Below are 72,089 nucleotides of genomic sequence, written 5' to 3' on the forward strand. Positions count from 1 at the left end.
TAGTCGTTGCAAATTTGCGTGAAAAAGTATCAAATCTATGAAATAATGGTTATTCGTTGTAAATCTACGACGAATCCATTTTTCATCGCAGATTTACGACGAAAATAGATTTTCATTACAAATTTGCAACGAATAACCTTTTTCTTACAAATTTGTGCTAAAAACTTATTTTTGTTGTAATCTATGACAAAAAAGGGATTTCATAACAGATTTGCGATACATAGTATAACATTATGATAAGTTTACGAAGAAAAATTTCTTTGCAAAATTTGTGGCAAAACGTAAATTTTTTTCACAGAACCTGTCCATTTGTGCATTTTATTTATTGTATACAAATCATATTCAAACATGCATTTTATAAACACAACAATAGACATTCTAACCCATCCTATACAACAATTAAATAATACAACATATCTCATGTACACAATTCATCCAAATAAATCATATTCATACAAGTTCAAATTTCCAAAATAAAATCATATAAAAATAAATCAAAACAAATATATTCATACAAGTCATATGCATACAACAACCCATCATATTCATAAATATACAGATATCATAGTTCAACAAGTCTCATACCAAATGATATCAAAAGGATGAAAAGATACAAACAGAAATCATCGCCCTCTTCTACCTTAGTAGACACTTTCTTCTCCTTCTTTCATTCTTCTTCTTCTCCTACGTCAGAAAACAAATAAATTAAAAATGACATTTATATCTAACTTATCAATTGCATCTATGTGTCAATAAACAAAACTTAATCCATCATCGTAACATATTAATTGTATATGTGTCTAATATTTATAATATTTATAACAAACAAAACTTAAGTCAACATCTTAACATATTACTTATAGCTATGTGTACATAAACAAATTAACCTTATGATTCTTGTAAGATATAATCAAGGTTCTGACCTGCGATGCCAAAAAATGTCATTCATCCTTAATTGTATACATGAAACATACATGAAACTTGTAACTAACACTAAAAAAAAAAAATGAGGAAAATAGCGATGAAATAAAATTTCATAGCTAAATAACTTTATTTGCGACTAAATATTGTATGGTCGCAATTTTATATATGTGTGTATGTATATTAACGACGAATCTAGCGGGGAATTAATTCATCATTAACATTTTTGTGACAAAAAGTATCTATTTCGTCGCTAAGCCTTTGTTTAGAGAAAAAAAAATTATAATACATCGCAAATAATTAATGACAAAATACCCAGATTTTGTCGCGAAACTCAGATTGGCGATGAAAAATATATACTTTGTGGCTAATACCCTTTATTAACCCTAACTTGCCCCCTCCTGATACTGTGCCTTTCTTCTCCCAATGCACTCACCTTCGTGACTCTTCCTTTCTAGTGACTCTTCCCTCATTCCGGCGCCCTCCCTCCTCCGGCGAGATCCCCGACGTTGCACCGAACGTCCCGACTCTTCCCTTCTTCCGGCGAGATGACTCTTCCCTCCTCCCTGCTCTAGCGATTGTTGCCCTGTTTGTTATTTCTGTAAATTTGTGTTCTTCCTCTTGAACGAGCTTCACATCAGTTCTTTCCATGAAACAAGTTTGTAATGTAGTATTTATTATACTCATACCTCTCTGCGTTAAAGCTTTAATTTCTCTTTTTCATTCAAACCAGGTTCACTATTCTACTTCTTGTTCCTTTAGTCTTTGATTTGCTTCAAAAGTACGTAGTAGATAAAAGAAGATAATGTTAATTTTGCAGAAGGAATGAGTATGAATTGAAACTCGAAACCTTCTAAACCTCACCTGATTTTTATGGGAAGATGGTCGAGATAGTCAATGTAAGTACATAGAAAGAGAAGGAAGAGGGCATGTAGTGATTTTACGTTTTGTTATTCGGGGAAGGCAAACTCCCATGAAAGAAATTTGATTTCAGAATCTGTCCAAAAGATTCTCATATTGACTTTCATCTCTCTCCCAAGTATACTTGTGCAGAAAAGGCCTATGTACCGTCTCTTGGAACAAGAAGAACCTTGGAAGCTTTTCATTAATGAATTCATGCAACAAGGTAGCAGCTAATTATTCTATAACTATTCTATAACTGAATCATAATTAGAAAAACATTTGTCAGTTTTTCCTTTAATAAAGCTTAAAGACATGGTTGTCATTTGTTTCATTATCAAAATTTCCTTTTAAGCATATGAAACCATTTATTAATATGATTTTATCAATTCATCCTTTGCCATCCTATAATTCTTTAGGAATAAGGAGCTAAATGTCAAATAACTTTAACCATGATATCTAGTAGCTAGCACATAAGGTGTTGTCACCAATGAGGTCTAAGGTTCGAATCTCGGCAAAGCCGAGATAAATACCTCCTTTATGTGTTAGTCACTATTCCAAAGGCTAATAGCCGCCCGTGATTTACCTTCTCCGTGTTGGCCCTGAGATGGATTGACGGGGGCGCTAGGGGCGAGCGTATTCACCTTTTATCACCAATGATGTCATAACTCAATTTTATATCGGTAACACTTTGTATTATTCGTTTTCAAGCTGCATATTTCACATGCATCCTTCTATGTAGCAAAAAAGGCGATTCGCTCGTCCTCAGCGCCCCGGCCAATCCATCCCTAGGTCAACACGGAGGAGGTAAATCACGGATGACTACTAGCCATTAGTGCAAATGGTCAAGACATGGGTTTAAAATAAGGATTCAATGAATTCAATTAAGCAATGAACGGATCAAAATTTTATGTCATAATTTGTTGCCACAAATATTAACGTTAGAAGTTCTATGAGTTTAAAATTCGCCAATACGTATACACAAGATAAAAAAATTCAACTAAAAAAAATCACTAGTTATAACTAGAAAGCAAAAGCATTCAACAAAAAAAAAATCATTAGTTAACTTTTGCTAGTAAGAGATATAAAGCTTATAGGAATATAGTTGTTCGAACCATAATTAGTATTACAACCTTATAAGAACCACCACTGGGAAAATAATTAATTTTTTGATGTTGATGTACCTTTGCCAATTATTGCATATGATGTAGTTTTATATGATGCAGTATACCCTCAAATTTTCTATAATTTGATTTATACTTGCTTTTTTCTTGAAATAACATAATGATCTCGTCCAAAAGTCGAAGGGATGGATACTGAGGATGTGATGCTTTTGTTGACCTTCTATAAACTTTGCTTCGGTCTTGCAACACAAGTAGCGTTAGTATTGATCGGGTCCTCGGCGATGGCTCTCCGACGCTTAAGTCAGTCTCTGGCGAAGCAAGAAGAAAGAAGAAGCAAGAACTGTAGCGCAACGGCAAATATCGTATCTAAGCATACCTCCGCCGATGCTTGGATCCCCTTTATATAGGGTTTCGGCAGCGCGCGTGCACACTTCCGAAGATGGGCACACATCCCAAAGCTTTTCCTGAAAAGACGTGTCAATAAATTGTCCCTAACACAACACCTTAACGGGTCGAGCATATCTCTGAAGTGACAGTGGAAGATTCTGTCGTACATCCTCTATCAAACTATGTTATCTGTCAACGACACTAGCTCTCAAAAGGATGTCCAAAGATATCCCGCTGTGTTTATTGTTTGGGCGAGCGGAACAACTGCTCGACCGAAATTCGGCTATCCACATGATGTTTGTTGTCGAGCCGAGCGGACTGGCCGCTCGGTGGAATTCCACTGCCCATGTATTGTCGTTGGGCCGAGCAGCTACCTCGCTCGGCTGCAAGCTCACTATCTGCATGCTCGGCTGATGTTGAGTATGCAGCTTGGCCAAGCGGGATAGCCGCTCGTCTCGGCCTCTGTACATCGTTCTCCCTTGAGCGTCGGGTGTTTGAATGCTGTGTCAAAGTTGATGACAGATCGAGGCTTTCTCCGACCGGGGAGTGTTTCGCTCGATCGGCTGATGTCATCCACTCGTTGACCGTCTTGACTTTGACCTCCTTTGACTCCCATCGTGGCAGCGGGGTGGGACCCCTCATCATTACCGCATCACAAGCCTCCCTCTCAAGTCTAGTCGAAGGAGACTATAAGTCTGACTGACTAGACAATTATGTGAGCAGATTTCCTCCCGATCAACTTCCGACCTTGTGTGGTCTCCGAGCGGGATAAGACTGATCCTCGCTGATCGCCCTATCGGAGCTTGTTGCTTGGGCATAAGTGTGATATACCTCGATCCGATCGGCCTGACGAAGGTTTACGCTTATGAAAATTCATCTCGAGCTATCTCGGGCGAGCGCGGGTTAGACTGACATCACCCAGACTTCTTGGAAATCATGCAAATCCCCACTCATTAAGGTTGAACATGTTCCCACGCTTTCATTAATTGTCGACCCGTGGTGATGCAGCACGTGGCATGTCTGCTGCCGTCGCACGCTTGACATGACATGCGTGATGTGACATTTGACGGTTTGAATTCAACGATGAGATCTTGGCTTGGGTTATCACAACCTAGATCTGATGGTTCCGGTCGGCTGAGCCCGATTTTTATAAGCCCACTGCGCTGCTTCATTTGCACACTCTGCGCTTCGAGTTCTGGCCACCGTCTGCGTTCTTGTGCGATCTATTCTCCGGCGATCTTCCGCGCCTCTTCTCCGGCAGCCCTTCTCCCGTAAGCTTTCTCCCTATCATACTTCGTCTTGAGGCTTTTCGTCCTTCTTGTACTCCGACGATACTCTAGCGACCTTTTTCTTCCTTCGATCATACTTCTTCTCTGTTTCGTCTGTGTTTTGTGATGGCCAGCTCTTCTCAGTCGCTTGCTCCTATCCTTAGACTCTGGTACACATCCATGGAGTCTAGGTTTGATGGGGGCGACGCTGAGAGCTTGCACGATGCTTTTGAAATTCCTTCTGATCATCAGATCATTTTACCTTTTCGTCCGATCAACCCAACTCCCCACCGACCGACTGCCTTTGTTTCTTTTGAGATCAATTTATAGCCGGTCTACGGTTTCCCCTACATCCTTTTATTCCAGCAATTTGTAAATATTTTCTCATTTCCGTTCCTCAACTTGTGCTGAACTCCTTTCGGCTGCTATGCGGAGTCATCATCTTATTTCATATGCACGACATTCCTCTCATCCTCTGGATCTTTCATTATTTTTATTACCCTAAGCTGTCTGATCTGGGGGCCTTCCTCTTCCAGTCGCAAGTCGGGTTGGTATTCTTTGACAAGATGCTAACCTCCAACAAGTACTGGAAAGAGTATTTTTTTCTTTATGCGTCTTTCCGAGCGGTCGGACTTTTCGACCAGCTGGCAGCTTGAAGCGGCGCCTCAGTCTCCTCTGAAAATCTATAAGAGCCGATCAGACTACCTGAACGCAGCCTCCATGCTAGCCGGTCAGAAATACGACATTCATAAGCTGTTGCTGGAGGGCGTCTTGTATGTCTTCGGCCTAAGTCCGATCCGTACCTGGCTACCGACCAGCCTAGGTATGAAACTTCTTTTTAACTTTTCCTTTGATGCTAATTAATTTCTTTTTCTCCTTTGCAACCGAAATCATGATGCGAACACGTATGGCCGGCAGGGTGAAGCTTAAGGACGTCGCGATGCGGTGGCCATTGAAGAACTAGCGAGTCGCAGCCTACAGCCGGTCGTCTCTCATGAAGATCCGCTCGGCGAGAGTGAGGGGACACCTATTGTGGTGGGCGAAGCGACGACCAGCCGGACTCCCAGTGTGGGGGCGGCTGAGGGCTCGCAACAACCTCCTGAGCGGTTGAAATCCGTCCAAGTTGAGGGAGCGTCTAGCTCGGCTTCCTCAGGGGAGTCGTTGATTCGTCGAAAAAGGTGCCGCTCGGAGCCCTCATCGCATTCTGCTTCATCGGGGGTGAGGACTGTAGAGTGGGTCGAGACATCGACACATATTCCAAAGACTGCGGTCGCTACATCATCCATCTGGACTCCATCATTAGCTGAGCTGTCGCAGGGAACCCTTGTCGCACCTCCGGTGGCTTTCTGTTGGTTGCTACTCGGAAAACCCAATGACTCCACTGTACAAAAATTTTGTACGTGATCTGAACCTTTCCTAGCTACCATGTGTTCTTTTAAGTTAAACTTGTATCTCCTGCGGAACTTAACACGTTTGATTCCAAGTTTAACTTATATGTTCTTTTAGGTTTAGATTTAGATCTCCTACGGAACTTAATACGTTTGATCCAAATCACCTAGGTTATAAATTCAATTAAATATTAGTTTCCAAAATTGGCTTACAGTGACCTTCTTGGATATGGGAGCAATCACCACCGACTAGACAAAGCCTTTTAAGGAAAGTTAATATTTAATTTCCTTATATAACTCTAGGTTAACCAAAAGGAACAATCAAATCACAAGGAAAAAAGAAAAAAGAACACAACATCGAAATTAAATTCAAAAAACAAGAATCGAATGCCTCTTGTATTTGGTATTTATATAAAGAAAAATTAACTAGTATGATGCGGAAATTAAATACTAGTTATACCTCTTCCTTGTATGCTAAAAACCTCGAGATATTCTGCCGTATCCCTCGCCTCCTCTTAGACGTCGTGTGGGTGACGATCCTCCAAGACGAACACCACCCGGAAAGCTTCTCCTCCTTCTCTAGAATTCGGCCACCACCACCACAAAGGAGCAAAAGAGAGCGAAGGGAAAAGAGAGAGAGGGGCCGACCACTTGATGATCTCCAACAACACAATATCAATTATTATATTTTTAAAGGCCTCCCCTTCCCTCATTTTTATATTAGTTTCCCAACGGAAAATTATGGAAAGAGTTTTATAAAAAATTAGACTCATTCCTATTTCCTTTTAATTTTTTCCTTTTTCTTTCCTTTTAATTAATCAATCCTAGATTGATTTATTAATTAAACAACTATTTGTTGATGTTTAATTATTTGACCGGCCCCTTGCTTGGGCACTAAGCAAGGTGGTCGGTCACTTATTAAAAGGGAAAGAAAGAAATTTTTTTTTTATAAAATTTTAAAAGAAGAAAACTTCTAATAAAATTTTACAAACTCTTTTTTTCTAATGTGGATATTAAAAGGAAAGTTTTAAAATTTAAAACATCTCTAATAATATTTCTTTTTAAAAGAAAGTTTTATAAATTTTATAACTCTCTTTTAAAACCTTGTGGCCTAATTTAAATTAGGAAAATTTTATTTATTTTTAAAATATCTCTTTTTACAAATTGTAAATATCTGAGGAAATTTAAAAATTCAAAAATAATCTTCCTAATTTAAATATTGCGGCAGGCCCCCTTGCCCAAGGCAAGGGCCGGCCACTTCTAGAGAATATATGGCCGGCCATTGCTTGGTCACCAAGCAATGAACCGGCTCCTTCTTAGACACCAAGATAGACTTTTCTTTGGATGGATTTGAGGCTTTATTGAGGCTACAACAGGGACCTAGAGGAGAAATTGGTTTTGGCCTTCCGATGAGCTTGAGTATCCCGTGCTCGCCCCGAACACACAACTTAAGTTCATCGATAATAACTCATTCCACTAGAGAGTTATTATCGCACTACCGCACCAATCCCAAATTACATTATGGGCTCCTTCTTATCATGAGTGTGTTAGTCTCCCTGTGTTTAAGATTATGAATGCCCACTAATTAAGTGAGTTACTGACAACTCATTTAATTAATATTTAGCTCCAAGAGTAGTACCACTTAACTTTATTGTCATGTTGGACTAGGCCCACCTGCAGGGTTTAACATGGCAATCCTTATGAGCTCCTCTTGGGGACATTCTCAACCTAGATAACTAGGACATAGATTCCTTCTATAATCAACAACACATACTATAAGTAATATCATTTCCCAACTTATTGGGCTTATTGACTTATCGAGTTAAATCTCACCCATTGATAAGTCAAATAAATAAATACTAAATATATGTGTTTGTTATTATATTAGGATTAAGAGCACACACTTCCATAATAACTAAGGTCTAGTTCTTTTACTAAGTCAGTACAAAAAGAACTTACCTAAATGATCCTACTCAATACACTTAAAGTGTATCAGTGTAGTTTATTAGTCAAGATAAACTAATACTTAATTATACTACGTCTATTCTGATGGTTTGTTCCTTTCCATCTTAGTCGTGAGCAACTGTTTATAATTTATAGAGAACCGACAACATGATCTTCTAAGTGTGACTCCACACTCCATGTTATCTACTATATAATTAATTGAACAATTACATTTAACAAATAAATGTAAACATTTGACCAATGTGATTCTTTATTTCAAAATAAATGTGTACAAAAGCTAAACTTTTAAGTATACACTCCAACACTTTCATGTCGCCACCCTCGAAGCCCTCGAAGGTTAAGAAGTCAGGCATCCGACCGACTTCCACATCTCGCCCGTCCGATTGAGCGACATCGGTGCAATCAACCCCGAGCGGGCAGCGACATATCATGGCGATCCTCTATTTGCCGATCGAAGAGTATCACGAGTCGAGCGCCGAGTCTCGGGCCCCTGAGCACCAAATTCACATCCAAGGGCCGCTCGTGAAGATCTGAGAGGATGCTCGAGCTCGCGCGACGATGATGCCCCCAGCGGCGCTCGCGGACAACCACACCTAGATGTCCACTGGGTAAGCTTCACCTTACATTTGCATAATTCGCTCTCGATCGGTGCTGATGTTTGTCTGTTATCCACAGTACTGGGTGGAGAGCCTGGTTATGTGCCAGAGGCTTGCCTTCTTGGAAGAGGAGATGAAGCAGCTGAAGGTGTCGAGCGGCCAACCTTCCGCCGCTCAAGAACAAATGGCCACCGAGGTGGCCAGATTTCAAGCCGCTCTGGAAAAGAGCGATAAATTGCTTGAGGCCGAACGGGCCAAGAGTGGACAACTACATTCGGTCCTCTCGTGGTGAGATAAGCAATATGTCAATCCCGCTGCCTTGTTGAGTGGACGAGCCGTCCACCTATATCTTCCATGTTGCTGCTAGCTCGTCACTCTGGACTTCTGTGACGAAATCTGCCAAGGCTTGAGCTTTGATCATCGCTCGGGGTTGATACTGAATGTCGAACTCGCTAAGTTCTGTCGTCCACTTAATCAGCCGTCCGAACGCCTCTGGATTGAGGACTCTTCCCAAAGCACTGTTAGTCATCACAATTATCGAGGACGCCAGGAAGTACGGGCGGAGTCTTCGTGCAGTGAGTACTAACGCATAAGCCAACTTTTTACGAGACCAGTGTAGCGGGACTCAACATCTTTTAATACACGGCTAAAAAAATACACAGGCTGCTGCTCTTGGTCATTCTGCCTAACTAGAGCTAACTCGACCGCATGCTCATTGGATGATAAGTAGATCCAGAGTGGCTCACTCACAACCAGCATGGCTAACACAGGTAGTGAGTTCAGATACTCCTTTAGCTCCTTTAGCGCTCGGTCGCACTTGACGCCCCATTATAATTTTGAAGCTTGGTGCAGTATCTTGAAGAATGGCACGCTCCGATCAGACGACTTAGATATGAACTTAGATAGTGCCGTGATCCGACCGGTCAACCTCTGGGCTTCCTTCAAGTTCCGAAGCGGCGACATATCTTGCAAAGCTTTGACCTTGCTTGGGTTGGCTTCAATGCCCCGCTCGGTGACTATGTAGCCCAGGAAGCGGCCACTCCTCGCGCCGAATAGACACTTGTCGAGATTCAGCTTTATCCCATAAGTTCTCAGCGTCCAACAAGTCTCGTTGATATCTACGCATAGGTCAGCAACTCAGAGAGATTTAATTAGTATGTCGTCGACGTATACGTCCATATTACGACCGATCTGCCATCAAAATACTTTGTTCATCAACCTCTGGTAAGTAGCTCTAGCGTTCTTCAGTCCGAACGACATGATATTATAGCAGTATGTCCCATCGGTCGTAATGAAGCTGACCTTCTCCTGGTCCTCGCGGGCGAGTGACACTTGGTGGTAGCCTTGGTATGCGTCGAGCATGTAGATGAGCTCGCAGCCCACCGTTGAATCAACCATCTGATCTAGGGGTGGAATCGGGTAGGGACCCGTCCCGTAATCATCTTACCCAATTCCCGTCCTGATAAAAATTGGGAATCAATTTCTCTCCCGATCTCGTACCCGACAAGTGTCGGGACTCGAATGTTCGGGATCCCGAATATTCGGGATCCCGTCGGGTAGGGAGATGATATCCCGAATGTTCAAATATATTCATTATACAGCAACATTTTGAGTCTATATTAGTACTACTATTGAGATATTATCAAACTACCAGAAATACTATAAATCTACCAGAAATAAACCAAAAGAAGTGTAAGCAGACCAGCAGGAATTGTCTGATATATCAATGATGTTCCTAACACAAGAGGCTTACAACCAAGAAGACCAACATTGGAATTTTGTTGACATTACACCATATCCAGATCAGTCTAATGAGACAGAAAAAGTTCTGAGAAACAGAAAAACGTATGTAGAAACAGAAACAGTTGTGATGAACCAAATCAACTTCCAAAAGAAGAAAAAATAGTTCAGATGATCAAAAAAATAGATAAATATGCAATTACAAAATATATTACTGCTGGAATCCAATGAGAAGTGGAATAGGAAGAAGTGAGAGAGGGGAGTGGGAACTATTTTGGGAGAAGAGGATCCTGCTGTTATACTGCAGGAAGCAGAGGAAATCCATGATGAAGAAGAAATCTGTTTAAATCAAATCTAGAACTGAAAGAAAACATAAATAGCAATCTGGAGCAGGCAAGACAAAGAGTAGAAGAAACTAGAATCGTCAATGGCTTTTGGAAATGAAGAGATAATAAAAATAAAACAAGCAAAGAGGACAAACTGTTGGAATTGGATGAAAATTCACCTGAGCGATGCAAGCAGTGAGGCTTTGCATCATTTTGGAGGCTTTTGGTAAGATTGCAAATCTTGTGGCTCCACGAAAAGTAGCACTATGGAGGATGATATAGCTGAGGCTTTGTACAGATGAAGAAACAAACGAATTGTGAGCAAGGATTCTAAATAGCATAATGTAATTAGATTCTCACGCAAAAATGAGGAAGAACAGAAAAGATGGAAAGGAATTCTAGTTCAGTTACCATATTAAGAGGAAAATTATTAGGATCATTCATTAAATTTACACCCTTTGGTTTGATAGATTTACAAGAAATCTCTAATTATTTACAACTGAAGCCCCCAGGAGAGCATAGTAACTTAAATATTGATGTCATTGTCATTGATTTCCCAATTTGCTGTTCCAATTCCAGAATAGATCTCAGTTGTCGCAACTGAACTTTTCAATTTGGCTTATAATTCCTACACATGGCAAATTCTGTCATAAGTGGAGTCTCCAAAGATTACAAGACGAAATCGTGAAACTAATGTCAACATAAGTCCAAGCTCAAGCACCATTAGTTCATCCATTTAAGCCATGAGCATATGTTGAAAATAAGGGATCGATAAAGTATTCCTTAGGTGTCAAATTGCATAACATAAATTATCTCAGAGGCGAACTAAAAATAAACAAATTATGTAGAAGAAAATTCAAACTAAAGAAATATAGGACATCTAGAAGGGTCTGTAGCATTTCAAGCTTAGGTACCATTAATTCATTATTCAACCATTTAAGCCATAAGCATATGTTCAACATAAGGGATCAATGGAGTGAAAAAAAAATCAAGTATGCAAAAGAAAATTCAAACTAAAGAATATGTAGGATGTTTAGAAATGGATGTTTTTGAATTAGCATACATTATTCAATATCAATATGATTGTAGATGGAGATAAAGATAAAGAATTTGTGGATTGTAAAATCAGTCTGTTAGTGATAACCAACTATGGTTATTCAACACAAGAGACATTTAAATTCTATAACAGTGAATAAGAGACACAACAACGGTGATACTACATTTACATGTTTGGACAAAACTTCTTACATCAATCAACTTGCTTGGTTCCTGCAATACCCTTATAGTGGATGCCATATGCTTGTAAGTAATGGAGTCATATCCTTTGGATTTCCCAGTTGCCTTGTCTACAATAACAACCCCTTCCTCGATTTCTCCATGCACGCTAAAAACTTGAATAAAAGCTATCTTTAAGCATATCATGTAAAGATTGTAAAAAAAAACAAAGAAGAAGATTTTTACACATTTAGGCAAGATGAGCTACAAGAACAATGAAATATTTAGAATCACATAATGGAAATGCATCATGTATTTTTAACAAGCAAGCAGAAAAGCACTCACAGACTCAACGCACAGAGTTTCTGATGTAGTGTCCCAAGACAAATCACGAACAAATAACTTGTGTCCCAAGACATAATACTAGATATTTTCATGCAGAAACTAATATAAAACTTAGGGTTTTCAGGTAAATGAAAAGATACACATTGATGGAGATAGCAACACTGCAATAGTCAGAAATAAAAAGATACAAATGTTCATAAATGACTAGTAACTTGATATGAAAATGTCAGCAGATAACTAAGTAGATGTCTTAAAGATCATCATTCACAAAACACTAGTGCTGATGATATTCATATTCTTCAATATCTGCCTTTATCTGGTAAGTAGGAGCATCCGCAATTAAGCAATGAGGGTACCTACAAACAACAACTATCATATAAGTATAATCTATATTCTATAGTCTATACCAAGATAAACAAGTTAAATATTGACTTACTTGTGACCACTTCTTCACAATCCTTATAAAAGTTGAATTTATCTTCTGTCGGCTCTTTGTATAAGTTAATTTCTTCACCTCTAAGTCAGTCACTAGTGCACACTAGTGCCTCCACCATTTTGGGATGCAATGATGCCCTAAATGGATCTACAACCCTCCTCCCAAGGCTAAAAGCATTCTCACTAGCAACAGTAGATGAAGGGATTGAAAAAATATCCTTGGCAATCTTAGGCAAGACTCGAAATGTCATTGTATTTCTTTTCCACCATTCCAAAATATCAAAGTTTGAGCTCCATTTCACAAAAGGATCCGAGAAGTACTTGTCCACCTCATTGGTTATTTCTGCTTACTTTTGAGCTTTTCTTAGTTGAGCCATTTTCATATGATAGTTTAGTTTAATGGGATCATTCTTATACATTTTCATCAAATCTTTATCTACATCGCCATCATCAATCCCATTAATATGATCCAAAGGTGAATTCCCTTTATATGCATGATACAACTCCATTAGACAATTCTTTAAACCGTCAACAAAGGATTGTATTTTACTAGCATCCAATTTCATATCTCCCAAATGGATCCCAATCATTTGAAGTTTATAACAAGGATCTAGAATGTGACCTAGGAAAACAAGCTTGTTCACCTTCTCAAAATTACCCCAATACTTATTGAACTTACTCTCCATTCTCTTAGCAACTTCTTGTAATGAAGGATTAGCAGTGTCAAGTATTATCTCATCAATGATCATCCTCATTGCAACTATTTCCTCCTAAATCAAGGGTGATGTAGTTTTCTTGGTAGCACTAAGTTGCAATGTAGTATCATGAAACCTCTTGAGAAAATTCACAAAGACTTGTGCTTTCTCTCAATCTTTTTTCATAGGAGGCTCCACTCTCTTTTTCTTCTCCGAACCATCTACCTCTTCAAAGTATTCAACAAATTGAACATTCTCTGCCATCCTACCAAACACTTTTTTAAACTTGTATGCAACAAAAAGCATTGTATAGGTGGAATTCCTTCTTGTAGGCATATCCATTGGAACGGTTGATATTTTATCCATCTTCAATAGGATAGCACACTCCCTAAATTGGTCCAACTGTGCCCCAGAAGAGTGAATATATTTCACACAATTTCTAATGGATTAAACTGACTCATTAAGAAACTTCAACCCACTCTTGACAATTAAATTTATAATATGACAACAACATCTCAAATGCAAGTATTTACTATCAAATAAGAGAGTGTCCATTTCCTTTAGCCTCTTTCCCATGTACTCCATCGCTTTATCATTCGTGCTAGCATTATCAACTGTGATAGTGAAAACTTTATCTATCCCCCAATTGCTCGAGCATGTTTCTAAAACTTTGCCAATGTCATCTCCTTTGTGAGAGGTAATCTTGGTGAAATTTATTATTCGCTTATGCAACTTCCAATCATTTTTCAAGAAATGAGTTGTGATTACCATGTAATTGATATTCTGAATTGAGGTCCAAGTATCGGTCGTGATACTTACCCTTTGATCACCAATGACACTCTTTATCTTAGCCATCTCCAGCGCATATAAATCTCATATAAGAGATGTAATTTTCTTTCTATTGAGAATCTTGAATTGAGGTTGAGCTTCCTTCATCATCTCTACAAACCTTGCCGCTTCCACTACCCTAAATGACATCTCATCTTTAACAACAAATGCAACAACCTTATCTTCAAGCTTTTTTTAGCAAAAGATGTGGAGTGTCAAAGCATTATTCATGGATGACTATGTTAAGATTGGTTGAGAAGAACCTGATTTCACCGCATTATGAGGATTCTTTTTGCATTTCTTCACATGTCCATCAATGTCATTATTCCCATGTGTTTTGCTATGGGCAGGAACTTCAGTTTTGCAATAATTGCAAATAGCAACAACAACAATGACCTCATTTTTGTCATTTCTCCTTATAATTTTCTTGGTGTGTGACCATACATCCGCTACTTTTTTCCTTTTGCCTCCAATATCTACTACTTCCTCATGAATGATTGATGTTTTGGATGGAGATACTGTGTGAGGTTGAGTGATGGAAGGACAGCTACCACTTCTGCTAGATGCATCCATGAATGAACTTATGAACGACTATAATAATATGAATATTGTTAAGAATCAGATAGTTGCACAATTAGAAACATTCAAATATTACTAAAAAGAGAATGCTAGGTGAGCAAGATTTAAGAAAAATAGAGATTGACAATTTGACATCATGTTAAAAATGTATATAGACATATATCATAAGATAGAACACTTTTGAATAAACACTTTACTGAGCCCCCAAGGAACTTATCACAAGGTAGAACACAATATTTAGATAGTTGTACCAGACAAAATAGCATACAAATGCATGTTCACGATACTCAAGTAATTAGGGAGCAAGATTTAAGAAAAATATAAAACCTATATAACACCTAGAGAACATTATAAGAAATTCAGTTCACCATAAACATAATACACATACTATCATGGTGAACAAATTGATTGAAATCCATATGAAAGCAACAACATCAAACATAAGCTATGATTGTAACCATGTAATACTCATGCTAGTAACTTGAACACTAGTCATACAATAAAAAAAAAAAATTTGACCTGGATATTTCCATAAACTACCATAATCATACAAAATTCAATATGATCTAGGACCAAAATCCACATGCAATCTGATAACTATAAGTAAAAATCACCCCAGGATCCATTTATACTTATTGGACATATCACAATTAACAATTAGAAATTACATCCCTATTCACTATATCTTGGATTCATTTTAAAGGAAGAAAGGTTACCAAGAATACATTTTAACCACATCTAACTAAAAACATTAAAATGATCAGACTCCAATATAAGAAGAAACTAGAGAATCCAAAATTTGTCCATTTATGATCTTCATATGGGAAACAAAATGGACCAAAAAACAGATGAAAAGGAACTAAAATGGCAGGTAGTATTTGAACAATTTTCAGACAACAAGGAACTGTGATAGCTAGTAAAATTATTCCAAAGATGTCCATGGTCTCGGGAAGATGGGTTCCATCAAAAATGACTCCTCTAGGAGCATCAGTCATCTCCTATGATGCACTGTGATCAGTTAATTGAATGTCCAATTTGTATCAAAATATTTTTTTCTTATGCGTCGTTGTTGACTCCGTAGCTGCAAAAGTTTGGTATAACTCTACTGATGCATAATATCTTCTACAATAACATCCACTTCTATGCCTACCTTGACTTTAGCTTAAACATTTCTAATTCCAGATACATAACCAAAAAGAGGTTCAGATACATAACCATCATGAGTTTTGGCAAATACCTTTATAGATCAATGTAGCTCTTTGCTGCCTTGGCCAGTAGAGCACGGACTAAGGGAGGGAGGGTCCGGAGGGAAACGTCGACCGTGAAGACTCGATACGGGAATGGAGGAGGCAGTGCGGCTTCGACTGTTGTTAGGGATGCTGTAGCCGAACACACATAGAAATGGAAGAGAGATAAGAGAGCTCCCGAATGGACAGGCGGAAGCAGCGGATCAAAAAGGAGGTGTGGCCGTGTGGGAGTGGGCTAGGGTTGCAGTGGAATAAGTCAGCGAACGACGAAGGGTGAAGGGCGAGGGCAAGACCGCGAGGGCGAAGGGTGAACGGTGAACGACGAACGGTAAACGGCGAAGGGCGAACGACGTCGGCGTGATTCGCGTGTGGCGTGAAGTGATCAAGTGAACGGCGTAAGTACCCTAGTTTACTGTTACCTTACTTTTCTATGTTTCTTTTGTGTTTCTTAAAATCATACTTCAGTTTTTAGATATTTTAATTTTTAAACCTAGTTTTCTATATTATTATTTTTTTAAAAAAGTCGAATTACAAATTATTATTAATATATTCGGGTCGGGTCAGAAATCCTGTCGGGTAGAACTTGTGTCCCCAATCCTTTTCCCGATTTTGGTTTGGTCGGGAAAAATCCTAACCACTCTGGTCGGGAAAGATTCAGGTCGGAAAAAATTCAGGACTAGAATGGGTTGGGAGTCGAGAATGGTCAAAAATTTTGTAAAAAATTCCAGCCCTAGGCAGGGGATAGGAGTCTTTTGGGCAGACCTTGTTAAGATCATGGAAGTCAATACAGACCCGCCATTTGTCGCACGGCTTGGAGACTAGCACAACATTAGCTAGCCAGTTCAGGAATTGGACTTCCATGATATGGTCGGCTTCCAGTAGCTTCTCTATCTCCGCTTGGATGATCACGTTCTGCTCCGCGCTGAAATCCCTTTTCCTTGATTAATTGTGTTTAAAAATTCAAGGACAATGTGGGAAAATGTTGGGTGAAATGTATACATGATATTATTCAATCAAAAATACTAATCAACCAATCAACATCTTCCTTGATTCCTAAAATATGTATGGTGGAAGGATGTAAGTGTCTAGTGCAAATAGTTTTTCTAGTAATAAGAAAATCATATCTAGATTTTTGCTCATCATTTCTAAAAATAATATGATACTCATTATCGTTACATTCGTCGCGTGCACTCCTCTTCCCTTTGCCCTTTGAAGTTGCTTTCTTTTTGTCTTTGTCCCTCCCCGGATCCTTTCCTCCATTTGAACCTCCACTTCTTCAACTGATCCTCTTCAAAAGGTCGAACATGATTGAAAGTTTGGTTGGAGAAGGTCATTATTGAGGAAGAAAGAAGAGAGAATTTTGTAAGAAGAGGTAGATCTTGAGAGATGAGGAAGCTTGAGGTTGAAGAAGAAGAAAAGGAATTCTTAGATTTAAGTTTAGATCTAAACCTAGATCTAGATCTACATCTTAAAGAGATGATATCTAAGAATCCTTGGTGAAGAATTTGAGAGGTGAATGAAGAAGGAGGTGAATGGAAATGTAGAGAAAAATAATTGTGGAGAAAAAGAGGCGGAAAAAGAGGTGTTTGGGGTGGTGTGGTGGCAAACACGAGCAGGGCATGACTATGTCTTAAAGACACAGTTGGGTCGAGCGGGTCTTCACATAGTCGTGCCAATTAACACGACTTGGGTCTTCTTTGCCTCGGTTGAGGTCACACGACAGTGTCAAATGACACGACCTCACCTGACTTCCTCTCAGGTTAAGTCACACGACCATGTCATTTGACATGGCCTGAGTCTTCTTTGCCTTGGCTGAAGTCACATGGTGGTGCCAAATGACACAGCCTCACTCAGCTTCCTCTTGGGTTAAGTCACATGGTTGTGTCATTTGACACGATCGACCGACTTCTTCTTCTTCTTGGCTAAAGTTACACGGACATGTGGATTCCACACGACCTTGGTCCTCTTTTTCTCAGCTGCTTCACACGGCCGCATGAGGTCACATGGTCGGCTCCTTGAGGTGTGTGAGGGCTGAGTTCTTCTATGACTTTTCTCCTCTTCAACTTCGCTAGCACCTCCACGCCCATGAGAGGATCATGGCTAGTTTATGTAAGCTGTGTAAAACCTAAAAATAAAATTAAAAAATGAATAAAACAACTAATAAAGAAAAAAGATTGCAAACTAAGCAGAATAAAACTCTCGGGTTGCCTCCCAAGAAGTACTTGTTTTAGGTCTTTAGCTCGACCCCGCTTCCGTTCATTACAGAATATACTCATGGAGGGACAACTTCCCCTCCTAGGGTTGGTACTTCAAAATCTTCCTTCTTCCTCACCCTTGGCGGGCAGACATATTTTTGATTTTTATTTGGGGGCCTCCATTCCTCCATTGTCAGACTAGGAACGACATCTAACGGTCACCCATGAGAATGAAAATTTTATTCCTCAAGTTGGTGTGCATCTATCTTATTTTCGATATGGTCAGAAGATTTAGACAATTCAAATTCTAACATTTCCTTGCTTATCACTAAAGACAGTATGTGATTTTTAACATCAATTAAAGCTCCAGCAGTGGTAAGGAATGATTGTCCCGATATGATTAGGATTTTTGGATCTTCCTCCATATCAAGCACCGCTAAATCAATGGGTATAATGCAACCGCTCACCTCTATTGGCACGTCTTCAATTATACTCATATGATACCTGCATGAATGATCAGCTAATGGTAATATCATAGCTGTGAGTTTAAAGTTTTTCAAACCTAACTTATTACAAATAAAATAGGAAATGAGGCTAATACTTGCTCCCAAATCACAGAAAGCTTCATTAAAAGTAGTAATCCCTATCTTGCAAGGGATAGAGAAGCTTTCGGGATCTTATAGCTTGGGTGGTACCATATTTAAAATCAATGCGCTACATTCCTCGGTTAATGTTACAGTCTCATGTCCTTCTTTCTTTCCTTGGGTTGTTGTGATCTCTTTCAAAAAATTAGTAAACTTTGACATTTGATGAATTACATCTATCAATGGAACCTCGATGTAAAGCTCTATAATTTTCTTCAAAAATTTGTTGAATTCTTCATCCTTCTTTATCATGGCCAATCTTTGAGGGAAAGAGACTATTTGACTTTGGGTGGATGGTGGAGGAGTCTCTTTAACCTTCTTGATATTCTCCTCCTCATTTGTGTTTCTCCTAAGTTGGGTGAGGGAAGAGAGAGCTCTCCTAGAGTATCAATCTCTTCAAGAGTAGTCACTTGGGGATCTCCCAAGGTTCGTCCTCTCCCAAGCTCAATCCTATTATAATATTCAACCGAATTCACATCTGTTTTGCCTGAAAACCCCCTAGGTGCTCTTGTAGATGAAGAAGTCATTGGGCTATTTGGCTATCTAGATTTTTATAATGCTTTTTAGAATTTTTCATTCTTTGTTTAAGTTACTTGAGATCATTCTTCATTTCTATTTGAGCTACGTGGACCTCTTCAAGTAACTTTTCGATTCTTGAATTTTGATGGCCTTGTGACAGATATTGTTGTTATTGTTAAAAATAGCATTGTGATTGCTCCGGTTGATAGCTTTGCCTTTGACTAATGGGTGGGCCTTGGTCCTGGTTGTTCTTGTAGGAAAATTCGGGTGGTTCCTCCATCCCGAATTGTAAGTGTTGTAGTACGAATTTTCTTGCTTGGTATTGAAATTTGTTATGGCATCACATTGCTTGGTATTCTCAAGTTGAGAATATATGGCCCCAAGTGGGTAAGCTTCTTGCACATGCTCCGTACTTCCACATGTATCACACACTCCTACAATGGAGTTCACCGTGTTTATTCCCATGATTCTAACTTCTTTGTTAAGGCATCAATCCTTGCTGATATAAGTGTTACTTGTCAACATCAAATTTCCCCAATATTTTAGTTGATTTCCAGAAAAGGAGCTTCCACTTCTTTCAGACACCCATTAACGATGATTAAGAGCCACACTCTCAATAATTTCTTCAGCTTCATCTAGACCTTTGTTCATTAATGCCCCTCCGGTAGCAGAGTCGAGAGACACTTTGGTGCGGTAGTTGATGTCATTATAAAATGTGTGGATGACTAACCAATTTTCTAGTCCATGGTGAGGGCAAAGTCCGAGCATATTCTTGAATCTATCCCTATCTTCGTATAGAGACTCTGTGTCAACTTGTCTGAAACTAACAATTAAATTCTACATGTGTACATTTTTGATTGGAAGAAAGAATTTGTCAAGGAATAATTGTTCGCATTGCTCCCATGATGTGATACTATTTGTCAGCATAGAAGTGAGCTACAACTTGGCTCTATCCCTCAAAGAAAATTAAATAATAATAATAATATCATTACTTCGGTCGGGACTCTGTTTATTTTTATTATCCCACATATCTCATAAAATACCTCTAGGTGCTGGTTTGAGTCTTCATGTGGTTCACCCCCAAACTGATGCTGCTGCACCATGTGAATCACCGAAGGCTTTATCTAAAAAATTATTTGCTTCAATGGATGACCTGATGATGCTAAACCGAAACTCACGATCATAAGGAGTTGCGTAATCCTTAAGAGGTTTGTTTGCCATTTTAGATGATGCATGTTCTTCTTGTTGTCTTTGCATATTTCTTCTTCTTTGATAGGTTCTATTAATTTCAAGATCAAGTGAAAATAGATCTCCTGCAAGATTAGATTTTCACATGTAAGAACAAGATTATATGAATTCCAATTGCAGAATTTAAATGCAGAGAATAATAGAGTTTTCATATTTAGAAACAAGAATCAAAGTGTAGGAAACTCAAAGTGCAGAATTTAAATTGTAAGAATGAAATTGTAGAAATAAGAATAAGCTATTGCAAGATATATCTACAAAAACATAATTGCTGAAATATTTACAAAAAAGTGAAAGAAAACAAGTTTAGACTAACTCAAGTGCTTATCAACTAATGTTATATGCGTAGTTCCAAGCAACGACGCCAAAAACTTGATGTGAGTCTGCAAGTATACAAGTGTCATCAAGTAAAGGAAAGTTAAACTATCGATTCTACAGGGATTGGATATAAACACTAGAATCTAAGCACAGTGAACTAGTTAAACTATCGAAAGATTTAAGATTGCAAACACAAATGTAAAGGAAAGTAAGTAAGAGAAAGAGAAAGAGAAAGAGAAAGAGTGTTGAGGAACTTGGTTTAAAAAATATTCTAAGGGTTTGGTTTTATTATGATGGTAATTAATATATCATGAATCATCTATTGCCTATCCTCTATTCCTATTCACTTGTAGAAAGTTAGATTCATTATCGGCTCTTCCCCAGGGAGGTCAAGGCAGAATGCTAACTTAACCTATATCCTATGTTACTAAATGGAAGTAATTCCTATGAAGTTCGATAACAAGATACCTCTTCCATTAGGGTTCCTCAGCCATATACCACAAAACACACTAACATTCAATAACATAGAGATATAAATAGCAATTATGTCCAATTTCTTACTTCCTTGTGGAGAATTGCTTTTCCTTTCAAGGTAATACCCTAGATATTCGAAAACGGGATACTCTTATCACTAAAGCCCCTTGATCATACGATCTAAGATATTCTCTTTACGGGATTAGCAATTCTACACAAACATTCAATCAAACATGAAAATTAAGCTCAAGCACATTAGACATACATAAGGTCAAATAGATACAAGATATAGCAATGCCATATAGATAGGAAATTGGTAAATCCATAAGTTTTACATCAATTCACATCATAACTATTATCTTAATGCTAAAACAAGAAATCTACTCCATAACTACGAGGAGAAAAATCCAAAGACATAAAGATCTAAGTAAAAAAAAAATACCAAAACTCAAGAAGAGAAAGGGAATAAGGCTTATCCAATACGAAGAGTGATTTTCGGATTCAATCCAAGCTTCCACAGTGATGGAGACACTAAATTCGACTTCAGATCATCCGAGAGAGTGTTGAAGAAGTCCAGATCTCGTTCAAGTTTGATTTTCCCAAGGGGAGAACCTTCCTCCCCTTAAAAAGGGGAAGAACTCCTCTTAAATATAGCTGGGCACGGGCCTAGCACAGCATATGCCACGACCGTGTGAATCCACACGGCCAGAGGCTGCCTTGGCTCTGGTTTGGCGGCATAACCGTGTGGACTCCACACGGCCTGAAGCTGCTTCGTCTCTAAAAATTCCACACGGTCATGTGGATTCCACACAACCATGTTTGCTTCTTCTCTGTTTCATTAACACGACCATGTGGATTCCACATGGCTGGGACTTGCTTCATCTCTACTTTGTGGTACGACCGTGTGAGTTCACACGGCCAGAGCCTTCTCCTCCTCTAGGCATGTGGCATGATCGTCTGGATTCCACACGGCTGGGTCCTTTTTCTTCATTTGTTCTACGAGTTGTCTACAAGCACCATTTTCACTCAAAAAGAGCATCTTATCAACAAGAAAATATACAAAGAGTATATTTCTAATAAAAAAAGTAATTATACTAAAAATATGATAAGAGGTGTAAAAGTGCATAGACTAAGCGTAAATAAAGTACATGAATATGTTTTAAAATATGTATAAAAGTGTATATAATCTATACACATCAAATATGTGAAGAAACTCTTTCATTGCTAATTAGCAAAGATTTCTTGTTTTGTAGCTAAATTTGTTGTAGATTTGGGACAAAAAAAATTTCATCCTTAAATCAAAGTTTTTTTTGTAGTAAGGACGAGCAAGAGGGAGAGAGCCGAGTTAATTGGAGCGCCTGCTATGCTTACGAGCAAGATAGAAAAGGAGAGTTAGAATGGAGGCCAGGGTGCCCCAATTGGTCTACTCTGACGCTCGAGTCAAACTTCGACAGGAAAGATAGAGAAGATTAACAATAGATCAGGGAAAATATGGGAGCTTGTAAATATGAGTATGTGTGTGTACCTTTATTTGTGAAAGTAGACTCCTTTTATAATCCTACTGGAGAAGCAACATTACCTCCATCTAGGTATTGATTGATGTGACGTCACATCTCATTAAGGAAAATGTCATGTCACTGCATTATATAGTCACGACGTTGATATTATTATCTATATAATCATACTGCTCCATGTGCTATGACAACTCATGTGTTATTCCATGTGTTACACTAGTTCATGTGCTGTCTCACATGCTACGCCAACCCACACACTATGGCAACCCTCAGAATGGGGGATAATTGGGTCAAAGCGCATAACCCATTAATTACAGAAGCGTTAGATCGATGAAGTTGATCCAATTGAGTAGAACAATCAGATTGGTGAAGTTGATCTCATTAGCCGGGAAGGGTTGAGCGTCCTGTCGGCTGGGCTGAGCGTCCGATTGGTTGGGTTGAGCGGAGAGGAGCTTGAAGTCGGTGGGACCGAATAGAGTCGGGTAGAATGGTCAGTTGGTAGGCTTGATTGGAGTGGGATAGAGCATCAGATATGTGTAACTAAGCTAAATGGAATGATGGAGCTAAGCAGAATGTCAAATAGAACTCATGTGTTATCCCACGTGTTACGCTAGTTCATGTGCTGTCTCACATGCTACACCAACTCATGCACTATGGCAACCTTCAGGATGGGGGATAATTGGGCTGAAGGGCATAACCCATTAATTATAGAAGTGTCGGATCGATGAAGTTGATCCAATTGAGTAGAACAATCAGATCGGTGAAGTTGATCTCACTAACAGGGAAGGGTTGAACGTCCGGTCGGCTGGGTTGAGCGTCCGATTGGTTGGGTTGAGCGGAGAGGAGCTTGAAGTCGGTGGGACCGAATGGAGTCGGGTAGAACGGTCAGTCGATAGGCCCGATTGGAGTGGGATAGAGCATCAGATATGTGTAACTAAGCTGAATGGAATGATAGAGCTAAGCAGAATACCGAATAGAACTCATGTGTTATCCCACGTGTTACGCTAGTTCTTGTGCTGTCTCACATGCTACGCCAACCCACACACTATGGCAACCTTTAGGATGGGGGATAATTGGGCCGAAGGGCATAACCCGTTAATTACAGGCACGTCAGATCGATGAAGTTGATCCAATTGAGTAGAACAATTAGATCGGTGAAGTTGATCTCACTAGCAAGGAAGGGTTGAGCGTCCGGTCGGCTGGGTTGAGCGTCCGATTGGTTGGATTGAGCGGAGAGGAGCTTGAAGTCGGTGGGATTGAATGGAGTCGGGTAGAACAGTCAGTCGATAGCCCGATTGGAGTGGGATAGAGCATCAGATATGTGTAACTAAGCTGAATGGAATGATAGAGCTAAGCAGAATGCCGAATAGAACTCATGTGTTATCCCACATGTTACGCTAGTTCATGTGCTGTCTCACATGCTACGCCAACCCATGCACTATGACAACTTTCAGGATGGGAGATAATTGGGCCGAAGAGTATAATCCGTTAATTACAGACGCGTCGGATCGATGAAGTTGATCTCACTAGCAAGGAAGGGTTGAGCGTCCGGTCGGCTGGGCTGAGCGTCCGATTGGTTGGATTGATCGGAGAGGAGCTTGAAGTCGATGGGATCGAATGGAGTCGGGTAGAACGGTCAGTCGGTAGGCCCAATTGGAATGGGATAGAGCGTCAGATATGTGTAACTAAGTTGAATGGAATGATGAAGTTAAGTAGAATACCGAATAGATGTCAACCGGTGGAGCTGAGACAAATACTGAGTAGATGTCAGTCAGTGGCATAAACCTTTTTGCCTTAAGCAACCAGGTGATCCGATTGATACCTTTGACTTTGGCTTACCACTCAGACTATTGACTGTCTTAGAGCATTTCCAATGCATCTTTTTTTACAGGTTTGTAAACTTGAAAAAGCTCAACAAAAAAGCTCTAATGAGTGGAGACATAAGCTTTGAGGTTTTTATTTTAAGAGCAGGTTTGATATTTCAAACCTACTTTTTTCTCTTGAAGATGGAGTCATTAATCATTGAAAAATTAATATTGCATGTTTGATTTTTTTAAAATCATTAAATATTTTATTTAATAGTTAAATTATACACTTTTCTTTTGAAAATAAATATATTTGTTAAGTTAAAAAAAATACAATTGACTATAATTAAATTAAAATTCATAAGTTAATTACATATTAAATAAAAATTACAAATTAAATTAAATTAAAAATCATAAGTTTATTAATTTATTAATTAAAAATTACAAATAAATTAATTTAAAGATGAGAATTAAATAAAATATTAACTAAAAATTATATAGAGATATAAATGAAAAAATAAAAATAAAGATGTATGATTTATAATGTAGGACCCACAAAAAAAGTTGTATGGAGGTTTTTTGATTGTGGAGAGAATAGTAGGTTTTTCTATTTTTGATGTGGCATTGATGTGACATATTGAAAACTAAAAAAAAAGCTTACAAAGAAGTTTAATTATTGGAGATGCCCTTAGTCTTAATACACGTTCGGATTAATGAGTTATGAGGTGCATTTTGAAGCAATATTTTAGCTATGTCCATCTGCAAATTGCAATGAATTGATCTTCCACTTCCCGAACATGGAGTTATCTTTTTTGTGTCTGGTACGGGTTCTTGCAATGCCTCTTTTCCGACCAAAAAAGAAATGACACATTATTTTCTGTGTGATTTTCTGATGCAATGAGATGATCTTTTCCAATGAAGAACATGCAAGCTTGCATATCCATATTGTGAGAGATGGAGAACAAACAAGCATGATCAACTTGGCTAGATTTCAGTTACCATTGATATTGGCTAAACAAGAAATGACAAACACGAAAAAGCTGGAATCTATTACCAAAACCACTCCCAAAAACAGGGCAACAAGTGAGAATTGAATGAACTTGATGAGATGCAACCGTTTCGAGGCTTTATTATCTTGACAGATACACATAAATTCACAGCTAAATTCATGCTTATGAATCCATAACCTTCCTAAAATGAGAGGGCAGGACTCCAAGCATGCTGCTACAATGTTCCTCTACTGGTTTCTTGTTGCCACCTTCACACTTCACAGCCAAAGTGGGTTCTGTCATGCTTTGCAGGTCCCAGCAATGTTTGTGTTCGGAGATTCTTTGGTCGATGACGGCAACAACAACTACCTAAGCTCCATTGCTAAATCCAACTACTATCCTTACGGCATCGACTTCTTTCAAGGACCTACTGGGAGATTCAGCAATGGAAAAACTGTAATAGACGTACTATGTAAGTAGCCCTACTCCTTTTCTCGATGAGTGTATCCACTCATCCATTCTTACTACAATACATGTTTTCAGGTGATCTCTTGGGAATTCCTTATCTGCCACCATATGCAAGTCCAGACCTCAATGGCAGTAGACTACTCTATGGCGTAAACTATGCTTCAGCAGCCGGAGGGATCTTAGATGAGAGTGGGCGGTATCTCGTGAGTTCCTTCTTCTCTCTCTTTCTGACTGACAAACTATTCCTGATTATTCTGCCTGATCGAACAGGGAGATAGGTACAGCCTAAGTCAGCAGGTCCTGAACTTCGAGAGTAATTTGAATGATCTAAAATCTTTGATCGGTAACGAGAACTTCGAAGACTACCTAGCCAAGTCCATCGTCATCATGGTCCTCGGGAGCAATGACTACATCAACAACTACCTGCTTCGATCTTCCTACTCGACCAGCTATGAATATAGCCCACAAGAGTACGCCAGTCTCCTCATCGATCATTACACAAGACAGATTTTGGTAAGATAATTAACCACGAAGAGCACGTAGTAGTCATTCAGTATATTGTCCACACTGTTTGCTTGTTTGTTTGTTCCTGCAGGCATTGCACAGCATGGGGCTGAGGAAGTTCTTGCTGGCAGGAATCGGGCCACTGGGTTGCATCCCGAACCAACGGGCCTCTGGTCTTGCCCCACCAGACCGATGCGTCGATCAAGTAAATCAGATCGTCGGCTACTTCAACACAGAGGTGAAGTCGCTCGTCCAACAACTTAACGCCGATCATCCTGGGTCGTTCTTCATATACGGCGATACATATCGTGGAATTGGGGACGTGCTGAACAATCCCAGCCAGTACGGTATGTCTCTGTTCGTCGTTTTAATTACTTTCGATATCGAGGTGTTTATGAGACAGAAGTGTACTTCATTCGGCAGGTTTTACAGTGATCGATCGTGGCTGTTGCGGACTGGGAAGGAATCACGGCCAGATCACCTGCTTGCCGTTGGCTGTCCCTTGCGATGAGAGGGAGCAGTATGTGTTCTGGGATGCCTACCACCCTACAGAGGCAGTGAACATGATCTTGGGACAGAGGGCCTTCAATGGACCTCCTGATGATGTTTACCCCATTAATGTCCAGCAATTAGCTCAAATATAGCTAAAGAAAGACGAGGAAGGAGATCATATTGGCCCCTGATGTACTATTTATTTTTAACCCTTGATGCTGATTTGATATTTAAAAAATTAGTGCGTGTTTTTAACAAAAATTATACTAATGCCGTTATTTTATTTTTTGTTCATGAAAAATAACTTTTGCGAAGCTGGGATGTTTTAATTCAATTTTATAAAGTACGGAAGCAAAAGTAATATTTTAAAATATGAGAGGCAAAATGAAAAATAGGTATCAGATATTTTATAAATTGTCGCTAAAATATTGCTCCTTTACTTTTTCAACTCACTATCGAGTTTCGGGACGACGCTAAGCCCACCTTCGCTGCGTTGGTGGCGACGGTGCTTTCTTTTCCGGCGTTCCCTTTGATCGCCTCCATGCTATCGATCGAGGAGTCCAAAAACCTCTTCTCCTTGCTCGATTCGGAGTCGAAGCCCTTCGATGAGATTGTCGCCGATTACCGATCGCAGTTCCCGCGGGAAGCCCGGTTTAGGGTTTGCTTTTCCCTTGCTATCCTCCTCGAGGTAGGAGATCTACTTGTCTTTATGATGCTTTGATGGATTAGTTTTGCATGATTCGACTCTCGGTTTGTTCTTAGGCTATTAAATGGTGTTATTGGCCTTCTGATTTTGAAACACATTTGCTTAGTATTATTTGTTATTCAGCTTAGGGATGTTAACTTGCCTCCGGTTTTGACAGTTATATGTTTTTTTTTAAAATCGTAAATGCCGTTTCCAAGAACAACATCACGACCTAAGGCTGCACTCCTAGTTATGTTGCCTTTTTTTTTTTTGACGGATGAGGGATTTTGTCATTGTATTTTTATGTATTTGTAATTCATAAAATGCTTGACTTCATACGGTCATGTAGTTGTTATGTCCATGCCTTTCCTTTCATTTATTCTGGTGAACTTTTTTTTTCAAAATAATAATAATTTAGAGTACCATCTTGTTCATCTGATGATCCTAACATAGCACAGTTCCTAGGTAAAGCACCAAAGGGATAACATTTGCCAGCAGAACTTTTCTTATGATATCAACATTTAGGCCTTGTGCTTATTCTGAAATATCTGAGAAGTGGGGTGGCATACTACTAAAGAAATTTTTAAAATTTTAAATGCATCATTATATTAGCAAATGAATCATCATTATCTTAGCAAATGAATCATCATTTCAAATGATGATTGATTTGGAAAAGAACAAAACAACTATTTCTCCAGGTTAACTATTATTGAAATTTACAGTGTCAATTATGAACAAAATAAGCTCGTTTTTTTAAAAATATATATTTATGAAGAATTTGAGTATATAGTTAATGTATTTCAGCATACATGTGGAGTCAATTGATTCCAATTTGCATAATTAATCTCCACCATCTGAGTGAATCCGTAGACGATAACTTTTGCCTGATAATTCTGAAGTGTTGCTTTGGAAATGTGAGGTTTTTATCTTTTTCAATCAGAAGGCTTGACTTGGATCATTTGATGGACATAAACTGTTTTCTCCTTATTTTTCTTTCTTATTTTTCTCCCTTATTGTTTATGTATACTAATCTTAGTACTTCTAAATTCCTAGTTATCAGCTGCTGCTCCTTTTTTGATTTGTTTTTTTTATACCATAGGAGGTGTTGTAAGTGGTTCTCCTTTTATACTGGCATCACTAGGTCACAAGATTCCTCACTGTTTCTTGTCTATATCTGATTTACATTCTTAGAGATACTTAGTTTGACTTGTAGCTGACCATATGGTTATTTTATTATGAGTTGTGATTGTGCCAAACTTAGTAGCTTCTGTGTAAGGTTTAACCTTTGTCCATACCTTTAGCTTTCAGAAGGATTAAAATTAAAATTAAAAGCCCAAGTGTTCAGGTATTTCTACCCTTCATTCACCTAGAGGGGGCGAGCTTGGTCTCACGGAAGTTTTCCACCGGCCACCGGATAAATCCAAGAAGTGCATATGGGCCATGGGGGATGACCTAGCACCACGAGTGGTTCGAGCTCCGCATGCGTTTATTTGCATTGTGTGTTAAACGTAGATGAATCTTGTGTTAACGTTTCATTTTTGTGATGTCCACAAGGAGGGGCTTCAATATAATGAAAAATAATTAATCTATTAGTGCACATCAATCCTTAAACTATTATAGGGTTCAGTACCTGTGCTATGTGGATACATTTTTATAAGATACTGAAGAGCATCATAGAAGATGATAGATATAGACTAGATATGGAATATATCACCATTTGATCTTTCTTGTGAAGGAGTACTGTGATTCATCTGAAGTTTATCATGAATTATTTGTGTAAATGCAAATTGAGATTTTCTACCCACCCTCATGGTAGTTTGTTGACCATAATGGATGATTGTTTATGTTTAACGTTCTTCTAATTTCTTTTCAATATATCCAGGACAAGGTTTTGTTGAAGCTTTCCCAACGTTTGGTTGCTTACCTTATACTTCATCAGACTTATTCCTCTAATCCACCATCATCAAATCCATTTATTTCGTTCCTTGTAAATGTGAGTGTTTTAGATTCCTCTAAACGTTTGAAATTTCGAACTCATGAACTGATTGGATTACAAAAACAGATTTATTCCTTTGTTATTAGTGTCATATACAATTTTGCCTTTAGCTGTTATAAAATGGCTACTTCTTGAATAGTTTTATTTGTTTGGTAGATCTTGCAGCCACATTTTTTACCTTTACTTTCATTTTATATACTTTCAGCTTTAAGCTTATAGAAACACAAACAGGGAATTAAGCGACTGCAATGAATTTCTTAGCTAATTGTTGAAACATGTATAACACCATGCTTAATTATGATAAGTTGCATCCATAAATTCTGGGATTTTCAGTATTGTTTTTCATAATAAAATTAGGGCCTTGAAAATAATTTTTTTATCCTATTGGAATTTGATGACACTAGCGGGTTCAGTTTCCTTTTACAACTGCAGCCCAAGTTCAGTGAATTATTCTTGTTCCAGAGACTGATGCTACCTTGAATTCCCATAGTCAGATTTTATGCTCACAATGGATGTAGAAAACTAGAAATACATCAACTTCTCGTCTTTTGAGGGCCACACACTGGCATGTTATTGGCATTTCCAAATGTCTGCTTCTGACTTCCTTGTCCTGTCTCATTTAGGACAAGTGTTAGGTTTTGAATTATTTCACATCCAAATGGTGTCTTTTATTTGCTCTGATGTTTCCTGTTGTTATGTCTTGATGGACTCATTCCTTAGTGTTGTTGTAACAACTTTACCTTCACATTGTCATTTGATTTATGGGCTTGCGGTCTGTGTGGCCAAAACCTGCTTTCTTTCCATTTATGGTCATATGCTTATTCATATTACAAAATTAATATGTAGGATTGAAATAGTATATGGTTATCTGCTTTTATTTTTTTTTATCCGCTTTTATTATAGTTGAAATATTATATGGTTATCCACTTTTATTCAACAACTAATCAGATAACTGGTTATGCCAACAGATCCCTTATGTTAATGTCAATGAATTTGCAGTTTACTTTGTAGAAGAGCATAGAGAAAAAGAGACATGCATAACATGAAAGAACTATCAACTATTAAGTGATTATATATATATATATATATAATCACTTAATAGTTTGTAAAAGGAATTAAAACTTTTTTTCTGGCAAATTATTCAATTTTTTTGCAAATCAGCATTTCTTTGTCATTACAGGCAGCAAGTGATGATACCTCAGAGAAAATGGAGATGGCATTTATTCAACTTTCGATGGGATCTCTAGGTGGAAGCAATAACAAAGAGGTTACTATTTTTTTTGTCTTGTCCCTCTTCGGCTGCATTTGCTGTACTGCTGGTATTAGATTTGTTAAGCTAGTCTGATAATTATTAAAATAGTTAGGATTGATTTGCATACTCTACTGTCATTAATATTCTATAAAGAAAAATATTAAAATGCTAAGTACAGTAAATCATGATGCTTTTGACTATCTTCACTCAATTTGAGATGCTCCTTACATTAAGTTGAGTAAGGGGATTGAGCATTGAATGCACTATGAATTTTGTGGTTGAAAATTTTTAAAGATGGGATCAAGGGAACAAGTCAACCCAGCAGCCATATGTATTAGGTTTACCATGTCTTTTTGTATTTTATTTTAATTAATTGATTTTCTGAGAATAGCTATGCTTGCATTTTAGAATCATGTTTTCCCCAATTTATATCTTATATCTTGGCTTATTTATTAATGATCAGGTTATGAAGCTGTCAGCTGTTGATTACATCAAAGGATTTGACTCATCATCCTATGTAAGTTAATAATTAGAAGATGTGGTAGAGGTAACATTGCAACTGAGGATAATTTCTTTACTGATTTGTGATTTTTGCTGATCTTCTGGTAATTATACTATTGTTGTTAGGTTCTGTTGCAATGCGAACAGCTGCAGAAGCTATTTTCTGATAGTGTACAGTCCAAATCATATGAAAACATTTTTCAAGCTGCATCTGTTAAAAATATTATCCCAGATCCGGATATACCTATTGGCATTGATTCTACTCCATCTGAGTATACAACATATCCCTACTCTTAATATTATATAAGGAGAAGTCTCCTAGGAGCCTTGAGGCAATATTGCTATGTTTCAGGCCAAAGCTTCCAGTGACAGGAACAAAACCAAGAATGGGTTCTGATGATAGAGACAATGCTATATTAGGTTTAATGCAAAACTTGTCTGTTGAAGGATTGGGTCCTCAGTGGATAAGACCTACACCACCAATGCTTCCAGTATTAGATGGAGAAGTAAGATTTTTCACCTGTGAGTTTGCATGCTCAATCATTTTCTTCAGTGTTATTGATCTGCAAGTTATTCTGCAGTTTATATGGCTCAATCCTGATAATGATCATGAGCTTTTGTGGGACTATGGCATGTGTGCCGACACCAGTCGAGGGTCTGCAGTGAGAGATTTGATTGCAAAAGCATTGAAAGGCCCACTTGCACCTGCCCAACAAGAGGTTTTGTTCTTTTTACTCTAACTAGCTTGCATCTGTTGATCATAGTGGACAATTTTTCTTCTACACTATGACATTAGTAGTTTTATTTCCCATTACATATGCTAATATTTTCCATATTCATGAAAAATTTTGATTTTTTTTTCCTTCCTGCAGCAAGTAGTGTTAGAACTTGCCAAGGATGCAAAACTCGTTTATCATTGTGGACTCACTCCTTTGAAGTTGCCGGTTGATGTTATTTTCATTATTCTGTTATTTCCTATTTCAAACTTTGTGATGTGATTATATTCATGTTTTTTGGTAGGATCTTGTTGAGCACAACCCACTTATTGCTGTTGAAGTTCTTTCGAAGTTGATGAATTCTCCTGAAATTTCAGAGTAAGAGCTTTTAATAATTTCATGTATTTCAGTGATAAATATGTTGGTACTATGCTTTTGTGTTTTGCTTATCAGAATCTGGTTGGCAGGTATTTCACTGTTCTTGTCAATATGGAAATGAGTCTACATTCAATGGAAGTGGTTAACAGACTCACAACTGCGGTTAATCTCCCAACTGAGTTTGTACACATGTACATCACTAACTGTATATCATCATGTGAAAACATAAAGGTGGTCCCCTTTTATTCTCAATGCTCTAATTTTTTTGAAGGCATCAGTTTCAAGTTATTAACTCATTGCATCTAAAAAAAATCTGATTGTTTTTTAAGTGCATAGGTTAGTGATTTAGGTAATATTCCTATAAAAACATTTTTAATTAGGAAATCATATTTCTCTTGTATATGCACACAAGTATTTCTACATGCTTTGACATAGTTGTGCAAGTCATGCTAAGATTGATCATTAAACCAAAAAAAAAAAGAGATGAATTTACGGATTGTTCTAATCAAATGACCAATTCTATTATTCCTACACATTCAATAATGTAAGAGATGATCAATTTTGATAATTGTTAAGGGAAGTTCTTGAGTTGTGCACCTGCAACACTTTGGTAGCAAAACCTTTGTATCCGTCTATCTTAAGTTTTTGGCAGTTTGGGTTTTTGCTTTCATTGCTACTGTGATAGTTAAGTGTCAAATCTTTTCTTAGATTACATTCTTTCACTAAAACAACTGTCCTAGAGACACTGACTGTTGGACTTTGTTCCACGCTTCATGGTTGCTTTTGCTCACTAAATTTCGGCTTCTCTGATATAGAGATTTGGCAGTTAAGCAGTTATATTAATTGTAACTCAACTTTCTGAATTTTAACAGTTCTATAATAGATAATAAAGACCTATTTGTTACATTTATTATTTGTTTATATTTCACATGTCCACAGCATTTGTTTGTTTCAGCAAAAAATTTGTCAATTTTGAGGATTGTCCCTTGTCTAGTGAATTTACTTTGTTGGTTAGCACCGCTGCAGTCAGTACTGGAACCTAAAGGTGGGGTGACATTGAGGCTAACTCCTAGTTTCTGGTTTCCGATCAAAGTTTTTATTTATGGCTATCTTATGCAATCATGCCTATGATGTTTTATATGGTTTGTCGCTTTCAACTACTGGCACCTTAGCATATATCATCATCAACATAAAATGGTGCCATGTATGCCCCAATCATTTGGTGTCCGCTACACTGATCCAATGTTGTGAATGCCCAGTTTGTTGTCTCCAGCCAATCCTTCTACTTGTGTTTGTCTTTCCAGTCATGTCTGTTATGACCATCAACATTGTCATTATTCAGCCAAGCTATATTTGCCCAACAATTTGGGGTGGGCTCGTGTTTGTCTCAACGATACAAGGCTAATTACTTTTAATATTCAGATTAATTATATTATTTTTATTGTATTTTATTTAAAGTTTTGTTTGGTCTTTTTGTCCCCATTCAGCTTTTATTCTAACTGATGCAACTTTTCTAATTATAGATTGCTCACTTTCGAACAAGTCTCTATTTTCTTAACCTATTTATTTTCATTTTATCATATATTAAAGTTGCACCTCAATCACATCCCAAGACATATGTTAGTGTCATGTAATTTTTACTTATTGATGCTTAGTCTTTGTTCTAGACAGTGCATGTCGTAATTTAGTTGATTGAGCTTGGGTCTCCCTTGCGATTGCCTGTTTCAGTGAACATTTTCTTTTGAATATGCTATACTTGTTCTATTATTGGCAGTTATTTCTTAAGTTGATCTCTATTTCCTACAAGAAATTGATGAAAAAAAAAAATCATATTAGTTCTTTTCCATGTTTAGGACAAGTACGTGCAGAACAGACTGGTGAGATTGGTCTGTGTCTTTCTGCAAAGTCTTATCAGAAACAAGATAATCAACGGTGAGTTTGCTTTTGTTTTAAATTCTCATCATGCTACTATTTTGCAGTCAGTGCTATGGGCACGTACTTGGAGGATTAATCTTCATTGTGTTATTTTAATTTAGGAGCTTTTATACTGTCTCCCCCGATAGCTTATTTGTTAGGAGTAATGAACTGTTCTAGCTTCTGTTGCAATCTTTTTTGCTATATCAAACATTTTTCTTGCTTCCAGTCCTTGTTCTTTATCAAGTGTTTCATCTGACATACACCTGTTTTTCTCTGCCAAACTTTGTTGATTCACGATGGATCTGTTGAATCTGGTCGGAGAATGGATATTTATGAGCATATTGCCTTACATTGTAGCTTGTTTATTTCTAGATGGCAAAAGAGATTCTGATTATGTAAATTAAGATTTTATTTTGGGTGTTTTCCATGATGCAGTCCGTGATCTCTTCATCGAAGTCCAGGCTTTCTGCATTGAGTTCTCACGCATCAGGGAAGCTGCTGGCTTGTTCAGACTGCTCAAGACTTTGGAATGATGAAAGGGAGGAGAACACAAATTCAAACTGCTGCCTTCTACTCATTCTGTACATCCTGCCTAACAGATTCTTACTGAGATTTCCATTCATGGATCTCAGGGAACATTGTGCACCATGCTGCATCTCTACAAGTTCGTTGAGATTTGAGAATAAAATTCAAGTATTCAAGTGATTTCATCTGCACATGCACCAAGTTTGGGGAAAGAATTGTATTTGTTGTAGTTGACATTGTGTATTTAGTTTACACCGATCTAATTCTATGGAAGTTTTTCATCGGTTATTAGTATAAATTGTTTCATCGGTTATTAGTATAAATTGAGAAGCGTTCATAGTGGAGGATCTATTAGCATTCTTCTTGTCATTGGTTCTAATGCATGCTTGTTTTTAACCCTCTCTATTTAAAGTTTGCTCGTACTCTTATCAACGCGTTATTTATCTTGCAAGCATCATAGTCCATGTAGTATAACGACTATTTGTGACGGTGTGGGAGTTGAGGTAATAGTCCAAAAATGTGCGGTAATTTATTAAAAGGCGTATTACAGTTAATGTATTTATCAAAAAGCGCATCACGATTTTGTATTTACCAAAAGACGGAGTTTACCAAAATAAATTCCCAGATTACCCCTCTGGCTAATCTGGTAACCGCCTTTTTCAAACACATTTTTCCAAGCATCCAAGTCGAAAGTAGAATAGAAAAATAATTTGTGGTTCAGATACACGTCTTCTCACCGTCTCTCTCCCTTCGTCCCTCTGTGTGGTGTTATAAACTTGAAAGAAAAAAATATGAACCCTGCGCTTGCCATTACTGCTCGTGGTGGTTGGCGATTGTAATAGACCAGTTAGGTTTATGGCATAATTGCGTAAGAGTTGCTAGAGGAGACCAAGGACAAATTAAGTTAAGAAGGTCAGCCGAGAAGGACAAACTTCTTGCAAGAGAGAAATTAGTAGAAGCACACATTTAAAGATTTAGACATGTATGTATGGATTTTTTTACTGTAAAATAGGGTAGTGAAGGTAAATAAAAAGTACACCATTTGTGTGTGACGGGTGGCAGCAAAAAGTGGTTTTATGATTAATTTTGGTTGTGTGGGGAATAATATTCAATAACACCTAAATTATGATGTAATAGAAGACTTAATCGATTTAATTCATGTTAGTTTTTGACGTTGATAGTTAAATTTGGCTAAAAATTGTTTATTTATGGCTTAGGGTTTAGTCAGTGGTGGTCCTAGTTTACAAGAAGTATCTGCTTCAAAAGTGGCCTGATATCTATGATATCAGGCCCAACGTGGGCCTGATATCATATATATCAGGCCCACCTTGGGCCTGATATCGATAATGTGTTATGTGGTTAAAACTTTGCTTTTACATCAGACCCTTCCTAGTTTGAGCAAAATTACAATTTAACTACAGAAGAAGATTATGTAGTTGCAAATTTACTAAAATAGTTTGTAATTTATTTATCAGGGATGATCATATAACTGACGAAATTCTATCTGAGATATGGAATACTCTTGATGCAACTTCTATCATTGGACATGCAGATAATGTAGGAGAAGTATCCAGAACAAATATTCCATCATCTTCACAGTATAGTTGTGTGCATAACACAAATAGAAATACAAGCAGTAATTTCACATTTGATCTAAATGAAGAAGCTAGTATTCAAGAAGATGAGGTTCTGAACCCGTGTGCAACACTTGTTGATTACTATGAGCCTAGTTGGAGTGAGGAGGAAGGGTATTATAACCGAAATGGAGAGGAAATGCAATGCAATACAGATGTACAAGAATTCTTTGTTGATGATATGCAGATTGAACAATATGAAATATCTCAAGAGCAGTATAGTGACTTAGAGGAGGAGTTCCCAATAGCTGATGATCCATATATTCTAAATTCTCGATTGCTCCAAAGGCCAATTGAAGAGGCAACATATCAGCATGAATTTTTTGTAGGACAAATATTTCAGTCTCGACAAGAGTTCAAGAATCAACTTGTGAAGCATGCCATGGTTAAACATATGAGATATAACCCAGTTGACACTCGGAAAAATAAAGTAAAAGCTGTCTGCTTCAATCAACCGTGTAAGTGGAGAGTAGTTGCCAGGGGGGATGTCGAGTTCATTGTTACGAAATATATAAAGGAACACCAATGTGACACCATTAGGGAAAGTGCTGATCATAACATGCTCTTCATCCTTTGTAGCTTCTTTTGTTGAAGAGCAATTTCTTGCTAATGAACAATACAAGCCAAGTATGATTATAGCAGATATAAAAGCCAGGTTCGGAGTGACCATATCCTACAGAAAAGCTTACATAGCTCGAGAGAAAGCGATGAAGAAAGTTGTTGGAGATTATGATCAAGCATATAGAGATCTTCCACTATATCTGCGTGAGTTAAGAGTAAGGGATCCTGAAACCTATGTTGCACTACACAGGAATGGGGATAATCAGTTCCAACGATGTTTTTGGGGTTTTGGAGCTTGTAGGAGAGTATTCAGGTCTTATCTGCGTAAATTAATTGGAATTGATGCCACACACCTAAGAGGCAAATATCCGGGTGTGTTGTTGATGGCTACATCAATAGATGCTAATGACAATGTCCTCCCAGTAGCCTTTGGAATCGCTGAAGTTGAATGTGGGTCTGCATGGGAGTGGTTTCTGGATCATATGAAGAGATTCTTTAATGTTGATGCAGAGTCAATGAGTATAGTATCAGATAGACATCGTGGCATTATAACGAGTTAGGAAAGTCTACCCTACTGCCCATCATGTTTTTTGTTGCCACCAATATGGTAACAGATACTGGCAGTAGGTCAGGTTTAGGGTTGTTTTGGGCAGCTGCTCGAGCAAACACAACACTACAATATAATCTCATAATGTAGTCCATGCTTGAAAAACATCCAGATGCTCATAAGTGGCTTCAGAACATTGACCCTAAAAGATGGGCTAATGCACACTTTAGTGGGAGAAGGTACACAATGCTAACCACCAATTGTGTAGAGAGTTTAAATGCTTTGTTCAAGGAGACGCGTGAACTTCCGATAAACAGGTTAATTGATAATACCAGAAGAAAGGTAGCTCAATGGTTTTGTAACCGTAAGGAGGAAGGTCGAAATGGTATGTAGCGTTGACACCTCATGCTACCAAAGAAATGCAATCAAGGAGGGAGAAAGCTAGACGATATAAAGTCCACCCCTACTCTCAATCCGAAATAGAAGTAGAGACATGGGGTGCTTCATACATTGTTGATTTGGAGAGGAAATATTGTAACTGTGGGGAGTTTCAAATTTCAGGATTGCCCTGCTCACATGCAAATGCCGTCATAATTCACCGGAACATGGATACACTCCCATATTGTGAGCATTACTTTCATTCACATAATTGGAAAACGACATGCATGGATCATATTTACCCCTGTCGAAGCAAAGAATTTTGGCCTAGGGGTGTCAACGACATTATAGTGCTATGTCCCCGTAGCCTTGTGCAGCCTGGTAGGCGAAAGAAGGCAAGGATCGAGTCAAAACATAATGGGAAGGTAAAAATCAAATGCAGCAGGTGCAAATAACTGGGCCATAATCGGAGGACCTGTAGAATGCCGCCAGCCCCTTGATCTTGACTGAATTGTAAATTGGAGGAGTTGAGGTATATGTTTTGTATGAAGTACATAAATAGGTTTGTAAGACAAACAGTTGTTAAAAGTGATGTTTCTGTTATATACGTTTATGGAGTATTTAGTTTGTGTTACAGTTTTATGGTAGGTATGAGAAGTGTAAACCATCACCTGCAAGGCAGAAATAATACTTCACACCATATCTCCATTGTGTCAAATAAAAATGCGATACATTTCAATTCAACAGGAAGGGGTTCGTAATTTCAAAGTCACATTAATATGTAGTGAAATATAGATGTGTTAAAACATGCACAAAGGGAGTGTAGTAATCCTTGCAAAATAAGATAGGACAGCAGTTCTAGGTCATTGAAATGGGGTATAAATATGTTTTGACACCAGATATACCATCTTCCCAGGTAGACCTTCACAGGGGACATGATTTCATGTAGATCCAAATAGGGGAAGACCATCAGTGGGTTTAGGTCAAAACTCACTGATGGACCTTGACACCTCTGATTGGACCCATTTCAGCTATAGTGGTATTCTGGAGTTGCAAGGACTCCAAATCTGCTGGCAAATCATTATTTATATATCTATAGGTACTGGGAAAAAATAATATAAAATCAGGCTTCGTTAGGCCTGATATGCTTGGATATAAGGCCCAACGTGGGCCTGATATGACTATCATTTAATAAAGCATTATTCTATCTCCCCCTAATATAAACTCCAAGCATTCTTACAGGGGCCTGATCAAAATAATAAAATAACATCAATTTTAATAGTCACCTTCCATAGGGTAGAAAAGAAAAGCTGTGCACTGTTCCGTGCCTACTGGCACAGAGCCATACTTCCTAATCCATGGTGTATAAATTATGTTTGACACCATAAATACCATCTCCCCAGCAAGACCTTCACTGGGGACTTGATTTCATGAAAATCTAAGTAGGGGAGGGCCATCAGTGGGTTTTGGTCAAAACCCACTGATGGACCTAGACACCTTTGATTGGACCCATTTCAGATCTAGTGGTTTTATGGAGTTGCAAGGACTCAGAATCTGGTGGCAAATAATTATTTAAATATTTATAGGTGCTGGGAAAAATTTAAAATACAATCAGCCTCCGTTGGGCCTGATATGCTTGCATATCTCCCCCTTTCTATAAACTCAAAATGTGCTACCATGCTCCTTATGAAAAAATAAATGGCAACTGGCACGGAGCCATACTTCCTAATCCATGGTGTATAAATTATGTTTGACACCATATATACCATCTCTCCGCCAAGAACTTCACTGGGGACTTGATTTCATGTATATCCAAGTAGGGGAGGGCCATCAGTGGGTTTTGGTCAAAACCCACTGATGGACCTAGACACCTCTGATTGGACCCTTTTAAGTTCTAGTGGTTTTATGGAGTTGCAAGAACTCAGAATCTGGTGGCAAATAATTATTTAAATATCTATAGGTGCTGGGAAAAATTTAAAATACAATCAGCCTCCGTTGGGCCTGATATGCTTGGATATCAGGCCCAACGTGGGCCTGATATCCAAGCATATCAGGCCCAAAGTGGCCTTGGTATGGTATCCTTTCTTATAAATTTATACTATCTCCCCTTTCTATAAACGCAATATGTGCTACCATGCTCCTTATGAAAAAATAAATGGCAACTGGCACGGAGCCATACTTCCTAAGCCAACGGAGGTATAAATTAAGTTTGACACCATAAATACCATCTCCCCACCAAGACCTTCACAGGGGACTTGATTTCATGAAAATCCAAGTAGGGGAGGGCCATCAGTGGGTTTTGGTCAAAACCCACTGATGGACCTAGACACATCGGATTTGACCCATTTTAGCTCTAGTGGTATTTTGGAGTTGCAAGGACTCATAATCTGGTGGCAAATAATTATTTAAATATCTATAGGTGCTGGGAAAAATTTAAAATACGCCTGATATGCTTGGATATCAGGCCCAACGTGGGCTTGATATGAGTGCATATCAGGCCCAACGTGGGCCTGATATGAATATCATTTAATAAAGCAGTATTCTATCTCCCCCTAATATAAACTCCAAGCATTCTGACAGGGGCCTGATCAAAATAATAAAATAACATCAATTTTAATAGTCACCTTCCATAGGGTAGAAAAGAAAAGGTGTACACTGTTCCGTGCCAACTGGCACGGAGGCATACTTCCTAATCCATGGTGTATTAATTATGTTTGACACCATAAATACCATCTCCCCACCAAGACCTTCACAGGGGACTTGATTTCATGAAAATCCAAGTAGGGGAGGCCCATCAGTGGGTTTTGGTCAAAACCCACTGATGGACCTTGACACATCGGATTGGACCCATTTCAGCTCTAGTGGTATTCTGGTTTTGCAAGGACTCAGAATCTGGTGGCAAATAATTATTTAAATATCTATAGGTGCTGGAAAAAATTTAAAATACAATCAACGTCCGTTGGGCCTGATATGAGTGCATATCAGGCCCAACATGGGGGCTGATATTATAAAAAGTATTATTTCAAAATAATAATAAATAATCTTACACATAAATCGAGGCGATTAAATAAAATAAAATAATGAGATATCAGGCCCAAGTTTCAATCTGCAAAAGCGCACACTCGCCTGCTTCGGTCTTCATCTTCTTCTCGAAGCCATTCTACGCAGCTCCGGTCCAGGCGTGACTCTACCTTCACCGGCGTTCAAGAATCATTTCCGTACGTAGGTCGGTTGCTCATTTAGTTAAGCTTTCTATAACCGGTTAACCTAGGGTTTGTGTGGGTGTGTTAGAATAAGAGCGTAGTCGTTATTACGGGAACTAAGAGTTGTTTTTCTCGGTGTGGTTATACAGTACCTAGGTTCGCAATGGCAACAAAAGAAGTCTCGACAAGTGTGTGTGCTGATCGACCAAATTATCAAAGTTACGTCAACAGAGGAAGAAGTAAAAGAATGAAATGGAAAAGTACCATTTGCCACTTCAGAAAGTTTATCTCTTCTGTTAACCCGACTGCAGAACAAGAACAGATGATTCGAGGCACACCTTTTTCGTGGATCCTCGACCTCCCTGTTAGTTCTTTTGTAAGAGCTCAGGTACAAAATATGTTTGATAACTGGGATCATGAGGAAAAAAACTTTATCTTCCATGGGAAGAAGCTCAATTTTACAAAGGTAGATGTGGGACTGATTCTCGGCCTACCCAACAATGGAGATATAGTTCGTCTCGATTTAAATGAGGCTTCAAGCGCACTGTACATGGAGTTTTTCCGAGAATCGGATTGTTCTGCCAAACATTTAGAGAAACTGATTAGGAAGTCTAGATCAAACGACAAGCTGTATTGTCAGCTTTTTATACTGTATTTTTTTACAACTGTGCTGTTTTGTGGGAGTAGCAGTGTTCTCAGAATACCTGTGCTCTCCCTAATTGACTGTGTAGATGATTTTGACAACTTAGCTAGGTTTAACTGGTGCAATGCAGTATACAGTTTCATGGCTCAACAATTAGACTCCATTGGATTGGAGCTTACATTAAGACCAAAACCACATGTTGCTGATGCAACGCCCAAGGCCCCCTTGCTAAAGGGATTTCCAAATATTTTAGCTGTAAGTCCGATTACATATATAGCAAGATATGTGTAAAGATTATGAATTATTTTTATAATCATATTGTAGGTATGGGTGTGTGAGCACATCAGCATTATTGATCTAGACCATCCAGAAAAATTGCCAAGAATACTACGATGGAGGTGGCTTAACTATCATGTTGACATAGTAAAAAAAATGATAGACCGTGTAACTGCAGATAAAATTTTAGTAGATTTAATTCCGACAGAATCAGAGTTGAATTTACTACCAAATCGGCCTCAGCCATCTGAGTATCTTGAGTTGGTTGGCCAAGGATCTTTACATCATTCCGAAGAAGGTCAACTCCAGTGTGACGATACCGTAGATTGTAGTTTGTGCAAGGAAAAGGATAACAAAATTGAGAGTTTAAAGCAAGAATTACATAAAGCTTCTCAAAGTTTGGAGGAAGCTAATAAAAACCTAACAACGGTGATAGAAGAAAAGGATAGTCTAGTAGCAACAAAGGATATTGTGATTGCTGATATGGAAGCTATGCTTAAAGAAAAGGATCAACAAATAAGTGAAATGCGTAAAGAACGGGATACGAGTGGCAACAAGGCTGACACTATAAATTCTGACGTGGATAACAGAATTTTAACTGTAAAAGACAAAATCATAGCCGATGTCGAAAATAAGATTAAAGAGCTCCAACAAGTCATACAAAGCATATCAGGGGAGCCAAGAGCATCAGAAGGCATAGACCCAGCATCAGAAGGCATAGATCCTAATCTGCCTATAATTCCAACTAATTTTCGGGTAGGCCCCAAAAGAAAGAGAACCCAGAGAAGTTTGATATCCCAATGCACCAAAAAAAAAAGGCAAACAGCTTGTTCTTACTGTCGAACCAGATGCTCCTGTACCATCAAAGACAGAAAATACAAGTTCATCACAGATAGAAACACAATGTCATGAAATTAACAAGGTCAAAACTAAAATATTGAAGGTACGGTCGAGAGTAGGTACGTTGTTATTTTATAATACTTAATGACATAGTATTATTTTAATTATCTCAGCAAGCGAAAACATTTTTTAAAAAGAGCAAAGATGATGTGATAGCCGATGCATTGTTGAAGGTCAGTCAGTTAAAGTAACGTAGTTGCCAGCCTAAATTCTTAACCCACATGTCAAGAAAGGATTATTATTGGAGTTTAATGATATTTTTTTTTAATTTATTAAATACCATTGACTGTATACTTGTGTGTAGGGTGACGGTGCAACCAATATGGGCAAATGATAATTTCTCTTTAGATATGCAATCTTTTATGACAATATTTGATTGGACACAATATACCAATGGGGATTGCATAAATGTTTATTGGAATATTCTTGCTAATGAAGCCAAACACTCTAACTCACCATACCACCCATCCATATTTTGTGGGGTTGGATTCCTAGTATGCCCCTTATCTCATTGTAAATTGTTTACAATATATATTGGATGCAGCCACCATAATAACTCTATTATTTGCATAGGAGTTGTTCGGAATGATGCACGTGGATGCATTGAAACAAACTGCAAAAACTGATGACGACAAGGACATTAGATATATTTTTTGTCCTCTACATAACCAAGATGATTATTGGCATCTAATGGTCATGGACCTGGAGGAACGTCAAATAATTCATTATAACTCTCTTGGCACCACAGAAAATTACACTTCTGTTTTTAATCAAACTGTAAGTAACAAATTTCTTATATCCAATAATCATTGTTTATGTATTAATTACTATGGTTTTATATTTGTAGGTGTTGTTTTTTAAGGAGCTGAACTAGTCATACTATCACATATGGCATAAAGGTTTAGCACCATTCTCCGGGAGAGAGTATAAAACGATGCAAGTTATTGGCCCCACACAAAGCAAATCGTAAGTATTAGTGTATGCTCCATAATAATTCTATTTGACTTTTTTATGATGGATTGTGCTTTTGTTTTATAGGTTGGATTGTGCTTTTTTTATAATGCGTTATGCAGAGAGTTTGATGTTCCGGAGATCTACAGACTTTGTACAAGCTGATATGAGAGCTTATAGATTTAGACTTGGACACAAAATCATGTCTGACAAAAACTTTAAACTATAGAAATAGTGAACAATTGTAATAATTTATTCTAGTAATGATTTACAGTTTGTGTAACTTAAATTTATGGTGAATAAAATTATTGTAAATTAAATTTATGGTTACTAAATACCTTCTTTAAATCCCTTTTCTAATAAGGTATTGCTCCATGGCAGTTGGCACGGAACAGTGCACCGCTTTTCTTTTCCACCCTATGGGAAGTGAATTTAAAAAATGATCTTATTTTAATTATTTTTTTTCATAAGGAGCATGGTAGCACATTTGGAGTTTATAGAAAGGGGGAGATAGTAATTATATGCCACCAGATTTGGAGTCCTTGCAACTCCAGATTACGACTAGAACTGAAATGGGTTCAATCGGAGGTGTCTAGGTCCATCAGTAGTTTTTGACCAAAACCCACTGATGCCCCTCCCCTTCTTGGATATACATGAAATCAAGTCCCCAGTGAAGTTCTTGGTGGAGAGATGGTATATATGGTGTCAAACATAATTTATACACCATGGCTTAGGAAGTATGGCTCCGTGCCAGTTGGCACGGAACAGTGCCAAGGCCACTTTGGGCCTGATATGCTTGGATATCAGGCCCACGTTGGGCCTGATATCCAAGCATATCAGGCCCAACGGAGGCAGATTGTATTTTAAATTTTTCCCAGCACCTATAGATATTTAAATAATTATTTACCACCAGATTCTGAGTCCTTGCAACTCCAGAATACCACTAGAGCTGAAATGGGTCCAATCCGATGTGTCTAGGTCCATTAGTGGGTTTTGACCAAAACCCACTGATGGCCCTCCCCTACTTGGATTTTCATGAAATCAAGTCCCCTGTGAAGGTCTTGGTGGGGAGATGGTATTTATGGTGTCAAACATAATTTATACCTCCGTTGCCTTAGGAAGTATGGCTCCGTGCCAGTTGCCATTTATTTTTTCATAAGGAGCATGGTAGCACATATTGCGTTTATAGAAAGGGGAGATAGTATAAATTTATAAGAAAGGATACCATACCAAGGCCACTTTGGGCCTGATATGGACTCATATCAGGCCCACGTTGGGCCTGATATCCAAGCATATCAGGCCCAACGGAGGCTGATTGTATTTTAAATTTTTCCCAGCACTTATAGATATTTAAATAATTATTTGCCACCAGATTCTGAGTCCTTGCAACTCCAGAATACCACTAGAGCTGAAATGGGTCCAATCCGATGTGTCTATGTCCATCAGTGGGTTTTGACCAAAACCCACTGATGACCCTACCCTACTTGGATTTAAATGAAATCAAGTCCCCTGTGAAGGTCTTGGTGGGGAGATGGTATTTATAGTGTCAAACATAATTTATACATCCGTTGCCTTAGGAAGTATGGCTCCGTGCCAGTTGCCATTTATTTTTTCATAAGGAGCATGGTAGCACATATTGTGTTTATAGAAAGGGGAGATAGTATAAATTTATAAGAAAGGATACCATACCAAGGCCACTTTGGGCCTAATATGCTTGGATATCAGGCCCACGTTGTACCTGATATGCACTCATATCAGGCCCACGTTGGGCCTGATATCCAAGCATATCAGGCCCAACGGAGGCTGATTGTATTTTAATTTTTCCCAACACCTATAGATATTTAAATAATTATTTGCCACCAGATTCTGAGTCCTTGCAACTCTAGAATACCACTAGAGTTGAAATGGGTCCAATCCGATGTGTCTATGTCCATCAGTGGGTTTTGACCAAAACCCACTGATGGCCCTCCCCTACTTTGATTTTCATGAAATCAAGTCCCCTATGAAGGTCTTGGTGGGAAGATGGTATTTATGGTGTCAAACTTAATTTATACACCATGTCTTAGGAAGTATGGCTCCGTGCCAGTTGGCACGGAACAGTGCCAAGGCCACTCATATCAGGCCCACGTTGGGCCTGATATCCAAGTATATCAGACCCAACGGAGGCTGATTGTATTTTAAATTTTTCCCAGCACCTATAGATATTTAAATAATTATTTGCCACCAGATTCAGAGTCCTTGCAACTCCAGAATACCACTAGAGCTGATATGGGTCCAATCTGATGTGTCTATGTCCATCAGTGGGTTTTGACCAAAACCCACTGATGACCCTCCCCTACTTGGATTTTCATGAAATCAAGTCCCCTGTGAAGGTCTTGGTGGGGAGATGGTATTTATGGTGTCAAATATAATTTATACCTCCGTTGCCTTAGGAAGTATGGCTCCGTGCCAGTTGCCATTTATTTTTTCATAAGGAGCATGGTAGCACATATTGCGTTTATAGAAAGGGGAGATAGTATAAATTTATAAGAAAGGATACCATACCAAGGCCACTTTGGGCCTGATATGCTTGGATATCAGGCCCACGTTGGGCCTGATATACAAGCATATCAGGTCCAACGGAGGCTGATTGTATTTTAAATTTTTCCCAGCACCTATAGATATTTAAATAATTATTTGCCACCAGATTTGGAGTCCTTGCAACTCCAGATTACAACTAGAACTGAAATGGGTCCAATCGGAGGTGTCTAGGTCCATCAGTGGGTTTTGACCAAAACCCACTAATGTCTCTCCCCTACTTGGATATACATGAAATCAAGTCCCCAGTGAAGTTCTTGGTGGAGAGATGGTATATATGGTGTCAAACATAATTTATACACCATGACTTAGGAAGTATGGCTGAGTGCCAGTTGGCACGGAACAGTGCCAAGGCCACTTTGGGCCTGATATGCACTCATATCAGGCCCACGTTGGGCCTGATATCCAAGCATATCAGGCCCAACAGAGGCTGATTGTATTTTAAATTTTTCCCAGCACCTATAGATATTTAAATAATTATTTGCCACCAGATTCTGAGTCCTTGCAACTCCAGAATACCACTAGAGCTGATATGGGTCCAATCCGATGTGTCTATGTCCATCAGTGGGTTTTGACCAAAACCCACTGATGACCCTACCCTACTTGGATTTAAATGAAATCAATTACCCTGTGAAGGCCTTGGTGGGGATATGGTATATATGGTGTAAAACATAATTTATACACCATGGATTAGAAGGTATGGCTCCGTGCCAGTTGGCACGGAACACTGCACAGCTTTTCTTTTGTACCGTATGGAAAGTGACTATTAAAATTGATGTTATTTTATTATTTTGATCAGGTCCCTGTTAGCATGCTTGGAGTTTATATTAGGGGGAGATAGAATAATGCTTTATTAATTGATACTCTTATCAGGCCCACGTTGGGCCTGATATCCAAGCATATCAGGCCCAACGAAGGCTGATTTTATATTATTTTTTCCCGGCATATATATATATATATATATATATATATATATATATAAATAATGATTTGTCACCATCTTCTGAGTTCTTGCAACTCCAGAATACCAATACAGCTGAAATGGGTCCAATCAGAGGTGTCAAGGTCCATCAGTGGGTTTTGACCAAAACCCACTGATGGCCCTCCCCTACTTGGTTCTACCTGAAATCATGTTCTCTGTGAAGTTCTAACTGGGAAGATGGTATATCTGGTGTCAAAACGTATTTATAAACCATTTCTAATAAGGTATTGCTCCGTGGCAGTTGGCACAGAACCTAGTGACGTTGTGCTCTTGAAACCGACTGTTGGTCCGAGCCTATTTGATTTTTTATACAATCCCAACCGTTACCATGTTTTCAGTTTTGAGAAGATAGAAATGGTGTGCATTATAACTTATATACATTGTCTCTTTCCACTGATAAGCACCAGCATTGCATTTTGTATATTGTGATTTATATTTGACTAATCACTATGCAATATTATTAATATTCCAGTGACAGTTTCTAATCTTCTCATACACTACATACCACCGTATTATACAACAAAGATTACATACAAAGATATTAAAAGTCCTACACTACGTAATAAGTGCATTTACATTCTATACAAGTTTTTGCCTTACAAGACTGGATATTTAATCCAATGTTTTAAAATACTTATCCCTCAAAATTGCTACCATTACATCAATTCTAATTTTTTTCATGTCTCCTTGTTTGAAGTCCATCTTCATATCATATAGGAGACATCGAATGTATTGCATCACAAAGAAGCCACAGTCAACGCTGTAAAGAACAACAGCATTTTAATTGTCAATATTTTTTTATCAATTATGTATATTCACACGTTGTGCTCGATTTACCTTGCTTGTTGTTGTGGACATTCAATTGTGCGAGAGACCCATCTATCAAACGGATAATGCCTTTCCAAGTTTGGATGAATAGCAGCAACGTGCTCACGACTATATAATTTAAAATCTGATACCTGAAGATTGAAGAGGAAATTTCCATTTTCCATCAACTAGCATTTATATTAAAATACAAACCTACACATTATTATTAGATGCTCACCGCTGCTTCAAATTCATATTTGTATTTACTTCCACTTGCAAGAGAATTGCACTGATTGAACGTCATTGATTTGGTGTCCACCACCAGCAAGTGGAAGTGTGCATTATCACTGCACAAAGGTATAAATATATACCTTACCTCTTCATCTCGTCTATCCGTCTTTATCATGTGTTGGAAGGCAAACTTACTTGACGATTTCATTAATGACTACAAATATGCAAAGTCATACATACATAACCAAATAATAAAAAGAATTCTATTTTTTACTATAATCAAATCAATTCCTTACTGTGAAGAATGTTGAACAATATATTGACTTGTTGTATGTGCTTCCAGACGGGAATGCCCCCCTAAATAAAATTTTACAATACGTGTCGAGTACATCCCCTCTTGTCAACATTTCTCCATTCACACCAGATAAAAGGGAATACAAATTTAAACAAAAGGGTGGTTCCTCCCAAACTATATCATTTGTAAACCTACAAAGTAAACAAATCACAGATTATTTTTACAAGTTTATTTTTGATAACTTTAGCCCAACTATGTAATCAGATAAGCATATATTATACTTTACTATTCAACTATTTAATTTACATACTTTATTTCCTCCAAGGCTTTTAACAAGTACGCCACCTCTTCGTCTTGTTTTTTTTCTTGGAAGACTTAAATTGCTTCTTCACATACTATGCATACAAACAAAAAAGGCAATTAGATAATCCATTATATCTAACAAATAGCAAAGAAATTTGCATATATCGTCTTACAGCAATTGCTTGTTTCCTCATTTTGTCATATTTGGCAAACATTTCTACATCCTTGTCTGCCTCTTCATCAGATTTGTCTTCCATCAATTGTACAATATTAATTTCTTCTTCCATTTCATCCAAACCAATTTTTCCTTTCCCCTTGCCCATAACAACATATTCTTTGACAAATTTTTTTCCTTCTCCTATACTTGTAACTTTTTCCGCAGGCTCACTTATATGTATATTTCTACGCTGCCTCTTAGGTAAAGTTTTGAGCCACAATGGACTATCAATTGGAGTATCCCTGTAATCATAGCGACTTCTGTCACGTCCTCTCCTATTTCTTGTTGTAACACCTACAGGTTCAATTTGAGGATCGTCTACAGGCTCGCTATATTGAGATTCCATGCCTTTTTTCAACTATTTTAAGTAACTCTTTCACCCTCTCCTTCAATTGCATGTTCTCCATTGTTAGCTCTTTATTTATGTTTGCTTGAATAATGCAATTACAACAATCCTTATTAATCTGCCTTCCTCCTACACTGACTTCAATTTGTGATGCCTCCATTGCATGTGGACTGTCATCAACGCAGCAAGGTTCTCAACCAATGATCTTTCATCTTGATTAGGGATTAGGTCAATCACGACCTGTAAGAATATTAAACCACATGTTAAAATCATACTTTTTAACCAAACTATAGTCAAAGTATTCTAAATTTACCTCTTTAGATGAAACTTGGTTAATCATTTCTCTCACCTTACTAATATGTGAAGGAATATTCCTCCACTTATTTATTCTGGCTCCTTTTATTTTGTATGGTTTTTGGATTGGAACATGCTTCAAAAACCATGCCTGATTCACCATAACAAGGGTTAACTATTTTATAATTGTTCGCAAAATATTAAAAATTTTCACACAAATTAAACACTTACTGCCAAAAGACCAGCAAATCCCTTTAGGTAAGGGAGGTTGGTGTTAGCATGTTTTGTCTCAGTTGATGAAAATATGTCCCCAATCTTAGGTAATTGTGGAGCCATAAATTCATGGATTGCTTCAACCCAGTTGAATCTATCAAGATTCTCAAAATCATCTACTATATCTATAAGACTTAATGGGACCTTATATGTACTAGAAGAAAATAAGACACAAACAAATATATACAAAATATAGAATTTGCAAAATAATAAAACATTATCTTCGCCTTCAACGCGATTGCCATAAAATTTAAGCAACTCCTCAATTCTTGATCTAGTAGCTTCTTTTTTTTTTGAGAAGTAAGTTAGAAAGAGGTCACTGGATGCTTTAGCTGAATCAATCGGAATTGAAGCTCCTCGGTCTGCAATACCGAGCAGCAATGAAACGTCTCCTCTTGTGAATCAAACCGGAACACCTGACCAAGTTAAATTATTATTAGACTTCTACCAACACATACAAAAGTATTAGGAACACCGTGGACATGATACAATGTCATATCAAGCACTGATACTCCATCGTATCAGGCCCACGTTGGGCCTGATACGGCATCGTATCAGCCCCACGTTTAGCAAAAGCTTAAATTTTACCATACAACTACTTTGTAATTAAAATACAAAATTATAAATTGTACCTGAGAATCTAAAGGTTTGACTACTTGAATCCCAATTTTCAAATATATTTACCAAAATCCCACGGATGTGCTGCATATCTTCTATGTCCAAAAAAATACAAAAGGGTGACTGTTTGATCAGCACTATGTGTCGGTCATGTAAAATAATAGAGCCTCCATGCGTTCCTTTCTTCGTGGATGGTTGAAAAAAAATTTTAAAGTGACCGAGGACACTGTTCCAATGCAGTTTCTGTCCAACATCAACTGAACCCTATACTTTATAAAAATAAAAAAATTTAAATCATACTAGTTCAGCTTCTCAATATCACAGAGTTTGTAAAATGATAACCTTTACAGCTAATTGATGTGGAGAGGATGATGATTCACCCGATCGACGTCTTTGCGCCATTATAATACTAGCTGATTAATGTAATGTAAACCCTAAAATCCTTCACTGATGGCTCACGAACACTCCTGGTTTTTAATTAAACTGAAATGCTAGCTAGATGCCGCTTGAGAAAAACTCGAACTGATGGCTCACGAACACTAAACTAGGGTTTCACAAGACCCAGCTGCACTCGCATGTCACGAAGGAGGGAGGTACCCTAATGATCGTTTTTTTTTTAATATCTAAGTTTTTTAAAAATGTGGTTCGGATGCCTGGGAAATGATGACTGATCAGAGGAGTTGGCGGTAGGGATATATTCGGTAATAAACATCACTTACCTGTGCTTTTTGATAAATACAAAACCGTAATGTGCTTTTTGATAAATACATTAACTATAGTACGTCTTTTGATAAATTACAGAAAAATGTGTTCTAGCACAAAGTCTTGCCGAGTGAGAATACCAACAACAGGAGGCTTCTGCATGAAACAAGGCAAGGAAAAGTATTATGGGTTCTAAAGATATCAAAATTTCAGAATTTATACTTGTGTAAATACACAAGTTTCTCAAGTAATATATTTTAAAAAGAATTCTCACCCTGGACTCTTTGGCACAGCACATGTGTCGAAGAAGAAGAAGCCGAGGAGTCCGTCTAGGATAGTAAAGGAAATATTTTTTATTTGTCTGCAAAACCTTCTTGACAATTAAAATTGTAGCAGTCTCTAAGGCATTAGCCTAAGATATTCAAGTATTGTACAATTACCACTAGCTATTAGTTGCACTGTAAAAGCAATAATGGTGTCGGAGATGGACTGGAGGGTGGTGGAGGCGTTACCTCGCCTCTCCGTGTTCAACATCTTTTGCAGCATATCGTTCAGTATCCTGTGACCTATTGCTTCAAGTCAAAAAAGAGGAGACATTTAAAAATGGTTTAAGCATGACTGCGGCGAGAAGGTGTTGGATTAGGATGCCCTAACACTTTTAAAAATAATAATTCTTTTTGATATTTTTAAATATTTTCAAAAACATTTTTAAATTTTACCAAAATGTTCCAGTTTTATTTTTTAATATCAATTTATCCTTTAAAATCCACGGTGAATAAAAATTCAGTTAAATTAAATTAACCGACCAAATTGATGAAATTTAAAAGTTTAGTTTGATTATTTTAAAATTTAATTTTTTAAAAAAAATTCAAATGTATGAATAATTTGATTCAATTTCAATTTTAAAACTCTTAAATTAATTTAATCGATTAAACTGACATTATGGATTGAACTTCACCACCACTATGGCGTTGGAAAATAAGCATCACATGTTGTGGCGCTGGTTTTCAAAAACATACATCACACTAGTGGGGTTCAATTATTTATATATTTTTTTATTTTTGCATTTTTTTAATTTTCTATTAAATGTATTATTTTTAGTCATTTAAAGGTATTATTTTGGTATTTTTGACTTAGATAGAATAACGATTACTTCATAAGCTAGTTCGAACTGATAATTTCCAGGGAGGATAAAAAAATCTCGAAACACAGAATTTTTCTCTTGGTTGAACGAAAAAATATTAACTCAAAAGATCATTCCCTAACAACAACTAAATAAATGTATAAATAGTATGAAAATCCTAACAATACAAAAGACTAAAATAATCATAATAAAAAAAGGATTAAAAATTCTTTAGAGCCATAAAAAAGATTTTAAGGTAACCCTCTCCACATAAGGAAGGAATTCTTCGCAAACATAATTCTAAATTTTTTTTCTTGTTAAATGAAAAACTGCAAGGCAACCATGGTGCTGCTCATGCTCCCCGATGAGGCAACAATGTGGCAGCCTCTCGTGAGATCATTACCTTACCAAGTAGCGATGTAACTGCTACTTGACCATATAGCTGTTGGATTGAGTCGTACGTGAGAGAACACACGTTCAATTTTATTTGGTTCGGAGTTTTTGACGACTCCTACTCTAAGACCTACGTCCTGCGAACCTATCGATGGGTAATCCACTAAAATATCTTTTCTGATACCTCTGGAAAAAGGAATCAAGTACATAGAAAGAAGCAATAAGTGCAACACCTTCTACTTGTCCTATTGCAAGTAATTAAGTATGCAAATTATAGTTTGTTACCCAACACCTTAGAAGATTGTCAGCTTAGGCTCGGTGTCGGTTGATTCTTCAGCAGTAGTTGAGCGCAACAGCGTCGTAGAAGAGTTACGGCAATAGGTCAGAGCAGTCAGAACCTCAATCAAACGTACAGAAGCTTGTATATCAGTTATGTCTTGAATCATGCACAAACAAGGCTTATATAGGCTGTGGAAGGCGCCTTCAACCTCCTCCAAGGCGCCTCCAGAAGCAAATCTTATCCCCTTATCTTCGATGATGATAAAATCTGTCAACTTTGGGTTTTATCCTTTGGAAGGCGCCTTCCAGCAAGCTTAAGGCGCCTTTCACTGATTGAAGGCGCCTCCAACTGTTGGTGCAATCTTCTGAAGGCCATAATTTTTGACTCCGAACTCGAAATCAAGTTCTGTCAGTTGCTACACATGCAGAATTTGAAGGTCTACATTTTTCTCTATAACATAGAGTTTGAAAAATATATTCATGAATATTTTATAAAGATTTATGAGTTAGATCCTGTCCTCCTAGGATCCGAAAATAGTCAAGGTCTCATATTAGGGATCCGAAATGGACCTAATCTGAACTGACGCCTACTGTCCCCTCTACCAGGACGCGTCCTCACTTAGTCACTCTCCTCCAGTGACTTACCTTACTAGTTTGATAGTTGCCCGGTCCGTAAACCCAACTGGACTTCCTGCCAAATATATGATTGACTCGTCGACCTATCTGAACTTTGCACCAACTATCCGGTCAGTCCATTGACCTAGCTGGACTTCACACCATCTATTCGGTCGGTCATTGACCTAGTTGGACTTTCTGCCAGATATCTGGTCTACTCGTCGACCTATCTAGACTTTCCGCCAGATATTCAGTCGACCCGTCGATTTATTTGGACTTCTCACTAGATATCTGGTCGGCCCGTCGACCTATCTGATTAACTCCTGCACACTTGATAGAGTGGTTAGATCACAATTATACTTAACTTATTTATCATTAATCAAAATCTGAGTTACCGTTAGTGCAAACTGTACCAACAATCTTCCCATTTTTGATGCAATGACAACTTGGTTAAGTTAGGAAAAAATATGAAAAATAAGCACAAAAATGATTTTAAGTGAACTAAAAAGTTTGAGACAATCATTTTTAGGGTTAAGTTATTCTGATTTTCATCAACAACCATTTTCATTTCTTTTGTTTACTAAATTAATCCCTAACCCTCCCCCTTTGACATTCATTAAAAAAATATGAGTAAATAAGTAAAACAATGCTAAGTAAAGTAATGAGGGAAAGTAGTGAAATTTTGACAACAACAAGAAAATTTTCAGAATTATTGGGGGAGTTTAAAGAAAACTTGTTCAAACTAATCGAAAAACGAAGTTTGCAAAACACTTGTAATTTTTTAACCAAAAAAAGCAAAAAAATTTTAAAGGAAAGCTTTTGAAGATTTATACTAGGTTTTGAAAGCTAACATTTACACAACTAACTTTAAAGTCAAAATAGCTATTAAGAAACTTTCAAAATAATTTTCAAAATCTATCGACTTTTTAAAATACTTTGGACAAGAATTTTGAGCTTAGAAAATATTGGTAAGATGCTTTAAAATATGAGTAAGTTTTAAGGAAATTTTAAAATAAGTTTTGCAAGAATGAAACTTTTTTAAAAACTATTCAAAAACATCTTTTAAAGTTGGTTTAAAAGTAGTTTATAAAAATTGAAATAGTTTTCAAAATAATTTTTCAAAACATATCATTTGATAAGTATCATAATTTTTCAAAACATGTAATTTTTCAAAAAGGTATAAGACTAATTTTGAAGATATCCTCTCCTGAATCAGATATTAAAAAATAATTAAAATATTCAGAATAATTTTAAAAGTATCTGATTAAATTTGTCTTTCAAATAAGTCTCCCTCTTAAATCTTAATATGACATTTCCTTAAGAAATCCTTATTAACCACCTATGTGTCTAGGGGTCTAATTGTAATCATAATTCAATTTTCTTTTCCTTGCATCTTACCATTCTTGTAATCTTACGTATTTAAAGAGATGTTTAATATGTATTATCAAAGACAGACATAATTGATTTTTTTTAATTCTAACTTAAATAATCCAAAATTAATCATGAATGAAATTTGATTAATTAATGTCTTGAATCATTAATTAATCATGGATTATTTAGTTATTCTAAATTTAGAAATAGAATTTTAGATTGAGTTGTATTTAAGTAAAGTCTAATATTATTTTTATATTTACGGATCTATTAATTTTGAATGTATTAAGATGATAATGTATTAAGTTAAAAATGAGTTAATAGATAAATTTCTGATTAACTTATTAAGTAGGATTAACTATAGTTTAATATAATTTAATCATAATTTGAATTAATAAATAAGTTAAAATTATCTTTAGATTAATAGTAAATATTGAATTAATTATTTAAAGTAATTAAGTTGAATAATTTATAATAGTAATTAAGTTTGATTAATTGATCAGAATGATTAAAATTTATTGAATGAATTATTAAATTAGGACTAACTAATTAAAATTTGAATTAATTGATTATTAGTTAACTAAATTCAGATAAGTTAATATATTTTAAATTAACTAAGATGAACAATTATTGAATTTCAAATACAATTTATGTTTGAATTTAAATTAAGGTTTAAGTTTAAATTAAGTAAAAAAAAGAGTTTTAAATAATTTTTAAAAATATAAAAATAAGTTTTAAATAATTTTAAAAGAATTTTTAAAATAATTTTTATAAACAAATTTTTGAAATAAATTTTTCTAAAAGAATTTTTAAAATAATTTTTTTAAAAAGAATTTTTAAAAGAATTTTTTAAAAAGATTTTTAAAAGATTTTTTTAAAATAGTTTTTTAAAAGAATTTTTAAAATAATTTTTTAAAAGTATTTTAAAAATGATTTCTAAAAGTATTTTTAAAATGATTTTAAAAGTATTTTTAAAATCATTTAAAAAGGATTTTTAAAATAATTTTTAAAAGGATTTTTAAAATAATTTTTAAAAGGATTTTTAAAATAATTTTTATAAGGATTTTTAAAATGATTTTTAATACTAATTTTTAAAATGGTTTTTAAAATAATTTTTAAAAGGATTTTTAAAATATTTTTTTAAAGGATTTTTAAAATAATTTTTAAAAGACTTTAAAATAACTTTTTAAAAGGATTTTTGAGAGGATTTTTTAAAGAATTTTTAGAATAATTTTTAAAAGATTTTTAAAATAATTTTTAAAAGATTCTAAAAGAATTAGCCTAAGTTTAATTTAATTTTAATTTTAGTATTTAATTAATTTAATATATATTTTGATGTAATCAAATTTAATTTAATTTATTTTTTAAAATTTAATTTAATTTAATTTCAAAGTTAGAACAAGGAATTCTATAATTTTGTGAGATGAGTTAAATGAAATTTTTAGGGTTGGACTTAACTTTGTGTTTGATTTAAGTTTAGTTTTGAGCTCAACAAATAGACATTTTTTGTATAAACTTCTGGATTATGGTAAGTCACCTGGACATTATTAAAGTAATCATGCCTTCGAGGTTTTTCAAATAGTCCTATCCACTGAACTTAGTACAAAACTTTGGTTTAATTGGTTAGGATTCGTAAGGGGTAGATTCAGTTAATTCCACTAAGCCAAATGCATCAGGTCGAAAGCATATCTTTCTAAATATGCATAGCAGAGTTTCCCTAACTTACTATCATCCAAAACTTTACCAGTATCGTTGGTCAAGTTAAACTTTTATCTCTCTTTAAACTAGTGATAATTACCCTGCTGGGTAAGTTATTGTTTTGGAGGTGATAACTAGTTTGGTACCTCTCCTAAATTACTAAACTTTTGTTTTGTTTAATTAAGATTAATCTAATTTTTAGTTAAGCTTGGTTTGAATTAATTGTAACGCAAGTTCAAGTTTTTAATTTTGAATTAATTAAATTAATTAAATTATCCTTTTTTTTAAGGAGTATAATTAAGATTTAAATTTTCTTTTAATTTTGAATTTATTAAATTATTATCATTGTTTAAAATATTATATTTGATATTTAAGGTTTTATTAATTTTTAATTTTGAATTGGTTAAATTATTTAAATTATATTTCTTTAAAGGTTTATTTTTAATGTTTAACTCTTTATTAATTGTTAATTTTGAATTTTCTAGATTATCTTTATTTAAAATGTTATCTTTAATATTTAATTTTATGTTAATTAAATTATTTTGATTTTGGATAGAATTTGTTTAGAATGATATTGTCTAGATTATTTAATGATTTATTAAGGTATTTATTGATTTTATCTATTTTCTCTTTTTTTTTTAATTTAAATTTATTTTAATGTTTGAATTAATTATTTCTGAATTGATTTGGTCAATATTCTGTTTGACTAAGTCACGATTGATGCCAGTTTGATCAAAGTATTGATTGACTTGATCAGAATCTAGATTATTATGCACTATACTTGTGATAAGTTCATATTTATCTAAATTATCATTCAGATTATTTAAACTAATAATGACAGAAATATTTTAATAAATTATACTAACTTTAAGCGCATCTCCTAATTCATTAGGCTTCTCTGTTAGATTGGACTCGAGTCTTGATTCACTTTTGATTTGCTCCTCTAGCTTCAACGACTCCTCATGAAACTTGATTAGGCGAGTCCAAAACTTATAGGCATATTTGAGCTTTTCTATCCTGCATGTAACTTTGTTAGATAATAAGTCTGAAATTAATTTTATTACCTTTCTGTTGACTTTTGTATTTTGGGTTGATCGCTTCAGTGCCATGCCGCCATCGAAGTCGTTCGTAAGGATGAAATTTTCCATCTGCATTCTTCACAGATTGAATTCGTGCCTCTCGTACCTCTCATATGGTGGTGATTCGTGAATGTTCCGTCCTTCTTGATGAGACATTGATATACTTGCAAAAAAATATAGATAAGAAGTTGTTGGATTGTGAGGAATGCTGGGGGGGGGGGGGTGGTGAATAGTTATCATCGAAAATAGAGACAGAATCAAAGTGCGTAGCGGAAGAGAAAATTGAAAACAACGCTAACAAACCAATTTTTACTTGGTTCAGAGTCTTCGTCGACTCCTACTCCAAGGCCCGCACTCGTCGAGTGCTTTCGTTGGGCAATCCACTAACAATATACAACAGATCTATAATTTAAGTGCAGAAATAAATAAGTATACAACAACTTCTTAGAGATATGGAAGGTTGTACTTTCAGTTGTTGGAGTCGCATCACTCTGTCGTTGGAGTTGTGTTGCTCGGTCGTCGGAGTCGCGTCATGGAGTCGCAGGAATTTCTTTGGAGCAGCGCGCAAGAAGGTAATCGCAGAAGAAAGTTGTGTATTGTGCTCCTGGTGGAAGACTGCTTATATAGGCAATTCCAGGCGCTCGGATCCCTTCCGGGTGCCAGGACCGTGACATCAGCCCATCCAATCAGTGTGCTCCAAATTGACGTTGAGATAGATTTTGGCATTCCGGACACCCGGACTAATTTCGGCCACTCGGGCAAGACTTTTCTAGCAACTCATTTTCTTGCAAGAAAAAGTTAGTCCGAGACAATAAAAATTATATTACCCTGCAAAACAAAGTTAGCACAATATAGCAAATAGAGTAGTAATTAGATTATGTCTCCTCGAGACTAGAATCTAGTCAATATCTCAACTTAGATTCATAAATGGATCTAAGTTGGATCGACGTTTATTGTTCCCTCAAACGGGGAACACGTCCTCACCAAGTCACTCTCCTCCAGACATCTGGTCAGCCCGTCGACTTGTCTGGACTTCGTGCCAGCTATCCGGTAGGCCTGTTAACCTAGCCGAACTTCGTGCCAGATATCCGGTCAGCCCGTCGACCTATTTGGACTTCGTACCAACTATTTGGTCAGCCCGTCGACCTAGTTGGATTTCTTGCGAGATATCCGATCAACCCATCGACCTATCTAGACTTCTCCTACACACTTAGTTCCATCGTTAGATCATAACAAACCTAACTTAACTTACTTTGTCATTCATCAAAACCTGAGTTCGACTGTTAATGCAACATGCACTAACAAAAGTAATTTCCAAGACTTTGTCTTGGGGTAAGTAGTGTGGGAGATAAAGAAATGAAGGTGTTTCACCAATTTCGAATAAAATAATAATAAAATAAAAATATATTATGACAAATTTTATCAAAATGTTTATTTCACTAATTTTGACTAATAGTGAAAAAGTAAAAGTGATTTTTTCAAAAAAATATTTAGAGGAAAAAAATGAAAGACGTAAGAATAATTTTTAAATATAAACGATATACAATTTTTCTTTTTAAAAAAAATGAGAAAAATTTTTAAACAGAAATGATATACAATTTTTTTTTAAAAAAAAAACCTCTTTGCTTGATTGGTGGTTGCACTAATTCAAAGTGGTACCTGTTCTGATACCACTTGTTGGATCGAGTCGCATGTGAGGGGAGGGGGGGAGTGAATCACGTGGTTTTTAAAAAACTTAGGGTGCGTTTGGTACGCGCGTTTTTCATTTTTATTTTCTGGAAAACGCGCGTTTTCTAGAAAACAGAAAACGACTTTTTATCATTTTATGTTTTTTCTAGAAAACGCTAACTATTTTTTTAGAAAACAAGCACGAAAAACGCAAACCAAACACTATTTTTCAGAAAACACACGTTTTCCAGAAAATGAAAATGGAAAACGTGCGTACCAAACGCACCCTTATCTTTTTCGTTTTTAAGAACTCAATACGCAGTGGAAAACTACGAAAAAAGACCAAAATAGAAAATCAAATAAAATAACACGCGTTCGGTTTTACTTAATTCAGAGCCTTTGATGACTCCTACTCCAAGACTCAGGTCCTACGGACCTATCGATGAGTAATCCACTAAAATACCTTTTCTGGTACCTCCAGAAAAGGAATCGAGTACACAGAAAGAAGGAACAAGTGCAACACCCTGCACTTGTCCTATTGCAAGTAATTAAGTATGCAAATTACAGTTCGTTACCCAACACCTTCGAAGATTATTAGTTTAGGCTAGGTATCGGTTGGTTCCTCGGCAGTAGTCAGGCGCAACAACATCGTGCAAAGTCACAACAGTAGGCCAGAGTAGTCAGAACCTCAATCGGATGTACAGAAGCTTGTATATCAGTTGTGTCTTGAATCATGCATAAATAGAGCTTATATATGTTGTGGAAGGCGCCTTCAACCTCCTCCAAGGCGCCTCTACAAGCAAATCTTATCCTCTTATCTTCGATGATGATAAAATATGCCAACTTTGGGTTTTATCCTTTGGAAGGGGCCTTTAAAGCACTTCAAGGCGCCTTCCAGCAAGCTCAAGGTGCCTTCCACTGATTGAAGACACCTCCAACTGCTAGTTTGACACAACAATCTTCTGTAGGGCATAACTTTTGAGTCTGAACTTGGAATCAAGCTCTGTCAGTTTCTACGCATGTAGAATTCAAAGGTATACATTTTTATCTATAATATAGAGTTAGAAAAATATATTCATGAATATTTTATAAAGATTTATGAGTTAGATCATGTCCTCCTAGAACCCGAAACTAGTCAAGGTCTCATATTAAGGATCCGAAATGGGCCTAACTTGGACCGACGCCTACTGTCCACTCAACCAGGACGCATCCTCACTTAGTCACTCTCCTCCAGTGACTTACCTTTACCTACCAATTTGCCAACTGTCTGATCCGCAGACCCAACTGGACTTTCTGCCAGATATCCGGTCGGCCCGTCGACGTAGCTGGACTTCACACTAGCTATCCAGTCAGCCCGCTGACCTAGCTGGACTTCCTGCCAGATATCTGGTCTGCTCGTCGACCTATCTGGACTTTCCGCCAAATATTCAGTCGACCCGTCGACCTATCTGGACTTCTCACCAGATATCCGGTCGGCCCGTCGACCTATCTGGTTAACTCCTGCACACTTGGTAGAGTGGATAGATCACAATTATACATAACTTAACTTATTTGTCATTCATCAAAATCTGAGTTAAACCATTAATACAAACTGCACCAAGAATAGCGATGTGGTCGCTACCCCATCGGTTACACTAAACCAATATCTTAATTCGTCCTTTCCAACAAGGGCATATAACAAGGCTATCAATTGGTCGAGTGATTGTGATAGTGGCACACGATTCAATTACATAATTAACAAACATATTCACTCTATGGTTGCCCACGGGGCTATGGTGCAGTGGTAAGGACACTCAGTTATCTCTCAGACACCCATGGTTCTATTCCCAACTATGACATATTTGTAGGGATTTTCCTCTAAATGAGACTTGTGCTAAGAGATGCTGGACTTCTCGGTCGCCCATCGTAAGTGCTTTCTGATTTATCTTGGTGGCCGGTAGAAAACTTCCATGGTGTCGGGCCGGTCACCCCAAGCTCGACATTACCCGACCTGGTTAATCATTTTGGTTTGATACCCAACTACGACGAATTGCAGAGATTTTTCCTCCAAATGGAGCGCTTAATCAAAGGATGTTGGGCTTCTGGACTGCCCGCCGCAAGTGCTTTCCGATTTACCCTGGTAACTAGTGGGAAATTCCATGAGGCCGGGTCGTTCACCCCAAGGCTAGTTGGGTTTATCATTTTTTGTTATATAGTTAGAGGAGAGTTTGTGGAGGCTGACTATGGCAACCTCAGGAATATTTGAGTCTATATAAAAGATCTGAATAACAATTTACCAAAGGGCGTACTCAGTTTTTTGAATTGACCAAAAGACGTACCATATTTTAGTAATTACCAAATGACACACTAATTTATCTAGTCTTCCCATTTTACCCCTCCTGCCAATGGTATACAACCTCGATATCTTTCCCTCCTTCTCTCTCCACTCCCTCCCTCTCTCTCGACTTGTGGAACGTAAATCTCTCTCCCCCTCTCTCTACTTATCGATGCATATTCGACTCGAATTTATTTTTTTCAAAACATTACCACTAGGGAAGACTACAAATAATAATTGATGACATATTTAAACTCCTTACAATCTCAAAAATTCACAGGACCTAAAATGAGTGCAATCGGAGCTCTCTAGGTCAATTAGTAGATTTCAGTTGAAAATCACTCATTGACCTAAAGAGCTCTCTGATTGTACTCATTTCAGGTCACATGTATTTCATGGGTTGCTAGGAGTTCAAATATATTATCCATTATTTATTTTAACTTATTCGGAGGTATTAAAATATTTTTAAAAGAATCAACTGAAATTCTACATTTAAGCCTAATATGAGTTCATATTAGGCCCACGTCGGGCTTGATATAAACTCATATCATGCCTAAAGTAGGATTTCAATCGATTCTTTTAATAATATTTTAACACATCCGAAGAAGCCGAAATAAACAATGGAAAGCATATTTAAACTCTTTACAACCACAGAAATCCAAAGAACCTGAAATGAGTATAATTGGAGCTCTTTAGTCAATAAGTGAGTTTTAGTTTATATCAGACCTAACGTGGGATTTTAGCTAATTCTTTCAATAACATTTTAACAACTCCGGTTCAAAACCCACTTATTGACTTAGAGAGCTCCGATTGTACCTATTTCAGGTCTTGTGAATTTCTTAAGTTGTAAGGAGTTAAAATATATTTCCATTATTTATTTGGCTTCTCCTAAGGTGTTAAAATATTATTGAAAGAATAAGTTGAAATCTCACGTTGGGCATGATATGAACTTATATCAGGCCCAACGTTGGTCCTGATCTAATGTGAGCCTGATATTAGTTCATATCAGTCACAACATGGTATTTCAACCGATTCTTTTAATTAAATTTTTAATACATCCGGGGAAGCTGAAATAAATAATGGATAACATTTTTAAACTCTTTGCTATAAGTACCTTGGGATAATTTTGATATGATTAACCGAGATAAGTTAGACCTTATGTATATGATGTCTTGTGTTTGACTATGTAGGGACTTATGAATACAAGAAGTCGAGTGGAAGATGCGGTCAGCGAAAAGGCTGACATGAGAAGTGAGTCGACAGGCTCGATATATTCGAGGGATGAGAGAAGTTGTGGAAGAGTATATCAGCTGACGAGAAGGATGCGCACAACGCATTCGAGGGTCGAGAAGCCAGGTGGAAGCCTACTCGAGGATAATGTCAGACTTGAGTTCTAATGAGCTCAACTCCGGATAACTAAAGCATCACCCACGTGAGCGAAGGATGAAAAGCCAACTCAGATGTTGACTTTAAAGAAATGAAGATCTGAGGTGCCTCAGATGGTCTGCCTTGCATCTATCAAATTCGGGACTGGAGGCGCCTCGGATGAACAGTACCTGAGGCGCCTCAAGTTGATCTGAGGTGCCTCGAGTGAACAGTAACCACAGAGTTACCATTTGCATGAAGATAAAGTTTTATCTCTTTAGAGGCGTCTTAGCAAATGTTAAAATTCTTCAGAATGCTATAAATAACATCCTGGAGCTAGGAGTTTAAACAGTACTCACTATATCAATATTCTTAGTTGTTTCTAAGCTTTGAAAGACTGTAAGAAGCTACTCTACCTACATGAAGGAGTTATTTTTAGTGGAGCTTTTCATTTCTTATATTAACAACTACATAGGTTGTAACCAAGTAAAAAATCCTTAGCCTTATTACTTTTTATGTTATTATTTTTATGTTAATTATTTCTGTTATCTAAACTCTATGTCCTTGCTAAGTTCAAATAAAAAGAGAAGTTCTAACTGCATTTTTCAAGGCTATTCACCCCCTTTAGCCGGCCTACGACAGTCTAACAATTGGTATCAGAGCTAGACTGTTCTAGAATGACTAACAATTAGCTAAAGTAAGAAGATGATAATCTAATCGAGCATTTTCCTGCCAAAGTTCGAGGGAGAGTTCGCGATATAGAAGCGCAGAATAAAAGTATTTTTTAAAACTGACTTTGAAATTCTTCTAAGAATTAAATATGATTTTGAAGCACCTAAAGATTACAACGGAGAACATCTCTAGAACAAGAAGGAGCAAAATGAATTCGTATAGCCAATGGGAGAGCGGAATTCTACCTACTGAGTGTACTATCGCCTTAAGATGTCAACCGAATCGGCGTTACAAATCCGTCAAAGAATTTTGGGAGAAGTTCCTGGAGCTTCATGAAGAAACCTCGGATGCTAAACTAGTCAGACGAGATCTGCTCCGAAATCAACTAATGAACTTGTGAATGGTAAAGGAATAGATGGTAACTCATCTATACGCAAGGATAAAGGAGATTATCACTGGACTCACGAACCTCAGAGAAACGGTAACGAATCGAGACTCATTAAGATATGCACTTAATGTCCTCCTGAGGACCCCAGACTAGACGTCCATAGTTGACGCCTACTATATCTCGAAAAACATGGAGAAACTTGGAGATAAGTACTTTAGAAGAATTGTTTTCAACTCTAGAATTACATAAGTCCCGATGTGTAGGACAAAGAAAGGAGTCGAATTAGGGTTTAGCACTACAAGCTAAAAAAATCAAGTCAATTCAAAATCATCGCTCGATGAAGACAAAGAAGTTTTTATGATAAGAAATTTTTTTAAAGTTTTTTAAATCTAACAACTTTGATAAGAAATAGGCAATAAAGTTACTTTGAAGGAAAAAAAAGGTTTGGTGCTACAATTGCCAAGTAAAATAGCACATCAAGGATAACCGCCTAAAATTGAAAAATAAAGAAAAGGATAAAGACAAAGGGCTAAGACAGTCAAAGAATAAGAATCTTAAGATAACATGGGATGAATTATCGTCATTCGAATCTAAGACAACGCAATACGTCGGACTAATACTAATGGCTAGTCACTAAGAAAAAGATGATAAAAGTTCATTTCAAATGAGCATCGAGAGTAACAATGAAGGGAGAGCGTCGAACTAGGAGTCTGACATGATAAATGAGGTATACCTCTTACCTCTCAATTAATTATATGATATTATTAAGATGTTACGTAGATTCTTATGTAAATTAGGAACGTAACCAAATATGTGGATTAAAAAGAAAGCACACATATTAGAAGATTTTGAAAAACTTAATGTTGAAAATAAAAGATTAAATAGAATTATTAGAAGCAGGCTTAAATTCTAATATTTCTTGAATTTTAAATTTTAAAAATTATGAAAGACTATATTGATATTTAAAAAATTATAGGGGTAAAATTATGAAAGTGACAGAAATTATATTCATATCTTTTTAATGTATTCTTATCAAAAATGATATTTCTAACCACAGGCATCTTGAATTCCAATTGGGATCCTCTGATCCCATTTGTCTTGATCCATTTTTAAATCAGGGACGATGATAGATGGAATTTAATGATCTCCATCTATTTAGTAAGTGAAGATCATTAAAACTATCTATCACTATAATAAATTAGGCCCTGATCCAGTAAATACAGATCAAAAGATCTCTACTCCAGAAGATCTCTGGTTCTTGAATTCATGCCAAAAAAAATATATCTAACCAATGCAGGAAACTTAATTAAGCACGAGGAAAATAATAATATCTTTAATGTATTCATATCAAAAATGATATTTTTAACAACAGACGCCTTGAATAATGGTATGAATACTGCATTAAGAATTTTTAATGATGAACTAATTGGTTTGTGAATTTTCTTTTAGTATTTTATAAAATGGAGAATATAAAAAATATTTCGCTTTTAAGAGTTTAAAATTCTGAAAATTTATTTGGTTTACTAAACAACTGGATTTACCACAGATATTTCTAAAATTTATTTTCGATTTTTTTTAAAAATAATTGAAAATCAGTGAAAATGATCCAATCAAATAGGTAGGAGGTAAATGAACTAAATATTCATGAATAGATGGGGGATAATGTTTAGTTGTCAAAGCTTCCTCCATAAGATTTTCCATGAAAGCGGGGATTCTCATTAGGACGGTAAACGAGCAGAGTCGAATTTTATGGTGTTTAAGCTTATTTGATAAAGTAATCGAGTTGTACCGAGTCGAGTTTAAAATGAACCAAACTTTTGAAACGATTGTTTAAGTTTGACTTAGTTTATTTTTTATGAGCTTGAGCTTGTTTGAAGCTTGACTTAAGTTTAGTTCGTTTAAATATTATCGACACTACAAGAAATTTGTGATTTCACAACACTTAAAAGACAACGCTTTTTTAAAAAAGCGTTGTCTTTTTTCCTTTTACAACGCTTTTAGTAAAAAATGTTGTCTATATTTTATATTTTTTATTAAAGACAACGCTTTTTAACCTAATGTTGTCTATTAGTATTTTTTTAGAGTCAAAGACAACACTTTTTGAAAAGCGTTGTCTATTATTTATTTTAATATATGCAATAACTATTTTTTTAACAAGTATACTCCACGAAAAACTCTCATTTGCAAAAACTCTAAGGAAAACCTAGTTTCCAACACTCATCTCCGTCGAAACACCTAACAAACCATCTCCGCCAAAATCGAAGCCTCCTTCATCCTCGTCGCTGGCCAAGCCACCCCTCACCGTCTACAGCGTTGATTTATCAGAACCACATCGGATCCAACTTCGCCCTCTTCGGTGTTTCATCCTTGCCTTCCCCTGCCTCGTCTGACGCTGAAAGGGGGGAGAAATCTCAAGCCTACACTTCTCTCCCTAAGGATTGTCCTCTTTGGAGTAGATCAGGCCGCCATGCTCGACCTCTCATCGGGGGTGGCTGGGAGGGTTTCCTCGTCTACCTCAATGTCCTCTTCGTCTTCGTCGACGTTTTTGACTTCCAGTAGCAATATGTTTTAGTACAAGGTTGACGTGGCCCAACGATCCCTTGCAGCATAGTTTGAGGATGGGCTTCTAGGGTTCTCGCATTTACACCCTGGGGTGCCGAGGAAGGTGCCAAGATCACCTTACAAGGTGAGTACTTTTGCTTAGATTTGTCTTTGAGCTAAATTTTATAGGTTTTAGGGAGAAACATTGGACTTCAATGAATTTGATAGGTAAGAAAATTTGAATCTTTTCTAGTTCTGGTTCTCAAATTTGAAGATGGCATGGACATCGGAGCATATAGTGAAGAATCCAAATGTTCTGTCATTGATCATGGAGAAGAGGTCGATGTCTAGGTATGTTGTCCTGGACATTGTCATTCACAAAGGATTGATTAAGCCTTGCTTCACAGGGAATCATTTCCTAGTTTCAGACAAAAAGTTCAAGTCTTTGCTAGATTTTGTTGTGTTAACTTAAATTCAGTTTATGACATGTTTCTTCTTGTTGCTTATGTTTCTTGTTTCTCCTATTTTGTATTGAAAATTTTTAGTGATATTTAGTTCTTAATTCAGGAAAAACTTATGGTTCCACTATTGAGGAGACACATGAACCACCAACGACCTTCGAAGCGACATGGTGTCCCAATTGTCCATGCCTTTCTTGGATTCTCTTCCTCTGCTAGGACTATTTTATTCAGCTGCTTTGCCCCTACCTATTCGCGTTCCGTTCCGCCTTCATTAAGCCACTAGGTTTAGTCACTTCTTCCCTCTCTTTGTCTTTTCCATTTCTTCTTCTAACATCATCTCATTTTCAAAGATTCCATTCCTGAGCTGAAACCCACTAAATGTCTTGAACATGTCAAATTTGAAGAAGTGGATGAAGACGGGGAACAAGTAAGAAAAATGTTTCCATGCGTTTTACATCCTAATTTATTATGATTTAGAGCTAACACTTGATATTGGCTGTGCTTGGGTTAGGTTGACATGCTACATGCAGATTTTGGGTTCTTTGACCCTAAGCCGGGGGATTTTAGTGGGGTGAAGCTTATTCTTCTTCACAATTGCCTTGACAACAAGCCATGGGACCTCACTGGTTTTGTGGATTTGATCTTGGAGCAGACAACTGTTGGTAGAATTGTCAAATTGGATGAGCAAGATGAAGTAGGGCATGTAGATGATGATGATGGTGGTCCTTTTGGCATCATCAGTGTTATTAATCTGCAAAGATACCAGGTCATCCTTAGTAAACCTATGTCATCTTTTGCTTTGCTCATTTTTTGTGCTGCAATATGAAGTTTTATTGCTCCCAGCATCACAGATGAATTAAGTAACTCAAAGGGTTCTTGCTTGAAGCATGTACTGAGGAATCCACAAACAAAAAGATGAAGACATATTTGGAATGACAAGCGGGTGATGTGGGCCTTGTAGTTTCTCAACGCTTTGTCAACTGCCCCTACAAGTTAGTGCCTCCATGGTATGATGCATTATTTGATGAGATAGCATAGGCAACTGAAGATGAGGTTAGCAACAAACAGCTGTACATGAAACAGCTTTAAAGGTGCATTTGTCTTTTGGTTATTTATACTTCTACTTGTTTCTTTCAGCCAACGCAGGAGCTTAGGGATTCCTTTTGTTTCAAGTATTATGTGTTGGTTACTAGAAGTTTTGAGGTAGATTGATTGCCTTATCATTGGGGTTAGTTTGCATTAGTATTCTTTGGTTGTTGGTCATCAATAATTGTAGCCAAGATAAAGAACAATTAGTATTCTTTTTCTCATGAAATACTAACAACTATGGTCATTGTAAGTGATGTCTCTCAAGTAGTGTGTACAAGCCACTATTTTTTTTTTTTTTTTTTGGGGGGGGGGGGTCTTTTCAATAGCCATATGTTTTCATTCTTGCTAGTTCTATAATTATTTTTAAATTCCTTTTTTGTTCTCAAACTCAGAGCAAAACCATCAAACAAAGCAAAGCAAACATGAAGGGCGATGTTGATTTTAGGGACTCTATAATATATATCAAGCCAAAGGACGAGATTTTTTAAGAGGTTCTATGGAAGTAAGTTAAATTGCAAAGCTTACTGACAAAATCTTTCACAGTTTTTCTCTCAATTTCAGCTGAGCTCACTTTCATTTACTTTTGCTTTGCGTGCTGCAAGCCCATCTCCTAGTTGAGGTATGCATGGTGTTTTCTAGCGATGATTCATTACTCATTTCTTACTAAGCATTTATATGTTAATGGATTCATTCATTAAATATTTGTTAATAGTTTGACGTTGGCTGGCAACCTAACGCAACCCTCCTCCTTTATCCGGGCTTGGGACCGGCCATGACCGATCATCATGGGCGGAGTTAAGCATTTATATGTTAACAATATGAAAATGTTTTCAATGTTTTATAACTTATTAGCATTTGGTGGATATATGCTACTCTACATTCCATATTGGCATTCTTACTTTATCTTATGATATCTAGCAACTAGTTAATGTCATGCAAGGTATTTATGACAACCAAATTTAATAAACCTTGCTCTGTCTTTTAAGTGTCTTATCACAACTCACATTCGTATTTTACCTTAAATTAAATTGTTCTAATAAATTGTATCTAAATTTGGAAATCTATGAAATAATGCTAGACAAAGATTTCAATGTAACATATTTAGATGAATGCCTTCTTCAAGTTCAGAGTAAAGCTAGAGAACTAAAGAAATATCCAACAGAGTTTTATTATGCAAAGTTTTTGGATAAATAAAATCATATCACCCACTCTTTTTAACTGTAACTTAATAGTTCATATATTAATGATCACTTCTTTATCATTTATCATAATGGTTGGCAGAAACATGCACAATTGTTTAGCGTCTTCAAAGGATCTTGATTGATAAGATTATCCCTACAAAATAAGAAATATATGGTTATTTGCCGATCATGACTTGTTCTCTTTGTTTGTTTATTTCAGTTAGTTATGTCAATTTAATCAAGTCTTTCAGGATGCCTCAATTCCTACTGTAAAATTTATACTTTCAAACGTTAGTGAAAGTATCCAACTGAAGGTCAGTGTTCTATATATACTCTCAATTCCTATCATTTAATTATTTTTTGCCAGAATTGGAAGGTCAATGCTGAATGGAGGTATCCAACTGAAGATAGATAGGTGGATGTTTCAACCGAAGATGGATTGGTTTCACATGCCAATTATCTTCAAATCTAGATGATGTCTGGTTAATGTTTGTGTTAAGCAATGTATCTATTATTTTGGGAACTATCTTTGAATCTGGATATGTCAATTATCTTCTAATCTTGTTTGAATCATTTTGACAGTAATATCATTATTTTGGGAACTATGTACTTGATTTATATATATGCAGTATACTTGGTTTTGATGTGTCATGATTTTGATGTCTTGTCGAAAGATTGTAGCTTACCTTTCTTTTTGTTAAGTTATAGTTGATTTCATTTCTATAGCAAGGTTAAAGAAAAATAATAGTTTTGTAAATTGAAAAACAATGATTTTGTAAATAGAAAAACAAATATGATTTTTTATATTTTTTACTTTTAAAGCGTTGCAAAAGCGTTGTCTTTGTAAAAAATAACAACGCTTTTAAAGCATTGCAAAAGCGTTGTCTTTGTAAAAAAACGACAACGCTTTTAAAGCGTTGCAAAAGCATTGTCTTTGCTACAAACGACAACGCTTTTAAAGCGTTGTCTTTGAACAGACTTTTAACAACAGTGCTTTTAGCAATGCTTTTTTAACCACATAGATAACGTTTTTAAAGCGTTGTCTATTAGATTTTTTCTTGTAGTGCGAGTTTTCAATTCAAGCTTGACTTGAGCTTGATTAGAGCTTGGTTCGTTTAAATATTATCGAACTCTCAATTCAAACTTATTTAATTGTTTGAAACTTTTAGTTATTTGATTAGTTATTGACCACAATAATTCAAACTAATTTATTTATTTTATTTTATTATTTATTTAGCATATTGAAAAAAATTTTATTAATAAATATGGTCCATGAATATTATTCACGAACGTTAACGAGCTAAACACATATGTGTTGAAGCTTGTTTGTTTAATTTAACAAGCTGTTAAAACTTGTTTATTTAATTAATCTTATAGATATTGAACGAATGTAAACAAACACTTATCAAGTCGAATATCAAGATTGTTCACAATATTTGATTTATTTACAGCCCTAGTTCTGATGCAACAATTTCTTTTGATGTAGTGCGATTGAAATTGGACATGCTAAAGCATGCTTTCCTTCATATTTTAACTATTATACTAATGACTAAGAGGATATGTAATGCTCGTTATTGCAGATGTTATTAACATCGTATGGTGTTAAAATGCGTTGTGAAGGGGTGTTACAATACCCCTCCGCTTGAACGTGTTCGAGCAACGTGGGGTGGGCCAGCCGCACACCCCACATGTTTTTTTTAAAAAAATTTTTATTTAAAAATTAAAATTTTAAAATTAATAATTGAATAAAACGGTTAATTTTTAATGGGTATTTTTTAACGGCTAGTTTTAACGGGTATTAAAAAATAATAATAATTTAAATATTTTAAAATATATTTATTTAATATGATATAATTTTAAGATTATTGAGTGTACTGTGGGACCCATGAATAATGAGTATTAATATTAAAGGGAATGTGGGTGAAAGTGATATGTGATTATAATGAGTATATGACAGTGGACCCCATATTTTTTTTTTTATGAGATGATAGATATTATAACATGGATTTATTATGAAT

The 72,089-nt window shown here is 36.6% G+C and overlaps 2 protein-coding genes, 1 long non-coding RNA gene and 1 pseudogene across 3 annotated transcripts; all 4 read left to right on the plus strand.

Annotated features, from left to right (window-relative positions):
* The first annotated feature begins 25,869 nt into the window (after window positions 1-25,869).
* Window positions 25,870-27,278, plus strand: LOC122013608 (GDSL esterase/lipase At1g71250-like). The gene is made up of 5 exons (XM_042569862.1): window positions 25,870-26,134; window positions 26,206-26,333; window positions 26,401-26,643; window positions 26,726-26,981; window positions 27,058-27,278. Exons 1-5 carry the CDS (start codon window positions 25,870-25,872, stop codon window positions 27,276-27,278), a joined length of 1,113 nt encoding a protein of 370 aa, XP_042425796.1.
* A 292-nt stretch (window positions 27,279-27,570) lies between these two features.
* On the plus strand, window positions 27,571-35,450 carry LOC122015161 (CCR4-NOT transcription complex subunit 11-like). Its single transcript, XM_042571907.1, has 12 exons — window positions 27,571-27,814; window positions 29,694-29,804; window positions 30,988-31,074; window positions 31,523-31,576; window positions 31,687-31,832; window positions 31,913-32,066; window positions 32,142-32,279; window positions 32,433-32,504; window positions 32,581-32,654; window positions 32,744-32,885; window positions 34,508-34,586; window positions 35,007-35,450. Exons 1-12 carry the CDS (start codon window positions 27,668-27,670, stop codon window positions 35,102-35,104), a joined length of 1,302 nt encoding a protein of 433 aa, XP_042427841.1. The 5' UTR covers window positions 27,571-27,667; the 3' UTR covers window positions 35,105-35,450.
* A 31,523-nt stretch (window positions 35,451-66,973) lies between these two features.
* Window positions 66,974-67,692, plus strand: LOC122015271. The gene is made up of 2 exons (XR_006120867.1): window positions 66,974-67,485; window positions 67,594-67,692. It is a non-coding gene; the product is annotated as an uncharacterized LOC122015271 (long non-coding RNA).
* A 134-nt stretch (window positions 67,693-67,826) lies between these two features.
* On the plus strand, window positions 67,827-70,664 carry LOC122013609 (annotated as a pseudogene).
* The last annotated feature ends 1,425 nt before the right edge of the window (window positions 70,665-72,089 follow it).

The sequence above is a fragment of the Zingiber officinale genome, chromosome 8B, assembly GCF_018446385.1.
Source record: "Zingiber officinale cultivar Zhangliang chromosome 8B, Zo_v1.1, whole genome shotgun sequence".
NCBI lineage: Eukaryota > Viridiplantae > Streptophyta > Magnoliopsida > Zingiberales > Zingiberaceae > Zingiber > Zingiber officinale.

Excerpts from the sequence above, each read along its gene's own strand:
- LOC122013608 (XM_042569862.1), top strand. The coding sequence starts at position 25,870 with ATGAGAGGGCAGGACTCCAAGCATGCTGCTACAATGTTCCTCTACTGG. Across the intron at positions 26,135-26,205 it reads AACTGTAATAGACGTACTAT|GTGATCTCTTGGGAATTCCT; the intron begins GTAAGTAGCCCT and ends ACATGTTTTCAG. Across the intron at positions 26,982-27,057 it reads GAACAATCCCAGCCAGTACG|GTTTTACAGTGATCGATCGT; the intron begins GTATGTCTCTGT and ends TTCATTCGGCAG.
- LOC122015161 (XM_042571907.1), top strand. The coding sequence starts at position 27,668 with ATGCTATCGATCGAGGAGTCCAAAAACCTCTTCTCCTTGCTCGATTCG. Across the intron at positions 27,815-29,693 it reads CCCTTGCTATCCTCCTCGAG|GACAAGGTTTTGTTGAAGCT; the intron begins GTAGGAGATCTA and ends CAATATATCCAG. Across the intron at positions 32,280-32,432 it reads TTGCACCTGCCCAACAAGAG|CAAGTAGTGTTAGAACTTGC; the intron begins GTTTTGTTCTTT and ends TCCTTCCTGCAG.